Source organism: Setaria viridis, chromosome 9 (assembly GCF_005286985.2).
Source record: "Setaria viridis chromosome 9, Setaria_viridis_v4.0, whole genome shotgun sequence".
NCBI lineage: Eukaryota > Viridiplantae > Streptophyta > Magnoliopsida > Poales > Poaceae > Setaria > Setaria viridis.
The window spans coordinates 35,184,885-35,255,338 of NC_048271.2; the positions used below are offsets into that span (position 1 = coordinate 35,184,885).

At 44.8% G+C, this 70,454-nt stretch overlaps 4 protein-coding genes, 1 long non-coding RNA gene and 1 pseudogene across 7 annotated transcripts; 1 reads left to right on the plus strand and 5 right to left on the minus strand.

Annotated features, from left to right (window-relative positions):
• Positions 1-1,134: 1,134 nt before the first annotated feature.
• Positions 1,135-8,968, minus strand: LOC117839043 (uncharacterized). Of its 3 annotated transcripts, none has more exons than XR_011897019.1 (3): positions 8,344-8,751; positions 1,744-6,777; positions 1,135-1,657 (listed from the first exon to the last, which is right to left on the minus strand). It is a non-coding gene; the product is annotated as an uncharacterized lncRNA (long non-coding RNA). The 3 variants fall into 3 exon arrangements; XR_004636768.2 differs by lacking the exon at positions 8,344-8,751 and having other exon boundaries at positions 1,744-1,882; positions 2,099-3,511; XR_004636767.2 differs by having other exon boundaries at positions 1,744-8,968.
• A 3,366-nt stretch (positions 8,969-12,334) lies between these two features.
• LOC117836332 (DAR GTPase 2, mitochondrial) lies at positions 12,335-14,734 on the minus strand. The gene is made up of 7 exons (XM_034715733.2): positions 14,433-14,734; positions 14,261-14,341; positions 13,968-14,115; positions 13,798-13,868; positions 13,391-13,487; positions 13,122-13,312; positions 12,335-12,824 (listed from the first exon to the last, which is right to left on the minus strand). Exons 1-7 carry the CDS (start codon positions 14,703-14,705, stop codon positions 12,573-12,575), a joined length of 1,113 nt encoding a protein of 370 aa, XP_034571624.1. The 5' UTR covers positions 14,706-14,734; the 3' UTR covers positions 12,335-12,572.
• A 2,400-nt stretch (positions 14,735-17,134) lies between these two features.
• Positions 17,135-20,421, minus strand: LOC117836311 (uncharacterized). The gene is made up of 5 exons (XM_034715716.2): positions 19,686-20,421; positions 18,607-18,884; positions 18,260-18,490; positions 17,825-18,086; positions 17,135-17,694 (listed from the first exon to the last, which is right to left on the minus strand). Exons 1-5 carry the CDS (start codon positions 19,840-19,842, stop codon positions 17,576-17,578), a joined length of 1,047 nt encoding a protein of 348 aa, XP_034571607.1. The 5' UTR covers positions 19,843-20,421; the 3' UTR covers positions 17,135-17,575.
• A 12,504-nt stretch (positions 20,422-32,925) lies between these two features.
• Positions 32,926-46,244, minus strand: LOC117836244 (ceramide kinase-like; annotated as a pseudogene).
• Positions 46,245-52,829: 6,585 nt separating this feature from the next.
• LOC117840208 (cell division control protein 48 homolog C) lies at positions 52,830-57,235 on the plus strand. The gene is made up of 10 exons (XM_034720669.2): positions 52,830-53,757; positions 54,320-54,927; positions 55,330-55,482; positions 55,764-55,880; positions 55,960-56,064; positions 56,257-56,322; positions 56,395-56,453; positions 56,534-56,735; positions 56,931-57,074; positions 57,188-57,235. The coding sequence occupies exons 1-10, from the start codon at positions 53,022-53,024 to the stop codon at positions 57,233-57,235; spliced, it is 2,238 nt and encodes a 745-aa protein (XP_034576560.1). The 5' UTR covers positions 52,830-53,021.
• An 8,520-nt stretch (positions 57,236-65,755) lies between these two features.
• Positions 65,756-70,270, minus strand: LOC117840200 (serine/threonine-protein kinase BSK2). Its single transcript, XM_034720659.2, has 10 exons — positions 70,003-70,270; positions 69,634-69,890; positions 69,412-69,547; positions 68,951-69,084; positions 68,576-68,681; positions 68,153-68,238; positions 67,676-67,864; positions 67,384-67,542; positions 66,722-66,835; positions 65,756-66,483 (listed from the first exon to the last, which is right to left on the minus strand). The coding sequence occupies exons 1-10, from the start codon at positions 70,085-70,087 to the stop codon at positions 66,232-66,234; spliced, it is 1,518 nt and encodes a 505-aa protein (XP_034576550.1). The 5' UTR covers positions 70,088-70,270; the 3' UTR covers positions 65,756-66,231.
• Between the last annotated feature and the right edge of the window lie 184 nt (positions 70,271-70,454).

A 70,454-nucleotide genomic window follows, 5' to 3' on the forward strand; every position in this document is an offset into this window, starting at 1 on the left:
CTTTGCCGAGTGTTCTAAGGTGGACACTCGGCAAAGCAACTGTTGCCGAGTGTTCCACTTAGAACACTCGGTAAAGCAAGACAGACACTCAACAAACTTAGTTCGTCGAGTGTAATTATTTTGTCGAGTGTTTTTTATGGCACTCGACAATAAGGTTCTTTGCCGAGTGCCCGATGTAAAATACTCGGTAAATATAAAAACACTTGGTGTACTGCCGGTTTGCGGTAGTGACATGACCATAAACTATCGTCGCTCCATCAGCTCAAGCTTTCTAGAACACGACGGACGCTGCCTCCCTATGCGAGTAAGCTAGTGCTGAAAAAGTGAACCGATGCTCATACATCTTTACTCCTGATTCCACTCATTCCAATTAGACATCGGCCAGGACCCGCACGCAGTTCAATATCGGGCATTGTGATATTGTGACTGGCATGAGGCTGGAAAAGAGCAAATAGGTGTGCTGTTTATCAATTTATATTACTGCCCTTGTCACTGCTCGCGAATTACTAACTTTTTTGTGTGCCCATTTTCTACTTTGTTCATGTCAAGTGGGGGACGGGCTCTCTCAAAAGGAGCAGAGAGCAGTATATATAGAAGTTGTGAGGGTGAACATAATATTTTTTTAATCGAAAGGGTGAACATATATAATATGACTTGGTAGATGAACCAATAAGTTCTCGATCGATCTATTCAGTAACATGGGAAAATTAGACTGCATGCAAATTTAGATACGGATTGTGATATGTATAGTCGAACTTAATTATTACCTTTGATATCAATATCTTTATGAAGATTTGGATTTGACATTTAAATAAGCTCTCTAGTATCATGCAGCACTGTAATGTTGCGAAACTTATTACAATTGAAAAAAACAAAAATCAAGAATGAACCGTGGCAGACCTGAATAGCATTGGTTACAATTTCGTGATTCCATATACTTGGCTCAATCTGATCTGATATGATGAGTCTGTACTCCAAACTGTTTACTTACTGTTGATGCAGAGAAAATTGAAAATCATCAAGAATGCAAACTTTTGCCGCCGTTGAGCCGAGTCACCAGTACTGCACTTTTACTTAGTTTTGGAATTTTGCGATATGATTATTCACACTTTTGGTATCAATCGTAAAAAGAAATAATCATATCAATCAATGTCACTAAGGCTTTCGGGTGCTGTTGATATTACCATCGTGTACGCATAATGGATTTGTGCTTACTATCTACTCCCTCTGTTCCATTTTATAGGTCGTTCTGACCAGTTTCAGGCAGATTAAGAAAACTAGCAAAAGGTCAATTATACCCCTCAATTATACCATCTAGCTGTACAAGCACATGTGCCCGGTACCCCCCCAACCCTCCCATCTCCCACGCACGCTAGCCAGCAAGCAATTTGAATTTTGAAATTTTGAACCCGTCGGCCCTCCACCCGCCGTGATCCATAGACGCAAGCACGCGGCAACTCTCCCGCCGATCGCTGCTTCCCGACCAGCCGGCCTCCGGCAAGCAAGCTCCTGGATGTGCAGCCTCCGCCAAGCAAGCAAGCTCCAACATGAGCAATCTTTGCAAAACTCCTGGACGTGTCTCTAGCAAGCAAGCAGCTCCAACACTTGCGATCTCCGGCAAAGCTGTCCTCCCGGCTAAGAGCTTGCTTCAATCTATCTGCAGCAACAAGTTGGCAATTACATATGCATACATGGCAACAAGTCTTCTGGACCTCAACTCTGCTATTCTAGAAGAATTGGTACCTGCTGGAAGCGATGTATTATCTGATGAGGAAGACGATGCTCCTGCTGAAGCTGTAGGTACAAGCTCCACACTCCATTTAGAGTAGCAATATGTGCAACTAGAGATTTAGAGCATCCCTTGATTGCCCACTTTGATAATCTACAAATCCAGGGGAAGCAGATGCTATTATCATCTCCTAGGAAACTCAACAGTTTCTATTTCAAATTACTCCTTACTGAAACACTAAACATTGATCCAGGAAAGTACTAGAGTTTGTTACTCCATCAATAATTGGTTATTGCCTTGCAGGTCTACAACAACTTCTCCTGGACCTCAATTCTACTCTATCAGTAGAGGTAGATGGCGGAATCATACTAGGAGGCACCGAAGTTGTGGTTGGTGAAGAAGGCAACACTATAGCTCAGAATCAAGGTGTTGCTCCTGCTAAAGGTGCAGATACAACTTTGCATACTCGGAGTATTTGTTTTTTTAACCTGCAATTACAAAGTACTCAGTTTGAAGCTAACACAAAAACATGCTAAATCAACCCTTGATTGCCAAATTTTCCTCCCTAGAAGCAGAATAACTTTAAAAACAAATAAAGAAATTAAGTATGTCATTTTAACTGAGATTAACAAAAACTTGTTAATCTGATTCAATCTAATTGTCTTATCCCATTGTTGTCCTTGTAGGTGTTCATCTGGAAGTAGGTTTTCTTCTGGAAATCAACTCTACTCCCCCAGCAGAACTAGTTGGTGAAATCATACCTGGAGAAGTCGAGGATGTAGCTGATGAGGAAATTGATGCTATGGCTTAGGATGAAAGCATTGTTCCTGCTCAAGATGTAGAAGCCAATGCTGTCGCTAAAGGTGCAGGTACAACATGAACTTAATTATAAGACACAAATTCATCAGATATTGGTTACTAAACACTTGAACTAGCAAAGATTTATCAGACATTTAAATAGACATAAACATGTTATAAGAGACATAGATTCGTAAATGCAACATATACATTTGTTTTTTAGTTTGATGTGTATAAAGAAACTTGCTAATTTATATCTGTATTGTTGTTCTTGTAGGTGTGCAACAACCTGCAACAACCACAGATGAGGTTAAGGAAATGGCTAACAAATGCCCAAAGATATGCTGCTTACACATCATTGCATGCAAAGAGTAAAAATGGAAATTACCAAAGACAACAACAATGGAAGTTGCTGCATTCTTCCAGACACAAATTTGAGTTATTCAAAAGATTTGGAAGACTTCAAGGGAGCAAATTGTACTTGGGCTAGAAGTTGATGTGTCTAACAAAAGAACTAGTCGATGCGGTCGCAATAAAGCTGAACTTGAGCTCTCTAGAATGGCCACAATCCCACTAAATAGAAGATCCGCCTTAAGATAATGTAACATCCGTAAAAATCACTAACTTAAATCACCCGCTAAAATTTGTTTTCAAAATCTTTCTATCGTTGAGTTCCCGAAAATCCCATCTTCCCGGCGATTTCGCCGTCCCGGCACCCAAAGCGACAACCATCCTTTCAATCAATTTTATCCTCTACGCAAATTTTACCACGTGCCGGTCGACAAATCGCCGCACGTGCTCTGACCGTTCTCCGCAATCACCGCCGACTCTCCCTTTCTTTTTCTCTTTTTCTCCTATTTCTTTTTCTCCCTTCTCTTTCTTCCTTTCTTTCTTCTTCCTTCCTTCATCTCCTTTCTTCCTCCTCCTTTCTTCTTGGCGCACACCCCCAGCGCCACCCTCCTGGCCGGACCCCCCCAGTACCTGCTACCCCTGGTGCCGACCCCTCTCCCTAGCCCCCCTGCCGCACGCGCTCGGCCCCCCCCTCATGCGCACCTCGCCATCCCGGCGCTCGAGCCTTGCGCGCCACGCCCAACGCAGCAGCACCTCGCCGCGAGCACCGCTCGGCCCCTACTGCCGGCGCGGTGCCCGCCGCTCGCCCGGCCCCCTACCACTACACCGCTGTCGGCCCGTCGCTCCCGCTTGCGCGCCTGTGCCGGCCTTGGCCGCACCACACGACGCCCGCCGGCCCCGGCCTCCACGTCGCCGGCCGTCGCCCCGCCTCTACCCGCGCCGCCCGTTGCACCGGCTCCAGGCCCCCCACTTCCGACCGCTCCCTACCTCCATCGCCGGCTATAAAAGGGCCGACGCCCCGGCCTCCCTCGCCACTCATCTCCCCAGCTTACTGCCCCCTCGTCAAACACCGCCGCGCACTAGAGCGCTGCGTGTCGCTGTGGCGTCCCGCCCCCCACAGGGCCGGGCCCGCTTACACCTGGCAGCTCTCTAGGATATCAAGAATTCCCTCACAGACCAACACAAGTCTTTTCTGCGCACTTTGTCCTCACTCGTGCGCACCCGGGAAGAACTTCCCGATCGGTCACCCATCCCGAAATTGCTCCGGGCCAAGCACGCTTAACCCCGGAGTTCTTTGAGGATGAGCTTCTGGAAAAGAAGTTGCAACTTGTTGGTATGAGTATTCTATCAATCCTATTAAGCCTTGGGCCAGGATGTCACATACTCACCCCCTTAGAAGACCGACGCCCTCGTAGGTCAACCCCAAGCCAGGAACGTCCCCTCTTAGCCACGTCCGTGTGTCCAATGCCAGCGCATGTGCCATGCTGTGTGACCACTCTGGGCCCACACCAGCCATGCACACCATGCCTGCGCAACTGCGACCGCACGCGCCCGTGAAACCGCGAGAGTCAGCTCTGATACCAACTGTGGCGTCCCGTCCCCCCCCCCCCCCCGGGGCCGGGCCCGCTTACACCTTGCAGCTCTCTAGGATATCAAGAATTCCCTCACAGACCAACACAAGTCTTTTCTGCGCACTTTGTCCTCACTCGTGCGCACCCGGGAAGAACTTCCCGATCGGTCACCCATCCCGAAATTGCTCCGGGCCAAGCACGCTTAACCCCGGAGTTCTTTGAGGATGAGCTTCCGGAAAAGAAGTTGCAACTTGTTGGTATGTGTATTCTATCAATCCTATTAAGCCTTGGACCAGGATGTCACAGTCGCCACCTCCAAGCCGCCACCGACGCCCCCTTCCCTACAGCCGCTCGCCCAAGGTGAAGGCACAAACGGAACCCCCTCACCTTCCTCTACCTCCCCCGCCACTTGGCTCGCCGCCGGCCATCTCCTCCCCCACCCTTTGTTCCTGAACCAAGGAAGGAGAAGGAAAAAATACCCCCAAATTTCAATCTAACCCCCTACTATCTCCTATTCACAAAATAGTCCTCCCACCTCTCTCAAACTCTTTTCACAGATCAACCCTTCCACCACCCAGAAATATTCACAAGTAGGCCCCTGGTTCTTACAGTTGGGTCCAAAGCTTTGTTTTAACCCCTAAACACATAGTTATCTCCTCATTTCATGTGCCAAACTTTCTCCAATTAATCCCAAATTTGACCACGATATCCTCCAATATACTTCCACCGAGTCATATCCAAATCTCATGAAGATACTTCTATTTTCCGTTCGCGTTCTCTGTTCGAAGCTCAACGGGTAAAACTTTAATTTTTTTATTTATTGTGTGCTGATTGTGTGTGCCGTAGATCGCGGAGTACCCGAGGAGAAGCACGAGGAGGAGTTTGACCGCGAGCTCGAACCCGAGGACCAGCACCGCGAGCAAGAACTCCCGGCCAACTACGAGGACGGCAAGTCCAATCTCACCCTTTGATACATATTTATTCCTAGTTTTTCAAAAAGAACCTATTGGTCTGTTTTATAAAGTTGCATATTGTTTTACTGCTGAAACACGGTTGGATGGCCACCCCTTGATTGCTATGAAGATTCCTTGATTGTCCTATAATTATCTCTAAATATGATTTGCTCTGTTTGGATGATAATTACTGCTAGAAGGCTTAGGATCATGTTACTCAATTCAATCATGACTACAATGTGTTTTGTTAAAGAATAAATGTGTGAGTGTTTTCAAATGAGAAAAATGGGTTTTTGGAAATAAAGGAAATAAATGCTTAGATGAGATGGATGGGTGTTTCTTGTGTGAAATGCGAATAAGTTGGGCTTGTACCTTTGTGGTTGAGCAAGGTTGGGAGATATCCATCTTATCACAGTTAAGGACCGAGTTGATGTGCCATCTTGCCTAACCCACTATCGTGCAACTACTCGACCGTTGTGTGGGCGACGGCTTAGCATAAATCCCACTAGCTGGTCTGTTAGCCATCAGGAGAGCTGGTGAGCAACGGGAGACCATGGAGAAGGACTAAAAACTTTGTGACCTTAGATCACGGTTAAGACCTTGTTGGAAGGTCGTTAACCCCTTGGGTGCTTCCATGTTGGCTAGTCAGTCTTAGCTAAGGTGGGTAATAGCTTTGTAGAATCTGCACCGACACTAAGGTGATCGTGTTACGGTACCCTACTTGTGGGTAAAGTGTACAACCTTTGCAGAGTTAAAACTTATCCGGGTAGCCGTGTCCACAGCATTGGACGAGTTACGGCTTGGACTCATAACTAGTGTTTGGGTGATGAATGGTTTCCATGGTGTGAGTTGAATTTTGAAAGGTGTCCGGCAGTTGTGCCATGAGCTACTGTGGAAGGGGAGTTCAGTAGCATTAAAATTGGATCCTTTGTGTAGGATCAACCCCTCTTATCGATTCAGTTACTGAAGAAAATGTTTTGTGAAAACCCTTTTGAAAATGAATCCCTGCATGTGTTGAAAAACCTAGATTTATGGCAAATAAACCCGAGCCTTATCTTTGTTATTTCCTGTGCATATTCTTGATTGTATCCCCCTCCGTGGATGGGGTTGGACTTGTTGAGTACTTTTGTACTCACCCTTGTTTTGTTGCTTCAAAGGAAGACCCGGACTTCGTCGCCGAGGATTTCGAGTAGAAGGTCGCTTCCGCACCCAACGCTGCCTGTGGTGTTGGCCTTTGCAAAATGCTTCCGCTGCCGTGTAGTCCCACGTACTGTCTCTTGACAGTAGCTTGGCTCGCTGCTGTTGTTTATTTACTCATCATTTTGCCATGGCTTTCGCGCTCGCTCCCTCAGGAGTTGTACGGTTTATGAACCATCTGTTGAATAAATGTGTTATCAGCCTCCTGGGACTAATATTTGTATCACATTTAGTCTCCGCTGATGTGGGGACGCTTCAGATAAATAGCTAAGTCACTAGATGTTGGTATTTTGACATTACACAGGAAGTTCAAGTTAGGTTGATAAGACGTCACTCCAATACATTGAAACCACACTTGAAAGAGAGAAATAAGAGGGAGAGGCTCTAGTTTTGCATTTCAATGATAGATAAGGAAACTCTAGGGATGCTGAACCTAAATTCATTGATATGCAAAATATACTTCACATGGATGAGAAATGGTATTATATGACCAAAAAGGCAAGGAAATACTACCTCCTACCAGAAGAAGATGACCCTGAACGGACTATTCAGAACAAGAATAGCATTAGCAAAGTCATGCTCCTGACAATTGTGGCGAGGCCTGGACGTAATGCTGAAGGGATTGTGATATTTTCTGAAAAGATTGGTGTATAGGCATTTGTAAAAGAGGTGTCTGCAGCTAGAAGGAGCCATAATATCTACTATTGAAGGACCCTAACTCCCCAGACATGAATGTACTAGACCTAGGTTTCTTGAGATCCCTCCAGTCTTTAACTGATTACAGAAACCCTACAACTATTGAAGAGCTAATTCAAGGTGTGGAGGAAGAGTATGAAGCATATGATGTGGAAAATCTAAATAGAGTGTTCCTAAGTAGATGTGCATGAAGGAGGTGATGAAGATTGGAGGAGGAAATAGGTACAGAAATCCACATATGAATAAGAGAAGGCTAGAAAGAGAAAGGAGGCTACCTCATCAGTTGTCATGTGATAAAGATCTCTATGATAGTGCACTAGCAAATCTAGCTTATTATGGTTGAGCGTGATATTAGTGTGTTGTAATATTAATTATTACTGTACTTAAGTTAATATGGTTGTCGTCGGTTCTGTAGATGCAATAAAAATTTAGACTTGTTTAAGTTAATTATTACTGTGTTTATGTTATTATTATTACTGTATTGACATGTTAAGGCTTGTTTTATTCAAAGATTGTAACCACCGGTTAATTATCCTTGCAGTTCTTGGATGATGACTATCTTAAGAAATGCGTATAAAGATTCAGGAAACATGCACTTCAAGCCATTTTTCAGGTTTGAGAAGCACACCTCACGAAACAAGATTTAAATATACTCTTTTGTGACAATCTGATTGCAAACCTTGTCCCTTAAGTATCTACCCGAATGCATCTATAGTTGTAGATCCAGAAATCCAAGTGTGTCAAGGATAAACATCTCACGCCACGAGTAACAATTACTCTATGAGAATCACCAAGACTATTACAGGGAGTGAATTAGCAGAGAGAATCTTAACACCAAAACTACAGAGAGAATCTTAGCACCAAATCTACGTTAGGGGCAAAGCAACACATTGCAGTAGCACTAACCAAAATCGAAATCTGCAAAGCATAGGAATCGAAAACAACAGAAGGGGATTTGGTATAGTGCGTATATAGACCAGATCATTGAAAAGATGCAATTTTTATTGTGCAAACAGGCCACAGGTTAGGAGCAAGGGAGATGGGGCACCTGTAACTGCTCGATGGAGAAGGGCCCATGATCTACTACCTCCTCTGCCGGCGATAGGCTGAGCTCCACCGTGCAAACCTCGAGGCCGTCGTCGTCCACCAGTGGCGTCTTGGGCCCGACAACGTCAAGACGCCCCGGATCTAGCGTGACCTTCTCCTCCTCGCCGTCGCTCATGGGTGAACCCCCGCTGCTGTCAGAGACCACGCATATGCTGAAGGAGAGGAACAGCTACCTGCTGGAGGCCGGTGACACCGGCCGAGGATTGAATCGAATCCGAGTGGTGGAGAAGGTGGGGGCGGCAAAGGTGTGCGGGGTTGGCTGCCGCTGCGATGCGATTTGGGAAAGGAGTAGCGCACGACATGAGTCAAAGGAGAGAGCACGAGGGTATTTTAGGAAAATAAAGAACGGAATGAAGTGCGGGGGCGAGGATGACCTACAATTTGATATTATTATTGGACCCAAAACAACCTATAAAACGGAACTGAGAGAGTACCAAATATGCAATCACTGCTTCGCAAAAGCCGCCCATTTCTACTCATCATAACATGCCAACCGACGTAGAGATGTATTTTTGTTCTGCTGATTACTCGTTCTCAAACTCCACTCGAGAGGGCTAGGCATCACCGCATCAGTGCCGCTTAAGATCGAGCTGACCCTCTCCAGTCTCCACGCGACTGACAGCCTAGCACGTCGCAAACTGCGGCCGCTTGGAGAGTGGCTTCACCTGATCTGTCACTTTACCGTCAGTGCCGTGTCAGAGGACTGTAGAGCACAAGTTTTCTAATTTCAGGTGTGTCTTAATGCACAAAATGGGCGAGCACAAGTTATCTTTCTCGTTGAGCTTTGGAGATGGCCCAGCCATGAGCCATGCTTGCTAATGAATTCATCTGCATTCTGCCCGTTGAACTAGCTATGAGGTCTTGATCTGTAGGAAAAATCGAACACGCACAATAACCATACTGATGTTTTCCAGTTAGGCTTCTCCCCTCTGCATCAAAACTCCACACTCGCCCCGGCAACAAGGACATCTGAATAGCTCTTGTCGTCCCGGAGACCCGGACCAACTGGGTCCCGGTCATTGCCAGTGTTCGGGAGGAGCTGGCCTAGGTCTCCCTGCCTTCCCGACACCACTCGTTCCCAGTCATGCAACACTAGCGAGTGCAATTTATCCGTCGTACTAATTCGTAGGCTCGTAGCTCATATAAGGCATGCTGTCTGGTGCCTTTGGTAACAACTCAGGTGAATGGCACTATGGCACTAGTATATATATTATATAAAAGGCGTAGGAGTGATTACAGTACCGGTTAGAGCTGGGACTTGGGCCGTGCCGTGCCAGCCCGATCCTCTCGTGCCTCGTGCCGCATCATGCCTGGACTTATAGTCACATTAAACACGTCGTGCCGTACTAGCATGGCACGACAAGTTTTTTACTAGGCACAAGCACGATCCGTGGCACGCCGGAACAACTTTATGCCGTGCCAGCCCAAGCACGGTCCTTGCGATACATGTGCTTGTATTTTATTTGTGCTCATTTTACTTGCACATACTTTTGCTCTTATACGTAGGAAAAAACTCTAGAATTAATAGAGGAAACAAACATTATTATATAAATAGTGTAGGTGAATGTTATGACTGTTTGTGGCCATACGAGACTGGTAGTTATGAATGATCGTTATCATGATTCCTTGCTTGTAAGGTAGATTTTGTGGTTTTCTTCATGGTAGTAGCTATGTTATGCTATGTGACACATAGAACCAATGATATTAAGACGATACAATCTATAAATGTGCTAATGGGCCATTTTCGTGCCGTGCCGACCCAAGCATGGCCCAAAATATGTGATGTGTTGGCCACCCGCCGTGCCGAGATCCTAGACACGCACGGGCCTCGCGTTCGTGCCGTGCTGACACAGTCCAAAATTTATCGCGGCATGCCGTGCTTTGAGCTGTGCCAAAATGTCGTGCTTCAGGCGGCTCACAAATAGCACGGTCCAAGTCCCAGCTCTAGTACCGGTTGGTAGATGAAGCATATTAAGAGCAACCAAATGACTGGCACATTTCATTATTGCAGTAAATATTTTATTTATTAAGAACAAATGGGTTTTAGATATATGCAATCCAATTTGCCAAACTTTGGTTATCAATATCTTCAATACTTTAGATTAGACGTATGGGAATTAGAATTATTTTTCAGACAGATCCAAAAGACAACTAGGAAAACTGCAGGGCTCCTTTATTTTGTTTACACCTTAGTCTCCCGAGGACCTTGCACCAGCATTTCAGACAGATCGATGCATGACTGAAAGCTCAAGTGTGTTGGCTATTCCTGGGCATATAACAGGTCCCGTGGTTCATTTATATATTGGCAACAGACGGAAAAGAACAAATGTGCAGGCATTTAGTTCCTGTTTCCTTTTTGGCCTTATCTCATAAGCTGTGCTCCTCTGATCTTGAGAGCGTTCAGACTCGTGCGTGTGTGTGTGTGCGCGCGCGCGCGTGTGCGTGTGTGTGTGTGAGCTTTCGTACTCATATATGATATACCGGCAAAAAAAATTTCTCAAAAGGGAGGGGATTTCATTAATTTAATAGAACAGCTAGTGCATCCCCACGTTACGAACGACAAATAAAAATAAATGAGAAACGCAAACAAGTACATGGAGAACTCCTTTGTAAACTCCCCGTGCTTCGAGGTCAATCACGAGCCGTGGAGGCGTCGCGCCGAAGCCGCCAAGCACCGCCACCCCTTCAAGAAGATGAAGCACGATAGTAACCTGACGACGCCATCTCCAAGGACGCTTAGCTCGGAGGAACCAAATTCTCATCTGCGCACCATCGGAAGATGAAGCAGGGAGAAACACAAGTGCCGCGTGATCCCTCAGCGTCCGCGAACTGTCACATCCTCAACACCACCACCCCGGCCAGCTCGTCGACGCCGAACTCACCGGAGAAACAGTATAGTAGAGGAAGAAAAGACTTGATGGACGCCATCCTGACGCCATAGAGACACAAAACCGCCTTTCTCTCCTTTAGCATGGGGATTAGGTCGGGAGGAGACATGTATCAGCATTCCTAACGCCGCTCATTCCAATTCGCGTGGAAGCATTACATCCCAAGCCCACCCCGTGGCTCGTATCAGGCACACGAGACTCACGAATTTTTCATGCGGGGTGGTCTCTGTCAAGAGCTGCAGGGGAACGGTATATAAAGGGAATGGGACACATAATATGACTTGGTAGATGAAAAGTTCAGTCTCATTGAGTGATACGTAGTCAAATTTATTACCTTGGGTATCGATATCTTTATGAGGATTTGGATTAGAAATATATAAAAAATGACCTTCGATATCATGCTGTATCATCTTGTTGCGAAACATATATTATAAAAAATAACCAAGGAAAGAAAAAAAAAGTGGTGGACCTGATTAAAATTAGTTACAACTTACAAGTGAGTGGTTCCATATATCTAACTCAAAATCGGACCTGTTTACCTACTGTTTATGTACAGAGAAAATTGAAAACCATCAGGATCGCCACCATCCATGTCTATCAGCCTGCCACTGAAGCTTCTGTTTTCGGGCGCGTTGAGTAAAAACAAATGGCCTGTTCGCTTTAGCTTATTTAGCCGGCTTATCAGCCACCAAACAGTATTTTCTTCTCACAACAAATCAGCTGTTTCAGCTTTTCAGCCAGCTTATAAGCTGAAGCTAAAATTCCCATGTCTATCAGCCTGCCACTGAAGCTTCTGTTTTCGGGCGCGTTGAGTAAAAACAAATGGCCTGTTCGCTTCAGCTTATTTAGCCGGCTTATCAGCCACCAAACAGTATTTTCTTCTCACAACAAATCAGCCGTTTCAGCTTTTCAGCCAGCTTATAAGCCGAAGCTAAAATTCCTAGCCGTCTACACTAGTGGATATAATCTACAGCAACAAGATTCACATCATGTTGCCGCACACTAGCAAATTTCTTACTGAAATTGTTTGTGACACCAGCAGTCTTACTGAAATTGCAGTACGGATTGACCGACATGGGGATGGCCGGATGGGGCATCCAAACGGCAGCCACATTTACACATCCGTCGTGGCTACCCGAGCCCAAGCACATCGCTAGGTACACTATACAAGCTGGGACTGGGAACCAACACGCTATCATTAGGCAATGCCTAATTGTGCTTTTTTTTTTCTTTTCTGTGCAACGACATTTTTTTCTTTTCTTTTGAATAGAACAGTACATAATTATGCAACAACATCTGGAACATTGTCTAAGGTATAATGGCCAAGCCTTCCAGTTCGATAGAGATTGAGTAGTTTCAAAGCTACACATTTACATATATCCTCACTTGATTCAATGGAAACTTTGAAAACCTCCTGCAAGGATGTAAATTGGCAGTCTATCAATCTTCTGAATTCATCTTCCTTTCTAAGATCGCCCTTAAAAGATGATATAGTCTCAAAAAGCACTTGGCGCACAGCCTTCACGATGAAATCCTGCAAAATTGCAATAAAGCAGTACATACATTTGATATTAAAGAACTAACACGCTGCTAGTACAATTTTAAATCTTTAGAACAACAACAAAGCCTTTTTAGTCCCAAGCAAAGCAAGTTAGGGTAGGATGCAAATTGCTTGGGACTAAACAATTTAAATCTCTCTCTCTCTCTCTGAAACATCTAGACATGAGAAATATGACAATTTGCTGTGGTATAAGCAACGAGAAATTGCACAAAAAAGTAAACCAGGCTGCAAGTTACAGTACATTGAACTCTAAACTCTTTGTGCACTCACCTGAGTATGATCTGAAACATATTGTCTTTTCTTGTTGTGGCTCCTGGAGGTATTTGCATTACCACTATAAAAGCTGCTATCTCCCACTTGATTCAGGTTCTCCCATTTCATATATTCATGCGTCGAGTTCACGACCGCAAGAAGAAAATGTGCTATATCATACTCCTCTAAAAAGGATCCCTTGATTGCTCCTGCAAGAGAGTGTGCATGCATCAGATAGTAATAGTATGTAGTTGAAGTGAACCCAGAAGCTTTGAAGTAATTGGTACCTGTCAAAGCTAGTATGGGACCAGAATCATCATTTGCAAATCTCGGCGATAGAACACCAGGAGTGTCTAACACATATATATTCGGATGACTAGCAACCTTGTAGATCAATAAGCCTTGTAAGATGTAAATGTCATTTGACAATTAGATAGACAGCTGTTGAACGAAAAGCATGTTGAACTAGCCGCTTCCAGCACACACTGGAAATAGAAAAGGCACATGAACTGTTGACATTTCTACAGTAACCAATCTTCAGTTTTGTTGTCCTTTTCATGATAAATTAGACTTCTGGTTCATGCAGACTGTACTGCAGCATATCAACTTGTAACTGTGATATTTACTACCATCTGGAAAGTAGCTTTTTCATTTCACATGCTCTACAACATCCTACATGAGCTGTTCAAATTACCTTGTATCCACTTATGTCTCTAGTTTCTCCAGGATGGCTGCTCACAATCGCATGCTTCAGCTTTCCCTTCTCTGAACAGACAACAATCATTGGAGTATTGCAATCAGATACAAAACAAAGCAGGCACAACACAGATAACAGAGCAGCAACGACTAATCTGCATATATCACCTGCTGCCCCAATCCTCCCAATTTGATGCATTGCGTTAACAATGGCCGACTTCCCAACGTTAGGAATTCCGACCAGGAGGACCGTTCCTGTGCAATCTCTCTGGCCATGCTTGATCTCCCAGATCCTCGATTGCACAACACTCAATAACTACATAACAGTAAAAAATGCTAGCGTAATCAGACATAAAATCTGTAGTAGCATTGAATCGAAATCACCAAGCCAAATGTTTAAAATCCATCTACCACTGAGATAAACAAGCTAGTGCTCTACAACTACAAGCGACGCCGCCTACCTCCTTGATGCTTTCCCTGTTGTGCGAATTGACGGCTATGCACGGGCAGGCGCCCTGCTTCTTCACGTACGCCACCCACTTCTGCAGCACCAGAAGCAACACTCGTACATCAGAATTCAGAACCAGCCATCAAATTTCCCCATCGCGCAGCGGAGGGTTGGGGCTTGATTACCTCGGTCTCGGACGGGTCAGCCAGGTCGGCCTTGTTGAGCACGACGACCCGCAGGCTGTCTGGATCCAGAGGCCGGCGGCGACGGAGAGGCTCGAACGCCGACGAGGCGGGAACGCGCGCGTCGCGGACCTCGAGGACGAGGTCGACGAGGGGGAGGCGGGTACGGATGGCGCGCTCGGCTGCAGCCATGTGGCGCCCGTACCACGCGCCGGAGAGATCGCGCACGGCCGCGCCCAGGCGGCGCGAAACGGCCTCCGCCGCGGCCGCCGCCATCGGAGACGACGGGGCGGGAGACGAGAAGCGTGGGTTGGGACTGTGGAGCAGTCGTTGGATGGATGGGCTGGACCGGCCCACGTTCTGGGCCTTATCTGCAGGCCCATCGGGTGGTCGGTCCATTATCTTCCATTTTACGCCCGTCTGGGACACGGATTACGTTTGCGCTCTCTCACGAGTGCCTGGAACTTTGAATCGAATATAGCATATTCAGTATTTGAAACTCTCATGAAATTTATTTCGTAATTAGCTTGGTTGCGGTAAAACTTGTTCAAATCGGAGTATCAGGTGGTCTTACAGGAAATCGAATTGCAGTGAAGGGGTGTTTGGAATTTTGGATACAAGGTACGATGGTCACATCGGATGTTCGGACGCTAATTAGCAGGATTAAACATGAGCTAATTATAAAACTAACTGCAAAACCCTATACTAATTCGCGAGACGAATCTATTAAACCTAATTAATCCATCATTAGCAAATGGTTACTGTAGCACTACATTGTCAAACCATGGACTAATTAGGCTTAATAGATTCGTCTCGCGAATTAGACTCCATCCGTGCAATTACTTTTGTAATTAGACTATATTTAATACTTCTAATTAGTATCTAAACATCCGATATGACAGGTACTAACCTAAGGAGGTGTTATCCAAACACCCCCGAAATCAAGCAGCCCGAAATCAAGCAGTGCCTCGTTGGAACACGTAGATTTCACACATGTCGAGGCAGGGACCAAAACACAAGGTTCCTTCACTCTTCACTTCTTCACTGCAAAAACAGCGCGACCCTATAGGGTGCGATTGGTTTCCTTCTGTGTCGAGCCTGGCTCGCACCACCCATCCAGGCTCCCGTCGGCCAAGCTCGTTAGATGCAACCCCTTTTTGATTGGTTGATGTTTGCATGAAGCCTGGCTCGCGTGGAAGTTGATTGGTTGTCTGCTCCGCTGCGTTTTTTTGCCTGCGCGCTGCATTCATGCATCTGCCGCTACATCCCGGGAGCCTGGCTCTGAAGATACGAAGGATTTGATCGCATCGCGGGAGCTAGACTCCAGACGTCCTTTTGCATCCCGCGAGTTAGGCCCAGCAAGCAGCGCAGGCAACCAATCGTATGGAGGTCGGATGCGGAGAGCTCGCATCCGGCCTGATGTCATCAGGGAACCAATCGCACCCATAGGCTCTGCCTATGCAAGAAAAAGGGAAGAGCGCACTCGTGATTGAAGTGCCTCGAAATTAACAAGCTCGCTAGCGGCGGCGGCGGCGACTCGCCGTCCTCTCCTTTCGCCGTCAGATTCTGGGAATGACGGTGACCCCATTTTCCTCGCGATTCTCCCCCCTTTTGTCGTGAATAATGCTTCTCCTTCTCCATCACCGTGTTGTGTTGTGCTGCGTTGTTTTCTTTTCTTTCTTTTATCTTCTCGTTGCTGTCGAGCTAGCTATAGCTTAGCTAGCCTGCACTGCACTTTCCTGGCCGGTCGGCAAAGCACGGTGCACTATGCTTGAGAAACCGATGCAAATAAGGTTCCGCGTACGTGTGTGAGAGTTCGAGGCGAAGATTCAGATGCTGCCGTGAGGTGAATTTTCATTTGGTTGCTGGGCCTTGGCTGCTAAGTCATTCCTCTCCTTTTTCACCGTGGGAAGAAACTACCTCTAAGTAGATTGATTTTCCTCTTTCCCCTTTCACTCTACAGGGAAATCAATTTCAAATTTAAAGTCGATTGATCTTCCTCTTTCCTCTTTATCACTGGCCCGCGCCCCGCAGCGGCGACGCTCGTCTCCTCCGGCGGCGGCGCACCCGCGGCAAGATCGAGCGGCCAGGAATTCACGTGGCAGGTAAATCGTGCGCAGGAGAGGAAGGGAAAGGGCGCCCCGCAGCGGCGACGCTCGTCTCCTCCGGCGGCGGCGCACCCGCGGCAAGATCGAGCGGCCAGGAATTCACGTGGCAGGTAAATCGTGCGCAGGAGAGGAAGGGAAAGGAAAGGGTTGGAAAAGGGAGAAGAATGGAGGGGAAGGGGAATAGAAAAGGATCTACTGAAGGAAGTTTTCCTGCCCAAAATTATCTTTACAGTTGAAAAGAGGAAAGGGGAAAATGATGCTCTAATTTTTTTTACCAGGTGAAAAAACTGTCCCACCTAGCTTAGCGCGCTCCTAGCAAACACAACAGTGTATTTTTATCTTTCCTTTTTTTTTTACTTCCGTTTTCGCCCAGCACTTTGCAGGCAGTAACTTCACACACGGTATGTGCTATCGTTTTCAGTATAGGGGAGATCGGTTCACGACACACATGCATGACAAACAACCTGATGTAGTAGTAGTAGTACTCGGCAAGAACATCTGCGGTGCCCACCATATTTGCAAATACAGAGCCGGTAGCTGGAGAATTTTAATTCGTATGGACATAGCAAAGGGTTGTAATTGTAATACAACATGCCATGAAATTAATTAGGCTACAAAGCACTGCAATATTGGTATTGCATTGTAGTTTTTTAACAGGACAAGCACAGTAGTACATTTGAAGAAAGGACACACATTAGGAAAGTGAGATGGTAGTGGTACACAACACGACGAACCCTGCTACAGAGAAGACTGTACTAAAAAGATGCCATCACTCTGTAGCCAATAATACCCAACAGCCTTTTACCTCAGTATCTTACCAACATATAAAAGGCGTAGATACTAATATACTATGTATAAATACGTATAATAATACATATATGTATATATATGCTGGCTCCCGTACCGTGGCTGAAAAATATACCGCCACTCCTGGGAGCAGTTCACACCGAAAAGCCTTATTTGCCACAGTCAAACATGCCACATCTTCAGGTCAGGAGCATGCAAACCAGGTGCGTCGCTTCGCCGGTCCTCGAGAGATCAGAACACGATCCTGGTCTCGTCCGAGAAGAAGAACGCCGCCAGGTCGTCGGCGCCGCCGCCGTCGCTCGCCTGCCTGCACAGCATCGGGCTCGCCGCCGTGTTCCACACCTCGGCACCTGCACACACATGCAGACTCAAGCCGTCATTCACATGCATTCTTCATATACTGTTGCTGGTCATATCACTGACCAGGAACATTCAGGTCACGATCAAGGTGATGCAATGGATCGGAGGAGCATCAAGTACCATTTGAGAAGGTGCTTGGGCAGGTTATCAAGCTGTCCCATCTCAGGTCGTGCTCCGCGACGCCCATCCCCATGTCGCCGCCGCCGCCGGTGAAGAGCGAACGCGACTCGCTCGCGACCGCGGCGGGGAAGTCGTCGCCGATGAAAAACGCGTCGTGCGGGGACGGGTGGCTGCTGGGCACGAACAGGGGCGGGGGCAGCGGGCTCGACGGCAGCCCGGTGGTGGCCGTCGCCGTCGCGTCTCCGCCGTACACGAGGGGGCTCTGCAGAATCATTGTGCGTTTTAGGCCGCGTTAAGACTTGCTCAGTCTGACATGGAAAGCAATAGTAGTAACACGAAGGAAAGATTCTTCTTTTCCTTTTCTGTCTGTGGAAGAGTGGCTTTCTTTGTTTTTTTTTTGTTTTTTTGGACGAGTGGCGGCTCTGGAATTTGTACCTGGAACGTGTTGCTGATGTCCAGAGTAGGAGGCGGCGGGCTGGAATTGGTGGGTGTGAACGCGCTGAGCTGCTCGCTGCTGAAGAGGGACGAGCTGCTGGAGACCTTACTCATCTGCCCTCTCGCGGCGCCGGCCGCGTTGCTGGCTCCTTTCGCCTTGGCCGCCGTCGGCTCCCCCTGCAGCAGCCCGGCCTCGTGTCTTTTGATCACTCGGCACAGCGCGTAAGCCCCCTGCAAGAAAACAACAATTCCATTCAGTTCAGCAATGGCCGGCCGTCGCCATGGCTGCAACATGGCAGCAGAACGAACGATGACTGCTCAATCGATCGGCAGGGCACGGGACGTACGATGAAGTTGCAGGCGCCGTGGGCGAGGTCCTGGCAGAGGCGGTACTCGTGCATGACCCAGTCGGTGCGCTCGCCGCCGGGGGCGCGGCCGCGGTAGAAGACGAGCGTCTTGCGGAGGCCGTAGACGCCGCCGTCGCAGGCGATGCGGCGGTCCTTGCCGGTGGCCTTCCAGTAGCCCGTGGCGGTGGCGCGGTTGGTGCGGGACCCGTTGGGGTACTTGCGGTCGCGGGGGCAGAAGAAGAACCACTCCAGGTCGCGCTTCGGCAGGAACGACTTCTCTGCAATAATGCATGCCTGTTAATAACTTAATCTAAAAAATGCCTGTTAATGATGTACTAATTATCGATTGTTTGAGGGAATGAGAATCTGCATAGTTTTCGGTTCTGAGGAACATGCATCATTGAAAAGGCGATACAAAGGACTTATCTGCAACCGGCCTAGCGCGAAAAAGGCCAGATGCCCGGGAGAAAAAAAACTAAGGACATGTCTTTTCACTTTGATTTCTCACTAGCTAGGGTGTTTGGATACACACCGCTAAAGTTTAGCACCTATCACATCAGATGTTTGGATGCTAATTAGAAGTATTAAACATAGGCTAATTATAAAACTAATTGCACAAATGGAGTCTAATTCGCGAGACGAATCTATTAAGCCTAATTAGTCCATGATTTGACAATGTGGTGCTACAGTAACCATTTGCTAATGATGGATTAATTAGGCTTAATAGATTCATCTCGCGAATTAGTACAGGGTTCTGCAATTAGTTTTATAATTAGCTCATGTTTAGTCCTTCTAATTAGCATCCGAATATTCGATGTGACACTGCTAAAATTTAGCACCTAGTATCCAAACACCCCAACAAGGAAACATTTTCCAGCAACTGAAAATTCACCGGACATGTTCCTTTCCTATTTACGCCACTTTACTTTGCAACTAGAAAAGACTTTGCTTTGCAACTAGAAAAGGCTAGTAAGTAGATCAAAAGAATTTGTCTTGCACCGCTGACATTTACTACCAAAACTCAACTCTGAAGGAGCATGCGGATGGCAACACAAGTGATGATGACGAACTACACGCACCTGGTAGCTCCCACGGCTCGGACTTGTAGAGGTCGATGACGGGGATGACCTCGAGCTCGATCTTGAGGTTGTCGACCTTGCGCTTGAGGTAGTATCCGACGAGCTCGTCGTCGGTGGGGTGGAAGCGGAACCCGGGCGGCAGAGTCATGGTGCCCATTATACTGATCGAAATGGTGGTTATATGAATCTACACACTTTGAGGTTGCTAAGCAACCAATTAAGGACAGGAAGAAGCAAATACTTATAATGCTACGGATGGAATGGAACACTAGCTAGCTGTAATTAAGAATGCCAACTGCCAGGCAAATATTTGAGGCAGAGGAGCAGGGGTGTCAATGGACGAGCAGGGAATATCTGTTGAAGATTTGGAAGATCCAGAAATAGAAGCTCTTCCTAGTGTGGAGACCCAGCGGGCAGGCGGCGGCGCTGACCAAGTCGATGCAGCCGGCGGACTCCAAGATCATCCTCAGGGCGATCAAATCCTAGCTAGCCAGATTATGCTACCAACAACCGGATTAAGGTCTACAACAACTGATGAAGACGTACGAGAACAAGTGATCGATCCAGGCTTTAGTTAACCTGCCGAACCGGAACGCGGTGATGGAAGCTATGGAATCGTTGTGGAGGTGTGTGAGGGAGGGAGAGCGAAGGAAGCCGCGGCGTGGTGTCGTTTATATAGAGCGTTTAGCCAGGAGCAGGGGAGACGGGAAAGCGAGGGCGAGGCCGGCGCGCGGCGGTCGTAGGAGCGAAGCGATTCCAAGCGTCCACCGCGCCGTTGTCCCGCCCCCACGCTGCCGCCGGGAGCCGCATAACTGTTTCACACGTTTGTTTGTGGCGGCGAGATCGACCAGCGAAACCGCTTTGCTCTCTGCTCCAAGCCTATGGGTTTGTTGAGCTAAACCAGCAGACCAACGTGTCAAGCTGCCCTGAACTCTCTTTTTTTAATGGAAAACTGTCCTGAACTCCTGGCTGACTGACCAGGAGGCCCTGGCAGGTACGTGTCACGTCCTTGATCGACTGCTACTGCTTCTATGTACTTGAAAAAAATAGTAATTTGGGATGGAGGTGCAGAAGCAACAGAAAATAGGCTACTGTTTTGTTTTTTTGAAATTGTTCCCTTTCTACTGTGATAGATGAATCTCGTGGTGACTTGTGTTTTGGCGTTTTACCATTCCGGGAAGGGTCGCGAGGCCTGTGGTTTTTGCCGTGCCGCCGGCCGCCGGCCGCCTCACTCAAAAGCGCTAGTTTGTCTGTTCATATAAGAGCAAACCTTTTGGTTTGTCTATGTATTTATTCCGCGTCACGTAGATCCGTAATTAGCCCGTCGTTAATCAGCGATCAAGTCGGCACACGACACGCCCGGGATGGGATAAGTTTCGTGCCCAGTTTCACTTGCTTGGTTTGTTTCACAGCTCGTGTTCAGACTAGCCAGCGCCGGATTTGATTAGTTAACTTAATCTTCAGCCGGATTATTACACCGTGTTTCAACTAGTACATATAGGGGGCCTCCAGGTCCTTGGAGTCGGTCAGTATTTCCCTTTCTGGAAAGGAGATTAGGAGACTTGCACTGCTACCCTAGGCGGCTCTAGGTCCTTCAGTTTTACATGCATGGCCTCACTGGTCTCTTGGCCCTTGTTTACTTGGCCAAATTGGGAGGTGCCAAATTACTGTAGCAACACTGTAGCGTTTCGTTTGTATTTGTGAATTATTGTCCAAACATTGACTAATTAGGCTCAAAAGATTCGTCTCGCAAAGTACAACAAAACTGTGCAATTAGTTTTTAATTTCATCTACATTTAGTACTCCATACATGTACCGCAAGTTTGATGTGATGGGGAATCTTCTTTTTGCATAGTGCCAAAGTTGGGAGTTGGGAGTGAAGTAAACAAGGGGTTGGTTTCTTTTCTTTTGAGCCGTGTTGTACTTCCGTACCCTGCATGCTTGACCTCACACACGATGGCTGTTCTGATTTCTGAATTGACCTCCCTCTCCTTGCTACTGCTACTGCCATGATACACGCACGCACGCTTGGGCTCTTCCCTGCCGCGGAACCGTAACTCATGTGACTCCAAACGTGCAGCAGAATGGTTGACGCAACAACATATATGTGAGTTGCTTTTAAAACAAATGGCATATTTGTTCGTGCAGAAAGGCCATGGAGAATAACAAGTTGACGGCAGATCGCATCAGGTCGACCGACCATCCACACCAATCATCAGTATCGGAACTAGGTTCCTTCACTTTACCGATGATCAAAATCAAAGCTCACAAAACTCTTGCGCTCATTCATATTAACTCCACTCACAGAGTTGAGGCATGCAGCAATGGCTCTAGCACAATGAATGGCAGCTTCTTCTGAGGTCTGACATGAATCGTGCATTGCTTTGTTGCTTACTTCAATTATGTTGATTCGATATCCTACCGGCTGGTATACAACAAGCACAACAAAAAATTACAGTCGTTTTTACATGTAAAGTTAAGTACTCCCACCGTCCAAATTACTTATTCGTTTCGACTTTTCCAGATACAAAACTTTTGATTTGGAACTTTTCCAAATACAAAACTTTTGATTTGGGACAGAGGGATAACAGACAAACACATGTAGGCATAGTGATATGCTAGGATTTTTTTTTGGGATGCAGCTGCAGTTCATGTTGCATCTTCAATTCAGAGAACAACTAAAGGTGCTTATGAGTCACTCGTGACAAGCCATTGTGCTTATCAGCATCGGAAAATGCATGTGAATCCTAGTCAGACAGCTGATTCTGAAACAGCTAGCTACATGCTCACAAGTCCACGGGAAAATGTGTTTTAAACCATGCCCAAATTGTACATGTACAGTTGATTCAGCCGTACGTACACCAGCTTTCAAACGGCTTTAGCTGCGGCGTGCAAAGTTATGTATTTTCAGTCCCGTTTCAGCCGTATGACCTGAATCTTGAAACCTTGTCCTGCCGACGCCCAAGTTGCTGAAACGCAAAGTAACGTACATCAGTACATGCATGCATCTAAACTTCTAAATAATAACAACGCGTTGGAGATGGTTGCACATTTGTCGCATTTACCATCTGATTCTTATTTTCCGAAAACCCTAATTCAAGTTAAGTGAGTCATCGAAGTTTCAGTACTTAGTTACTTACTGAACTGGGTCACTAGCGACAAGATTTGTTCAAAGGTAAGTTAATTGATGAATGCTTTTCGCCTCAAATTAAGACGGTTTAAGTGAGCATTAGTCGCTGCTCACGCACTTACAAGGTACATCAAGTGCTGCACACGGGACAATGATGTGACGACTGATCTTTTGACGAAAACATCTTTTGTGGCCATGCCAATATGCCATACTACCTTTGGAATTCAACGAAACCTTCCAACTCTCCAGTGACATCAAGCTCTGCTCTGCTTAGAAGTGCTGCACTGTACCGGCCCTGTCCTTTGTCATGCATCACTTTCATCCTAGCATGCATGCACTTTGATAGGAGCACTTTTTAAATTGGCTTCAACATGAGCAAACCCTGGCCCATATGGGGCCCAAATGTACTTCTCAGCTGCCACTCTCCACCAAACGCCAAATCTCCCAATGGCATGTTTCAGTGCGTTAGTCAAAAACAAAAAACTGTCTCCATCTTATCATCACTGCTTTGTCACAGTCAGGATTGTAGTTGGTGCGCAACTATCTACACCTCTCTCTTGGGTCTTGACCAAATGCGGGTGCTTTACCGAGGTGGTTTAGATCCAGACATGGAGCAGAAGAAAAACAGAGCTCCCATGGTTACTTTCTGACTAGGCTCAAGTGTTTAACATTAACTGCTTAAGCACACTACGAGGATAATCAGTGTTCCTGTATGGCTGTATCCTGTGTTTGTCTCTACTTTACCGGTTGACACTGATAAAAAGCACAGATCACAAAATGAAAACAAAAAGCTTTAATTTTTTTTTTTTGCTGTTTTTTCAATATTTTTCAGAATTTTCTTTACTAACTTCGTCGCTATCAGAGACGTTCCTGATTATATGTCGTCCATGAGACACATGACGCACAAAGAAACAATTGTTGCCTTTGTATTACGGAATGCACGCACGGACGGCACACTAATACAAAAATGTCAACTAAAGCAACGAGCTTTCCCGGGTTACCACTCGTGTCAAGATCAGGAGTGGTTTAAGGGCAGATGACGCAGGCGAGGAGCCCACTCTAATTTCCTAGCCGTTTCCAGGCATGAAGTATGAACACGGACGAGTGCCATCCGAAGACTAGAATTGCTTTATGAGTTATGAACTGCTTGACTTGGGCAGGGCCGGCCGGCTGCATGACCAAGAAACCTTTGGGAAGCATCTGCACCGTCAGAACCTCATCAGCATGGCACTGAGCGCTGGCTACCTCCTGTGCAGCTAAGCATACTACTTTTCTGATCTGAAATTATCCTGCCATTGTTAAATCAGTTTAAAGCTAGAAAAATATGGTCTGACAGGACATCAGCATTTGAATTCCAAGCGCTTAGTAGCCTATCATGTATGAACCCCCACTTTCAGCAAGGTACTGCCATAATGGTTTGCCATGCTAGATTATCCTTGTAATTAACTTAACTGCAGTTGCAAATAATTAAGATGGAATGATATGGTATGATCATTGATCAGACAGGCAGCATCAGGAGTGGGAAATGCAAGTGCTGGTCCTAGTTTAAAGGTGCCTTAGCCCTAGCAAGGGAGCTTGCATGATTGGAGGTTCAAGATGTTAGAGGTGACAAGGGCTTCGTCATCTTATCTTGACTGCAAGTCTCTGCAAGGCCTTTAACTGCTTCTAGCCAAAGGATCTCCTGTTTGCACTCTGTTCTGGTCTAAAGAGGCTATAAACATGGTAGGGTCATTCATGTGCACCAACAGACAATAGGGACCAAACATGAGTAGTACCCTTGGTTGATCTCACAATGATCCTGCTGCTAGTTAAGTACACACAAAATTAAAGGGAGCAGACCCTCTTGTGGTCTGAAGATTCTGTACAGTGGAGATGAAACAGCACTTTAAATGACTAGTTGCCTCCTGACACACTGCATGGAAAAAGTATGGTACAGTGTGTGTTTTCTTTGAGGTAGCTTCCTTGGTGCATCTGGGGCAAAAGGCCAGTGCCCACTGCCCAGTGATAATGTATAGAAGAATGGCATAGCTAGAAAGAAGGCTATAACAAGAACAATTTAGAGGTCCATCCTAATCACCAAAGCAAGCACTTTGTTACAAGAAACAGAACAAATTAAAATAAATATTGAAAAGCAGTCAGTGGAGAACCTTCTCTCCTAGGGGCTGAACACACACAGATGCGAACAGTAAGAGCAAAGGCAATTATATTGTACTAAGTAATGATGAGAGAATTGGTCACCATAATGCGAGGGACGGGGAATGAAGCATGTAGTTACAAGATATACCTTTCCTGGCTTACTGGAGTCCTCATCAGAGTGTTGAATATTAAACAATAAAAAGGGAATGTTTATGCGCGCGGTACAACTGGGTAATCAGGAAAGAGATTCAAAGCTTATGGCGCAAGAGACCAAATAAAAGAGATTCAAAGCTTGGCAAGGGCCACTCAGGAAAGGAATCGCTAAAGAAAGTCAGTTGTGGCCATTTGCTCGGTTGCTTGCCAATAGTTTCAGCAGAGAAAAGGCTATATTTCATTCAACACTGCTACTAGCTCCCGGTTCCGTTATTTTTCTTGTTCTCTCGGGCATCGACAAGATCTCCAATGAAATACATGCCCAACAAAAAGAATTGAGAATGAAGATACAAATAGCTCCATCTTGTGACTTTTTATATCACCATAAATGGAAGAAGAAACACTAAATTATGAACGATGGGACAGACAGTGAAATTATTACTAAATAATCATATCTACGCAATAAAGTAGTATTCAGTGCTTCCAATTTGCCACTGATATTTGCATTCACCAAGTGGCAGAAATACAGATGATGCAAGCACAGAGTGGTGATCGCAAACCCCACACACAACCTCACGTGGTACAAAAACATGAAGAGCTGTCAGTCAGCGATCTAGTTGTAGGATCACTTGCATATGGCAACAGGTCTTGGATCTTTGGAGATGGTCGGCAAGAGATAGATTGTCCGGGGCCTCCCAAGTCGTCGCCGGCGGATGGCGATCGTGGACGACAGTGGAATGGGCACTGGGATCGTCGCCACTCCTCGTTCAGCCGTTGAGGGAGGCATCGTCCATCTGGGCGAAACCGTCGCCCTCGCTCTCATCAGTAGCCAGGCCATTTTCACGTACGGTGAGGTCGATGGCGTGCATGTCGTCCTCACCGGACCCGGTGTGTGTGCTTCCAAACTAAGTAAACGTGCAACCGCCCGCTGCTGTCCCTGTACCTGGCCATCATTTTCGACGGTTTGGATGGCCTCATCAGATTCTCACTTTTAGGTAACCTGTAATTTTGGTTGCACTTGTTGAATGCATCATGGCAAAAAAAAAAAACAAAAACAAAGTGCAGTGTAGAAACTTTTTTTTGCGACACATTATTGAGAGTCCGGCGGCGACGAGAAGCCTCACGCAGGAGGGCAGCCTGGCAGGCTCTTGGTGAACGGAGAAGACGCGAAAAGCTAGAGCGCGGAAAAGTTGTGACGAGCAGTCGTGCCGTGCATCACATCCCGTCCACATCGACATGGGCGTGAAGGCAGCTGGCCATCGCTGAACGAAAGCAACGGTCTCACGTTCGGTAGCTTATTTGTCAGCACCACACTCACGCTGCTCTAGTGGTCTAGTTCATGCCATGCTGGACAGCAAAACAGTACACGCACACGAAGAATCCAATATTTTTATCGAGCGAGCCCCCGGCCGGCTGCACTTCGATCCAGCTTCGAATAGAAAACAGAGGAAACAGGTCCGTGCGTGCGTCTTCAGCAAATCAAGCAGGAAGTACTGGAAGGTACACACCAATACAGTACTGCCATAAAGCGGTCATATGACTATCTTTCATCCGTGTGATTAGGACCTAGCACTGTTATGGAAAGCCGCATTACTAGTTGGGAACTCCTTTAGTATCGATTTCGCAATTGGTATTGTTAGTTCGGTACTAAAAGGAATCTTTAGTACCGGTTGAAATAACCGGTACTAAAGAGGGTCCTTTAGTACCTATCGGGAAGACTAACCGGTACTAATTTGCCAGCCACATCACGCATAGCAGCGGTCAAATTAGTACCGGTTGGTCTCCCTAACCGGTACTAATTTATTTTTTCTGTTTCTTTTCTTATTTTCTTTTCTTTTCTTTATTCTATATTAGTATTTCATATTTATTTCCTTTACGTATACTAGTTCTAATACGCTAATATATATAAAGTTGTATTTATCTATAATATTACATTTGAGATACTATTATATATATATATATACATACATATTGTGCATACGCAATAATATTACATTGCATCAACTTTTCAAGTTCAACATTTTGGATCAACTATTATGAACCCGAGTCCTGACGATGATGTAGATTTGATCCATCATTATGAACTCCCTCGCTGGATTTAGTATCTCGTCCAGAAAAAATCCAGAGAGTTGTTCTTGAATTGCCCTGATTTTTTTCATGTCGAGGAGTCTTTCCTTCATGTACATCATCTATGTTATCGACAAAAGTTATTATATAGTAGATTAATGGTTCTGCATAATTAGAACTAATTTATTGTTAAGAATTTTGTATACGTACGCTCAATTCATGGTCGATCATACGCTTCGGATCTACAAAGCTATGGATGAACTCACATACATAGTATCCGCGGCTCCTGTCTCAAACACTATATATATGGCAAAAGAAGTTATGAAATATTTGTTGTGTTCAAGGAAGTGTCACGAGAAGTGAAAATTCAACACATATCGGGAATTCAGGCTTCAAATCAAGTTCCTCCTTGAATTCACCTGCGTGATGTTGACGAAATCGAGCGCATACTTTCTTCAGAATGTCTATGAGATTTTTGTATTGATCTCTTGGTTTCCTCAAAGAGTCCAGGACATAGGTCGCGCTTTGATCAACCACGACAACAAAGGAGTATCCAGTGGAAGCTGTACAACCAAAGCTAGTTAGTCTTGTGTTTAACTGCTAGTTCAAAAAAAAGAGAGATAGGAAATAAGCTCACTTGAAGTTGTACGGTAGAAGTATGTACTTCTTGTAACATTGCTTGTCGAGAAACTTATATATGTTCTTCAAGGTCCGATTTGGTCTATTTCTCAGAGTTGACTCGTTTACAACATCGGGATCCATGAAGCCTACATCATAGTATCCTTTCCTCCGACAAGTTTGAATCTCCATCCTGCATGATACAAAATCAAATAGGATTTAAGACATCGCACAATGACTAGAGAGGGATTTTGAAGTTAGAGCAAATTAAAGACTTATAGAACCTAGAAACTGATGAGTGATTTGTCAAGTGCGTCTTGATTGCAAAGGTAATAGAGATTCTCCAGTGGCACATTTATAATGTCTTCCCCACAGAAATAATGTTGATCTCCAATCCAAACTTCGAGCACGAATAAGCCATTGGCTGAAGCCTCCATGTACCATTGGTGCAATTTGTTTACCTTCGTTAAAATACGGTCCACCAACTGCGGCCACACAAGCAGTTTCCCATACTCATATTTTCATTTAGTAGCTCCAGGGTGATTTGGGACGTGATCCTCCTCTCGAAATTGAGCTGGGTGAGATTTGTATCTTTGGCGAATTGAAGCAGGTTCTGATCAAACTCCAAAAGCACCTTAAGCGGGTTAATCAATTGGTCGGATTGGGTTCCGAGTTGTGAAATAGTTGACCCACTTTTCTTCTTCTTCTGAAAAGCCTTTGTTATTTGTCGGTCGTAGTCAAATAGTGGTGGTTTCTCTAACTGTTTCTTTTGCTGCAACTCCATGCTTCTGATAAAAGCCCGAACTTTACCCTTATCAAGTGGTGGATATTTCTTTGCAAGAGGATTCATTGCGAAGTGAGCTTTAACCTCAGCATCCACTACTGCGTGGAGTTCCGCATCAGTCATATCACTTGGGTTCTTGGGCTCTGGTTGGTTCTCCTTCGGCTTTTTCTGCTTCTTCGTAGCTGCAGTAGGCGAAACTGAAGGCGTCTTTCACCGTATAGCTATAATCATAACAGGGGGAGGTGGACTCATGCTAGGATCTCTATCTTATAGTGGACTCATGCTAGGATCCCTATCTGGTATTGGAGAGGGTGCCCTGGCAGATGGTGTAGGTGATCTTGCCCTTGAGCCTTGAGGAGATGATCCCAAGGTCGGGGGATTCGGCTGTGTAATCCTTATGTAGTGCTTTGGCCATAAAATCTAACCATGGATGGCTTCACCTAAATTCTTTTCCCCATCACCTCCAAGGATCTCTAGTTACAGGTCATGCCAACCGTCGACCACTTGATCCACCCCATCTTTGGGGTAACTGCGAGCTAGCATCTCCACACCATGAAGTGTTTGGCCTTGTGTCGGTTGCTCAGCCACACCATAGGCCACCACGATGAGCTTATTTTTCACGAGAGTAACAAGCTCACAAGGGGCTCTCCCAGTGATATTGTCCACAGGGTGATCGACCTCTTCGTTTGGTTGATCGTTCATACCACCTTCAGCAATCAACTGCATTAGGTATTCCTCAGCCATTCAGGCCACTAGTATAATATAAAAGGAATTATTCCAAGAAATAGTAGGATTTAATCTAAGAACGACAAGAGCTTATACAATTTTCAAACAATAATTGACAATTTTGTTAAAATAAATGACTACCAACAATATTTACAGTGAATTGCTAGAAAATAACAACAAAAAAGGAATGAAACACTTATACAATAATTGTGTACAAAAATATTTACAGTGAATTGCACATTTCTATAATTGATTGAACTACTTGATGAATTTTGTAACAGTAAATGACAACATTGCCTTGCGAAGAGCTTTACTTGGAGAAATAGAAGGAACGTGTATCACACGCGCCAAATTTGGGAACGAACCACACGAATACTCTCAATAGTAGGTATTGAAGAATCGATACAAGAAATTTTACTAAATTTGAAAGAAATTGTATTGAGAAGTAATAAAATTACTTGGTAATTTCTAAAAGTATCAAAGTAATTTTCACTTATTTTTATACATTTATAAGAATTAACATGATTTTCTATAATTTCTTACTACTTCAACAATTTTTTTTCTAAGAATTAACAGGATTTTCTACAATTTTTCCTACAATTCTGCAGAAATAAAAAAAAGATGATAATGTCAGCGGCCGGTGACATACAGGGCAGTGTCGGTCAACGGGGCGGCGACGAGCTACGACGTAGTACGGGCTGGGGCGGTGATGAGGTGGCGGCGGCGGCGGCGGCGAACGAGGCAAGGAGGTGGGATGGACGGCGTGCGACGGCGACGGCGACGGGAGGGGGGCGGCGCCGGTGGACGAGGTGAGGAGGCAACGATGGCGGATCGGGGAACGAAATGGCTAAGTGTAGGAGAACACGAAGGAGCGCCAACCACTTTAGCCCCCCAGTATTGGGCAAGAAGTCCACCCGGTACTAAAGGCCCTTTAGTACCGAGTGTAAACATCTTTTTATTTTTCTTTCTTTTACAATTTCTATTATATTAATTTATTGCATAGTAAATCAAATAACATTTATAAAAATTGAAAAAATAATTTGGTAGCTTAATGTTGATTAGATATACACTATAAAATATTAGATGCGATCAAATATCAAACATGGTAAAGTTATTAATTTTAACTTACTAATAAGATATAATGGTCATAATATTTATGTTAACTTTAAAATTCGAAAAAATAGATATTTTGACAATGCAAAAATTTAGAAGAACAGTGCTTGCAGTGTTATTAACATGTTTACCTTGACTTAATCATTTACTTGTTTAATTATATGTAAATTTATTGTTTAATATTTAATGGTGCTACAAAAAATCGAAATATTTAATATTTTAACCATGCAAAAATAAGTTCTTGTTTAATAGGGTGAGATTTTTGCAAATAGTATTGTTAATAAACCCAATGGATACATAACATATCATTACAATGCGTTATTACAAGAATTTGTTCCTTCGTTGATAACCACAAAACACAACATAATGGTTCGAATACATTACACAACATCATCTAATGGAACGTTAATAACCTTTCTCTTGACGAACGTCCCTTGGTTGTGAACGCGGCGTAAGTATGAAGCGTCCTCTTTGGCTTACAGGATGCTTGAGTCAACCTCAACTGAAAATGGAGGAAGATCATCAAACTGATCATAATCTTCTGAAATGTCAGTCTTGTCCTCAACTCCAACGATTTTTCTTTTCCCTAGAATAACTATGTGGCATTTGGCTGGTCAGCTGACTTATTAGCACCCTTCCTTATTGGTTTGCTGATATGTCCTTCACGTAGAAAACTTGAGTCACATCATTGGTTAGGACGAATGGTTCGTCTCTATATCCAATCTTGTTGAGGTCCACTATTGCTATCCCATAGTTGTCTATCGTTACGCCTCTTGTAGTAAGTTTCACCCATTGGCACCGAAATAGAGGGATTTTCAAAGGTCCGTAGTCCAATTCCCATATCTCCTCAATAGCACCATAGTATCTATCTTTTTTCCATTATTGTATATTGCATCTATACGGACACCACTATTTTGGTTTGTGCTCTTTTGGTCCTGGGCTGTCGTGTAAAATGTGTACCCATTTATCTTGTATCCTTGGAATGTCGATACTGAGATAGATGGACCCCTAGCCAACCATGCTAGTTGTTCTTCAATTGTGTCGTCACCCATCAGTCATCGCCGCAACCAAGAGATAAAAGTGTCAATGTGATGACGTGTAATCCAGGCCTCAGCCTTCGCGTACAATAGCCATGTGCTCCTCCATATATGGAGCGAACAGGGATGATTGTTGCAGGACCGTGAAGTGTGCTTTACGAAATGTATCCTTATCAATGTCCATCCGAGCTTTCCTCCTTAGTGTTTCCTTTCTCTTCAGTCTCCCCTCATGGCGTGTTACAGGGACTCCAATCAAACTCAGGTCATCAATAAAGTCAACACAAAACTCAATGACCTCCTCTGTTCCATATCCCTTTGCGATGCTTCCTTCTAGACGAGCACTATTACGAACATATTTTTTCAAAACTGTCATAAACCTCTAGAAAGGGAACATATTGTGTAGAAATACAGAACCTAAAACAAAAATCTCTTCAATAAGGTGGACTAGAATGTGGGTTGTGATATTAAAGAAGGAAGGTGGGAAGACCATCTCAAAGCTGACAAGGCATTGCACTACGTCATTCTGCAGCTTTAGTAGATGGTTTGGATGGATTGCCTTCTGAGAAATCATGTTGAGGAATGCATATAGCTTCACGATTGCCATTCTCACATTCTCTGGTAGAATACCCCTCAGTGCAACAACAGAATGTGGCAGTCATGGCCTTTAGATTTATGAATTTCTTATCTTTAAAATTTATTATTGCTTGTATATTCGAGGAGTAGCCCAATAGGACCTTGATACTACTCAAGCACTTAAACATCCTTTCCTTCTCTTCCTTATTGAGAGTGTAACTGGTAGGATGCAAGTAATGTCCGTCATCTATCTTTTTTGGATGTAGACCATCTCATTGTTTCATACGTTTCAGGTCCCAACATGCTTCAGTTGTATCCTTTGCCTTTCCATATGTACCTAGGAAGCCAAGCACGTTCATGCAAAGTTTTTCATCAGGTGCATCACATTGATTGCATTACGGACCTCAAGGACTTCCCAATAAAGTAGCTCCCAAAATATAGACTTCTTCTTTCACATGGGTGCATGTCCGTTTTTGTCGTTCGAAATATGTTGGCTACCAGAGCCCTTGCCAAAGATTACCCTCACATCCTTTATAATAGAAAATACATATTTACTATTACGGTGAACGGGCTTAGTACATTTTTCTTCCTCCCCTTCAAAATGCTTACCTTTCTTTCTGAACGGGTGCTTAGCAGGAAGAAATCGACAATGACCCATATACGCGACCTTCCTACAGTGTTTCAAATACATGCTGCAAGTATCATCTAAACAACGAGTGCAGGCTTGATATCCCTTGTTTGTATATCCAGGCAGAATACCAAGCGCTAGCCAATCATTGATGGTTACGAACAACAATGCTCATAGATGAAAAGTCTTCTTTTTGTCCTCATCGCACACACGTACACCTTCTTCCTTCCATAATAGTAGAAGTTCATCAACCAACGGTCTTAAGTAAACATCAATGTCGTTGCCAGGTTGTTTTGGGCCTTGGGATAATTACCGGTATCATAATGAACTTCCGCTTCATGGACGGAAGGTTGAACATACATAAGGTCACAGGCCAAGTGCTATGACCACTATTGAACTCACTGAATGGATTGAATCCATCTGTACTTAAACTAAACCGTATGTTCCTTGCATCCTTTTCAAACTCGGGAAATTCTCTATCAACTATTCTCCACTGGGACCCATCAGTGGGTTGTCTGATCATTTCACCTTGCTTACATTCTTCTTTGTGCCAATGCATCAACTTTGCATGTGCCTTGTTTATGAAAAAACACTTCAACCGTGGCACTATAGGGAAATACCACATTACCTTCGTAGGAACTTTCTTCTTGCTGGCCTGCCCCTCAACATCACCGGGGTCATCTCGCCTGATCTTATAACGTAGCGCTTCACACACAGGACAAGCCTCCAATTTCTCGTATTTCTCACCACGATAGAGGATACAGTCATTAGGACATGCATGTACCTTTTGTACCTCCAAACCCAGAGGGCAAACAAAATTTTTTTCTTCGTACGTTGAGGACGGCAATTCATTCCCCTTGGGAAGTATGTTCTTTATGATTTTCATTAACTCATCAAAATCTTTGTCAGAAATTCCATTTTTTGCCTTCCATTGTAGCATTTCAAGTGTGGTACCCAACTTTTTGTGCCCCTGTTTGCAATCTAGGTACAACAATTTCTTATGATCATCTAACATACGCTTGAACTTTTTTGACTCGTTCACATTCTTGCAGTCTTCCTTTGCATCTCACAACACTCATCGATAGGACCTTCTGCCTCGCCCATCTCTTCTTCAGCCTCACCCATTGGAGCACCTGCAAAGGCACCTCCTTGAATCTAGTCAGGAATGTTGTCATCTTCTTCTTCTTCATTATCTTCCATCATAACTTCTCTTTTCCCGTGCTTGGTCCAAACAAAATAGTTAGGCATGAATCCAGAACTATATATGTGGGCGTGAATAGTCTTTCTAGATGCGTAATCCTTCTCATTTTTGCAAATTCGGCATTGACAACAAATGAAACCAGACGGCGGCTTGTTGGACTCTGTTAGATAGAGAAAACCACGCAAGCCATTAATGTACTCCATGGAGCGTTTGTCCGCACTGTACATCCATTGCCGATCCATCTACAAAGTATTACCAAACCAAAGATATTTTGATCATCCATACAATTATAAATGAAACATAACAAACATGATACAAATACCATTAAACTCAAATATTGCTAAAAGTTTAGATAGAAATACAAAAATTTAAATTTCAGACCCAAACTACATGATACACTATGACAAACTCAAATGTTGCTGAAAGTTTAGATAACAATACACAAATTTAAATTTCAGACCCAAACAACATGATACACTACGACAAACCATCCACTGAGTACTATCTAGGATGACTTTAACCATCCTTGGACGGCGAAGATGAATGTTTCGATGACCTAGTCTCATCTTGTGGTTTATTTGTGCCTCCTGCAACGGTAGTACTAAGTGGATCTGAAACATCCGGGACTGGCGGTGGAGCATGGCGACCACCAAAAGGAGGTTCCTGATCCGCCGTAACAGCATATTCATGACATCTTTGCAAATAACGAAACATTGCTTTCTCCCTCGTGCTCATTTTCTTCGGCTTATCATGAGAGCCAACTATTCTTTTCCCCTTGCCGCGAGATGAATGACGATCGCCCCCACCATCACCACTACCTCCAGTAGCAGAAGGAATCTCTATATACCACAATTTATTTAGCTCATATTTGCAAATGACTAAACTATGAACGAATTATATATTTTTCCCCACAATTTACTTAGCTCAAACATAACATATAAATGAAAAATTTCTCCATTGTAGCTTATTCTAAAAATGACTAATTACGTACCTCTATTTCATCTTATTATCTCTATGTATCATAATTTATCTCACTCACATTTGCCATAATTTATTAAGCTTATATTTTAAAAATACTAAACTACGAAATTATTTCTCTAACCTCATATCAATTTCTTTGACTAATACGAAAACATAGCATCCAAAAATTGTAGCTGTCGGTGTTTTAGACCGGCAACCCGCCTAGGGGGTTCCCTAGGTGGTCTTTTATGTGGTAAGGGGCCATCGAGAATCAAGGAGTCGATGGTGACACAAGGAACACGATTTAGACAGGTTCGGGCCGCTAGATCGCATAACACCCTACGTCCTGTGGGTTGTTTGTATTGATCTTAGATGAACTGGAGTTGTTGTTTTGAAGGGGTCCCTACCCGTCCTTATATACTCGGGAGGGCAGGATTACAAGTCTGAATCCTAGTCGGGTACAATTACAGAGTTCTACTCGGTGTGGTCCGAGTAGTTTCCTTATGCACACTTAACTAGTCCGAGTGGGATACGCCTATAGCTGCGTAGCCCCCTTGTCTTGATCGTGTCCGAGTACGTCCCTTAGTGGGCCATTCAGGACCTACTCGTGGGCCTGGGGAGCATGCCCGACAAGCCCCCAAGTACTTTGTAGTCGTGCGTCGCAGTCACGAGTACTGTGGGCACCATCCGAGTAGTTCTTCGTAGTGGTTGTAGTGTCCAAAGTGCTTGAGTACTATCGCGTGGCTGGAAGGTACTCTTCTTGTTCCTCCGAGTTGCTTCTGTTCCAAGAATTTTTTTATATGGTAGTGCGATGACAATCGCACTTCATATGGAGTAGCCCCCGAGCCTTAGTTTGAGTTGAAAAACTCAGGCTTAGGGTCAAATCTGTTCTTTGGCTGTTTTCCCTCTGGTAGTCTGAAAAAGAAAACTTTGTCCATCGGGTACGGTACCCGCAGCCCCCGAGCACTTAGGCGATTTTTGTCGATGAAGTGGTCAAAGCCCGTTGATTTGAGTAGCCGTTGGGTATTATGGCAATAAATCTGTTTTAAACCTGACCGTTGCGTAACTGATGCTTGGAATCCAGAGGCGGGGGAGATATAACTGTAGGGCCCCCTTTCGGTTAGGGTTCCGTTCCATTGTAGCATATCTGTTTTTCTTCTTCTCCCCATTTTTTTGTTCCTCTTTTGCGCCGTCGCGATTTTCCAGCGCCACTGCCGCCATTGCTATTTTTTGAGAGAGATCCGAGGTTGACTTTTAAACCCTGCTGCGGCTGAGATCGTCTGATGCGCACCAAGAAGATGGGGAAGAAACCCGAGAAAACTCAGGGCAAGGCTCCGGCGGTGGGCAAGGTGAAATCGAAGAAGGGAAAGGAGCTGGTGTTGCCGGCGCCCAAGGTTGGTCTGATGAACTGGACTGCGCCGCCACCGCCTGGAATTACGTGGTAGAATTCTGTGATGAAGGAGGCGGCTGTTCAGGCGCTTTTTGATGCCAAGCTTCTGTAGACAAAGGAGGTACTCGAGTGGAGGCATGCCTTTGCTAACGCGTGGTAGTTCGAGAAGCATCCGAACGAGACTGTCATGCTCGCACATTTTGTGGAGATGGGACTTACAGTGCCCACATCCGACTTTTTCAGAGGTATCCTCGAGTACTACAAGCTTCAGTTGGTTCACTTGAATCCCAATGGTGTGCGTCATATGTCCATTTTTGTACACTTGTGCGAGATTTACCTGGGCGTTCCTCCTAGCCTTAAGCTATTTAGGAAATTGTTCCGTTGCAAGCCTCAGCCTAGTGCCATTAGGACAGAGGTTTTTTGGAGGCGCCGGGTTCCAACTTAGGAATTCAGGCGCTTAGCTTGACTATAACTTGATGGATTCTCATGGTGAGTGGAAAAGGAAGTGGTTTTACATTGGGAACCATAGCCCTCGCTTGCCGGTAGTCACTGGTCGCGCCCCTAAGCATGCGGAGAACTGGGTGAGTGAGCCTGAAGATACCCCAGAGCTTGACAACTTGCTGACCCAGATTGCCGAGTTGAAGGCACTGGGTTTGACTAGAATTAATGTGGTGGTCAGCTTTCTTAAGAGGAGAGTTCAGCCTCTGCAGAAATTGGCTCACTCAGGTGGGGAGTACTCGGGATTTGATGACCCGTCACGTATATCTCCGGAGGATATATCTGACGATGATGTGGAGGCGCTGCTGACCAAGTTCTTCAGGAACTATTAAGGAGTACCTGTTATTCCTTCAGCTCTTCGTCAGGTTGATGTTTTGTATGGGTCACAAGAGGTAAGGTATGTTTTTAACTTGTACTTTTCAAGATGTTGGGACATTGTTTGAGTAACAACTTGTTTTGTAGTCCCGAGTTCTCTCCGGCTATCTGGCGCATTCAGAGGAAGAGTCGGTTGTTGAAGAGTCGGAAGATGAGCCTTCTCCTCCTACGAAGAAACACCGAGTAGTTCGCAAGAGGTCTGCTGCTAAGTCTGCCTCGACTTCGACTCCTGAGAAGTCACAGAATACCAAGGTATGTAGTCGTTTGTTTGTTGGTAGCTGGTAGAGGTTATTTTGTAGCCTCTCGATCACTTTATTTGTCTCAAAAGGTTGTCGATGCGACCCTTGGTGGCGATGAGGCTACTTCTGATGAGGTAGTCACGACCGCCAAGGATGTAGATGTTGTGTCTATTGAAGAAGTGCCAGGGGAGGTGCCGCCAGCGGATGCTGGAGTAGCCCTCGAGCTAACAGTCCAAACTCCGTCGGCTACCGCGTTGCCGGTCCCTGACCAGGCAGTTCTGGGTTTGCCCACTGGAGTAGTGGATGTTGCGAAGGGAAGATCGCCAGTAGTTGTTGCTGGCTCTTTATTATCCAATGTGATCACTAGTGGTGAGCTTTCTCCCTGACTATTTTTGTTAGTCTGAGTTTATTGTAGTTTTGACCCTATTTTTGCAGGACTTAGCGAGAAAACTGCACCTTCAGCTGCTCCTGCGGTACCGAGTACTCGGCCACCTGTTGCTAAGAAGAAACATGTGCGATTGCCGCCACGATCAACTCGGTGAGTTTTTTTATTCTTGGTTTGTATCTTCAAGCTTTCTGAAAGTCGTGTGATGACTTTGTATTTTGATGTAGGGATGCGGAGGACACTATCCCTGTGGAGGCAGGAGTAGAGTCTTGTCCCTCGACTACTCTTTTTGTTCCCTTGGATGATCTCTCTGTTGATGATGTATACGAAGTTGATACTAGTCATCTTGGAGCCACCATGTCCATGCTTCAAGAAGTGATCCGCTTGGAGGAGGATCCTACAATTGCTTCGGGTTCTGGTGGTGTTCCCTCTTCGACGTCTACTGGTGGTGTTTTGGCTTTGGTTGATGTGGCTAAGGCCAAAGAGACAACTGCGCCTGGTATGTAGTCGGGATACTGGTATTGTAGTTGTTTGTTTTGTTTGACTAATGTTTGTCACTTTAGGTACAGCCTTGGGTACAACTCCAGATCCTCATGTTGTAAAGAGTGCTCAAGGTCCAGTACTTGGGCTTCCGTCAAAGTCGGAGTTTCAGGGAGCTATGCAGAGCTTTCAGGTGTGTTGTTTCTCTTGTTTGACTATTTGTTGCTAAGAAACTTGACCATTTGCATTTCTTTGCAGGATCTATATGACAGGACTCAAAGGAATGCTCAGGCCCTTTAGGAACGAAATGAACAATTGGAGCAGGAGTGCGCTCGTCTGACGGAATCCTTGAGAGTTCATGAAGATGCTGCGAAGTCCTTCGCCGTTGAGCGGACAGATCACGAGATTTTGCAGGGGAAACTGGAGAGCCCCTATAAGTCTTTGAATAAAAAGTATCAAGGTGAGTACTGTATATTCTTTGAGTATGTTCGTCTGTACTCGGTTTGTTGAACTTGGTCATTTTGTTGCTGTTGTCGCGTCCTCGGTTACGATGAGAGCCGAACCGTTCTCGCTCTTTGTCTTCTTCATCTGCCCACTGTTGTACCATGACTTTGAGGTCTTTGACATTGGCTGGTCGTCGTCTGCCAAAGTCTTGGTATGTTCATCGATCATAGAGTCCATTCAGGAAGCACTCGATGACATCTGTTTCTGAAATGTCAACTATAGTAGCCTTCTTTTCGAAGAATCATCGCAAGTAGTTGTGTAGTGTTTCGCCTTCTTTCTGTTTTACTTGCTTAGGTCAATCTTGTTGCCCGGTCTAGCCATAGAGCCGGCATAGTTGTTGGTGAAAGCCTTTGTCAAGTCTGCCCAAGAGTCAATTGATCTAGGCTTGAGTGATTCAAGCCACGTTAGAGGTGCGGGTTCCATGCATATGGGAAAATGGATAACTTTGGTGTCATTATTGCCCCCAGCAGCCTGGACTGCCAACGAGTAGCATCGTAGCCATTGAATTGGGTCTTGCTTGCCATCATACTTAGTGATTCCTATTGGTTTGAACTTTTCGGGTAATCTTGTCCTCATCACCCGATTTGTGAAAGCAGGAAAGTGGTTGTAATTGTTGACTTCTCGCTCACGCCGACTGTTTAATATTTCTCGTTGATCGCTGAAATTTGATACTTCATGATTTTTTTGAGTATGGCGAGGACTTTTTGCGGAGTTGGTGTAGCTAACTTCCCCCATGTCTTTTTGCCGTGCTGGAGCGTTGTGTTTACTCGGGCCTTGGCTGTGTTGCCTTGGTTGGTTCACTACTTTGTTGTCATTCCTTTGTACTTCGTTGAAGTTGTTGTTAACTGCAGCACCTCTACTGCCCTCTTGATGAGCCGTAATGCGGGGAACAGACAGGATTGGTGATTCTCTGTCAAGTAGCCTGTAAGCTTGTTCCGCGAGTTGTGCGATTAGTCCGTTGCCTCGCTGCGCGAGTTGAGCTGTAACTTCGTTGTCTCTATCTCGAGGTATGAGCGTTGATATAAGGTTGATCGAGGCAATTGCCGCGAGTGGAGTGGTGTGTTCTTGAGCCTGTACTTCGTTAAATGCTCTTTCAAGGTTTGTGATGGGAATGTTTGTAGCCAGCATTTGTTGTCGTTCAGCCCGAGTAGTATTGCGCATCCTTCTTTGGTTCCTTTGGTTGGAAGTTTCGTCTTGTGGGGCGTTAGCTGTTGACTCGTCTTCTGAGACATTGTCGAGTTGTGCTAGTCGTCGGGGGGTTCTCTGTTGGCTAGTACCCGTGTTGTTATTGTGGGTAATAACAAAGACTTCTCTATCTGGGTAGTAGCTTCCAGAGCTTGATATTGCGATTTCTGTGGAACTTTCCTTGCGGATTGAAATGAGTGGGACGCCTTCCTAGTACGGGAGGTTGTCTATGTGAGAGACGAGGCGTGACTCGTAGTTGTGGGTGAGGAGGGATGGTCTCATTCCTGGCCAGTGAACGAATCTGGCTTACGGTGTTGAGGTTATTACTAGACCTTGGGCTGGTCCTGACAGTGGGATCTCTGGGACATAGTCCGAGTCAGAGTCATCGTCTTTGTCTTTCCTGTGTTCGAGTTGAGTTCAAGTGAGGAAATATTTGTAGACTTCGGCTGCATTGCGGAGTTTGTAAGGGAGCTGTTTTGGAGTCGAAGTTGATTTGGAGAGTGACTGGGACCGACTAGTCCGAACGGGGGTCGAGTCCGACGTGCAGTCAAACTCGGGGATGTTAACTTTGAAATTTTGGTTTTTCCTGGCCGAATCGACGGATTTCTTCTCCTGGATGTTGATGATTTGGCGCTGAAACGATCCGGCGCCGTCGGCGATGCAGAGCCAGGATCCAAAAACGAAAGTTGTGCCTGCTTCGATGATGAAGACAAGCTTGATGACGATAGATGCCATTGAGCTCACGCTGAGAAACTCGACGAGCTCCCCTATCTGGCGCGTCAGCTGTCGGTGTTTTAGACCGGCAACCCGCCTAGGGGGTATCTTGTGCGGTATGTGGCCGTCGAGAATCAAGGAGTCAATGGTGACGCAAGGAACACGATTTAGATAGGTTCGGGCCGCTAGATCGCGTAACACCCTACGTCCTGTGGGTTGTTTGTATTGATCTTAGATGAACTGGAGTTGTTGTTTTGAAGGGGTCCCTGCCCGCCCTTATATACTCGGGAGGGTAGGATTACAAGTCTGAATCCTAGTCGGGTACAATTACAGAGTTCTACTCGGTGTGGTCCGAGTAGTTTCGTTATGCACACTTAACTGGTCCGAGTGAGATATGCCTATAGCTGCGTAGCCCCCTTGTCTTGATCGTGTCCAAGTACGTCCCTTAGTGGGCCATTCAGGCCTACTCGTGGGCCTGGGGAGCATGCCCGACAGTAGCTTATTCTAAAAATCACAAATATGAGCTCTAAATAATACATGCATATAAATGAAAAATTTCTCCATTATACCTTATTCTAAAATTCATAAATTACTCTATTTCTAAAGCATAAAACTTAGTATACTAACCATGTATCAAGAAGGATGAAGTTTCTAACGTTTAGAACACTTGAATGAGTGAAATCCCCATGAAATGGTCTTCAATCCGGCAGCACCTCCCCTATGGCGCCACGGATAGGGTGAAGCTCGAGCTGTGGTGAATGGGTAGGGCAGGAGGAAGAAGGAGGTGGATTTATAGAAGGAAATTTAGTACCGGTTGGTGCCCTCACCTTGTACTAAAGGTCCGGTGGCACATTAGTACGGGTGGGGACACCAACCGATACTAATGTGCACCCTTTAGTACCGGTTGTTGCCCCCAACTGGTACTAAAGTGTGTTGTGAGGCAGCTCTGGGAGACTAGCTGTTAGGCCCGGTACACACGTTAGTACCGGGTCCAATTGCAACCGGCATTAATGTGCTGGACAAAAGATCCTTTCACCAGTATCCTTTCACCAGTAGCGTGGGATCTAGCTACCATAGCATTAACGACATCTGCCTCCTGCATTTGTTGGGAACCCTGTACGTCCAGCATGTTGCCCGGCCGGGATCCATATATACAACATATACCACGCCGTGTCCCAACTTCATCTCATTGCCCAGGCTCAGTCCGCATATATATATGTACTGGCCAGTAGTTTACTCCCACTATACACAGTTGAATTGAGAAATAAAGGATGAAATAGTAGAACGAAGCAGAAGAGGGAGGACCAACAATGCTTTATGAATGGAAGGCGTCGGGAGAAAGCCTCAAAGACTACGACACGAGGTCACTAGTAGTCGTTGCCCAAACGTGGTGTCTTTTGTGGAAAGAAACGGTGTCGCTGACGATGATAGGCTTACAAGCTCGATGCATGGGATACGAGCCATTGATTTGCTTACCTTGAGACTTAGCCATCCTCCTCTGTCTTGCTTCCAGCGTGAGTACGAGCTGTAAAGTGGCGTCCTCCAATGACTTCGTAGCTTGTTCCGCATCTACATGGGCGTGAAGGCAGCGCAGCTGGCGGTCTCTGAACGAAAGCAAGGGCACATTCGGTAGCTTATCGTCAGCACCGCACTCTTGCTCTCTAGCTAGTTGATGCCATGCCGGACATCAAAACAGTGCACACACGAAGAATCCAAGATTGTGCTGCTTTACGAAGCTGCGGCCGAGTCAAGGATCGATGGATTTGACTTAGACCAAGGTTAATTGTAGTGCTCGGGGTCGTTTGCTCCGAGCAAATTGAGTTGAGTTGAATGGATCGACGGTGTTGTGTGGCTCGTGTTGATGTCCCAATCCGACCAGCTATAGTTGTTCCAATCCGACCGTCTAGAGTTGTTTGTGGACGAGTTGAGTTCGGCTTGTGTTGATGCCCCAATCCAACTAGGCAATGTTGTTTGTTTTGAGTTGAGTGGTGTTTTAGAGTTGTGCGGCACGTGTTAACGTCCCAGTCCAATCGACCGGTATTTTTTTTCTATTGGTTGTATTGCCAAGTCTAGATTTTATTTTCTTTTAAATATAACTAGCAAGATGCCCGTGCGTTGCTACGGCCAAACGACGCTGTGATGTTTTTTATCGTGTTATGTAGCACACCACATTTTTTATCGTGCTGTGTAGCTTTTTATCACATTGCTTGGGCGGTTTGTTGTGTGTGCGGTCTCCGCGCAGTTGGGATAGGGATATGAACACGCTCACGCGGCGTGGCCGGGGCGGAGGCAAGATGGCACGGCCGGGGTCAGGGAGGCGGCTCTAGCACGGTCAGGCGGACGACCGGGGCCGGGGCGGGAGCCTTCTGACAAGGGGACCCACTTATCAACTTTACTCGGGACACAGCCGATTAGATCATTATTAAGTAATGAATTTGCAAATAGAGAACTATAGAATAATTCCAATTTACGATAGTTTCTAATATTTAAAGCTAGCTCAGAAATGAATTAAACCATATTTTAGCCTGTATTTGACATTCTCTGGTGCCTTAAGATTCACCCATGCATACAGACAATAGATATGAAAAGGTTTCAAGTTCCAATTCAAATGCAATTAAATAAGTTCTATGAATTAGGTTTTTTATCATTTTTATCTTTTGCCGAGAAACAGATTTACAAATTCCAATAAAAAATACTCTGAATTCTGGAAGAAGTTGGATCATGGGTTCAGCAAGACAGTAACATTTCACTCACCACAAGTAAAGGGGAAGAGGGCAGTCTCTGATGAGAAGAAGATGAAGAAAACCATCCGAGAGGTGTGCATCAGCTACCAGGCCATCAGGTGCTCTTTCATTACGGCATGAAATGACAGCTGCACCAACGCTGAGGAAACGTCCTTCGGACCAGACCCACTTTGGGTTCTCGCATATTGTTATGGAGCTGTCTGCAATCTCATCTTCTGAATTTTGTCCAGATTATTTTGCGAGGTCTCTTTTGACTAAATCGTAGTGGTTGTGCTCCAGTTACATCATCCTCAGCTGATTCTGTAAGTGAATTAGTGTTTGGAGACTCAAGAAAAGCAACCTTTGCCTCATACGACCTGAAAATGACCAGAGATTGTTTAGTTGTCAACAACATGAAGCAACAGTAGTCCTACAATAGTACATAACCATTACTCACCTATGCTTCAGAAAGACCATTGTTCCAGAAAACTCATAACGTGCAGGACCCATCTACCGGTAGTTTTCGCTCTCCCTGATAACCTCTCCATAAAAACCATATCTACAGGCAAAGTAACAAGTGAACATCAGCAATCATGTGAAAAAGATGGCCTAGCATGCGGTAGCGAAATTCACAGATACTAAGTTCATTGTAGCTTCCCACAGAAAGTAAAGGTCCTATTACTTCTCTTTGTTTGGGTCATGGTAAAGACTCCAGCAGGATGCCTATGCTAGCTAATTTAAGAAGTAAAACCAAGGACCGGCATTCAAACTCATCAAATTATCACTCTTTCAATTAATATAAGAACGAGGTAAATTCTTGTTTTCATGGATACATCACTGAAAAACCTAAATTTTATTAAAATTAAAGACAAAATTGTGCAGAGTTACACATCATGCAATTGTACTATCTCCTAGAGGAAGTAGCCAGCATACCCTGCAAATGAAGCGGCATAGCGGACAGTAGGCAAGACCTCAGCTGTTGGGCTACTTTTCCATCTGATTACTGAGCTATATCAAGTGACATCCTTCTGCTGAGAATAATAAGCAGAGCAGAGGTCACAGGATCTCGCTCCACAGTTGTGTTGCAAAGACCAATGAGCATTAACCGTCAGCAAAAATAATTGATGACTCCATATTATGTACAGACATACAATGGGATCAGCACTTTGTGGTTAAAAAAAATGGTAACAATGTGCATGGGTTGCTGGAATTGAATGGGCATTAAACTCAATGTCTCCTTCAAGCTCAAGATCAGACTAAACAATCTCCTCATCGAGCTCATCTGGCTCAGGTGTGGGATCCCTCATATCCAGATCTTCTTCTTCGTCGTTGTCATCATCACCATCAATGTCAAGATGAAACATTTTGCACAAGGAAACAATTGAAAGGCAATGTCACTTTCTAAAATAGTACTACAGAAATTTCAAAGAACTTTATCTGAAAATTGTCTATATTGCTAATGATACTGTAACTTCAGACTGTTAGACCATTCATCAACACTAAATCATGTATATTTGGCTTCAAGTTGACTGGTTGTCTTACCAACACGACAGCCAGGATATTGCCCCCAATATACCAGTACATTCGTCGTAAAATGAAGAATAAGCCAAACACTGACCATTAATTAAATCAATGCAAGTAATAACAACTTAGAGTTTTTAGAGATTTTATAACACATCACAACGACATCATTTATTTTCTTGAAAATCCATATCAGGTCACAAGAGGGCCTATGGGTAATCAACAATCATCTAATCTGGGATGGACAGAAACTGAATTTAGTAGCATTTGCCCATGCTTTTATCTCTACCCTCTGATCCTACACCATTTTGTACATGATTTCTTGCCACAATTAACTTTATCATCTCAAGATTTCATATTGGAAGACAAAGAGATCCCAACCCCACATCTTGAACACAAATTGTCACGACTGCTCGCACCATCCACCAATTACATGTAAAAATGTAAGAAATATATAGTCATATAATACCTTTCTCCAGATCCATCCCTTGTAATAATTTTCAGGCCATATTGTTGCTGACTTCACCTGTTCCAGAATTAACATCGAAGTCAAATATTCCAACAAGGGAGCAGAAATAAGAATACCAAAACTTATCCAGTCTTGTCAACTATTCACATGATTATGCTTTCGGGTTTCGATGCCAGTTTCAGACATTAAACTAAACAGTGTAAGAAGAGTTGAATACAACAGCTCAAGAAAGCGCACCTGCATAATCACTGAAAGATAGTTGCTAGTGCAAGAACAGAAAGACAAAGTTCCCAATCTCGGATGCCACACAATTTCTTGGCTCCAGCCACTAAATCTTCCCCAAGGTCCTCAAGAGCGGTAGGATTCGATTTCCCAAATCATAAGCAAGCAGGAATCACTCAAGAACGCAGTCGAAAGATCCAAGAAACCACACCTGCTCCTATTGCATCGTCGTTCCCTCCGGCTCGTCTTTCTGGTCCATCTCCGCGATCGCCTTGCCCTCGTCCAACAGCTCGTCGAGCCACCGCAGTAGCTGTGCGCGCCAACCATGCGTGCTCTCCCAGCCGCTGGATCTGGCGTAGGAAGGCAGGAAGAGGAGGGGCTGCCGGCTGTCCACGCACCCCGCCGTTGCCGCCGTCGCTGGCGCGTGCGCTCGCACGCGGTCTCCCACCCTCGGGCATGCCGCTCACCGCCGTCGGCGCTGCATCCAACCCCACCACCGCCGGCTCCCGCGGACACAGTAAAACCTTCTCCCTACTCCCCATCCATGGCACCGCGGTCGAAGCGGAGGCGACATCTCGCCGCCAATCTGGGCGCCGCCGGCGTTGACCCCGCCCGATTCGGCCCGGACCGTTGTTCGGCGGGGGCGCGGGGCGCGGGGAGGACCGGGGCGCGCAGGGAGGCGTGCGGCGGCGCGCGGCCAGGAGGAGCGGCGGCCCGCCCAATCCCCCTCCCCTATCTGTTTTATAAGCTTTTTCCCGTTTAACCCCCTCCCTTCCCTTCTTTTTCCACCCGAGCCATTCCTCTCTTTAGAATATGGACTGCGGGTTGATTTCTTGAAAGTTGAGGGACTTTTTTGCAAAACGACCACGACGTACGAAAACCAAGCAGAGACCTTACTTGCTTTAATAATAGGTATAGATGGGCAGCTCTCTTTTCGTTCAGCTTAAAAATAAACACGGTAAATAAACAACCCCTACTGGAAACCGAAATTATTCTATGTGCCCAAACCGTCAGGACAATATAGGAAAACTGTCAATAATTTCTGTCTGCCAGCCGACAGGCAAAACCCGACAGAGATAGCTCGATAGAGAAATTTCAATTGCCTGTCGGATACCCGACTGAGATAATTTTCCTGTCGGTTTTATTCTTACAGGCACCTCAGAGAAAAATTAAACCTTGTCAGGTTAAGAAACCTATGAAATCCCTCAATTTCCTATCGGTCAACCTTCGAGATTATAAATCTTATCTCTGACAGCAAAAACTGACAGAATAATTATTATCCTGTCGCCAGAAAGAGAATCATTTCCTGTAGAGTGGAACCGACATGTTTTTCCAGTAACCTTCAAGGATAAGAACATTTTAGGCATTTTGTAGTAATAAATGCAACCAAATAATTTCAACACCATACACAGCCATATTCTTTAACCATACACAACCAGATAATTACATGGTTCTCATCACCGGCTAGCATATACTCCATCCGTTCCAAATTGTAGGTCGTTTTAGCTCTTTTAGGTTCATAGATATTATTGTGCATCTAGATGTACACTATATCTAGATGTATAATATTATCTTTGAACCTAGAAAAGTCAAAACGACCTGCAATTTGGAACGGAGGGAGCAGGTTCACCTAGATTACAATGTCGAGTCCTGCTAAGAACTGCTAACGTGGAAGCTAGAATATTCAACCAAATACATAAGCAACTAGATACAGAAATGTCTTTGCCCTCACTACATAGAGCACAAAGTCATCATTCTACCATAAGTTATCATGTTCATCAGCCATATGTGTTCAAAAGACAACAGCCATATGTGTTCAAAAGACAAAAGTCAGCTGGCACCATGATTGCGCTGCTGCTGATCTATGTTTGCACCTATAGTGAGGGAAAAATTATATATACAGCTAATGTTTCTTTCATTTCTTTACAGTAAAGGATTGACATCAACTAGTAAAGGATTGCAAATCCAAGACCTTTGGTCTGCTCATCGCTATTCAAAACATATTCAAAGCTAGTCATGCGCCTGAAATATGTCATAGAGGTGACCAGGATAAAGGTGGCCAGGCTGAGGGCATGCAAGAACTCTTTGTTTGGTTGTATGAATCCACATGTGCAGGTTACAAAGAGCAAGTGATTGGTTGTTTGAATGTCTGCATCTCCTACCTCTATGACATGCAGGCCACGTGCTTCTGCGCGCATCGCGGGAGCCAGGCTCCAGAGAAACGTCCAATCTCTCCGCACGGCAGGAGCCTGGCTGGAAGGCTACTTTTGCACCCGGGGGTCTGACCTAACCCCTGGCGCAGGCATCCAAACGTGCAGACCTTGCATCCTGGGAGCCTGATGGACATCCAATCACGCCCTTAGGGTTTTGTTGGGTGCCAATTAATCCCGCGCATTGTACATGGACCAAATATGCGTGGTGAGCAGCGCGCGAGGCCTGAAATGATGCACGCGTGGGGCCCGAAAAATTATTCTCTCAAAGTTGGCTTTTGCCACGAACCATCAAAAAATCATGTCTTTGCCACAAGACACTGTTCAACTATACCCATTCGCCGTAGGACACTAAACTCTATATTCTATTCAGATTTAATGGAAAAGGAAGGGGAAATGACAAAATTACCCCCAGGTCATACACAAGGCTCCCAATAGGTGACGCAACTTGTGATTAGAGCCGCAAGAGGATGCTATGTGCTCATCTATCTACAGTTGTTGTTGATGAGAAGGGGAAAGCAAAGAAGTTGAAGGTTGTCAGGTCCAAGATGAAATAGTCTTGTAGTCTGATGTTCAGTCATGACCATGTAATCTAGTGTGACCATGTAATGTGTGGTGGTGGAGTAGGCTTGAACAAGTTATTTTGTGACCTACTATTTTCTGCTGTTGAAATATGCCATATGTGGCTGCAACCTGTTATTTTCATGACTGGTATGTTGTGTTTGAAGGGTAAGGGCAAAGTTGTCCAGATTTATGTGTTATGTGACCTCTTTGAGTTGGAAATACTCATATATATATATGAGTTATAGTGTCCTGCCGCAAATTGCCATGGTTGAAGGATGTCTTGTGGCCAAGACGTTTTTTTAGTGGCTTGTGGCAAAGGCCAACTTTGAATGGTGTCCTGCAGCCAATTCTGCCATTCTTCTGTGTGCTTGTTTTTCTGTGAGTTCCATTCAAACCTACAGGATAATTGTTATATTCATGTTTGATTCGAGCAAACCGAAAGAGTTATTGACATTATTATGTGAGTCATCATAACGGACATGGTAATTAGTATTTTCCTATGAGTTTTTTATACCCATAGGATTGTTAGTCGGCACACAGGATAATTTCGGTTTCCAGTATGTCTTGAGCAATCCAAGATGATGGAAGCACTGAAGGATACTCACACGGTACAGTACAGGTATCAAGCCGACAAGCCTTATCACTGTCCATCGTCGTCCATGTGATTAGGACCTGGCATCTAGGTACCATAGCATTAACATCTCTGCCTCCTGCATTTGTTGGCAGCCCTGTGCATCCAGCATGTTGCCCGTCCATATATACAACATACCACGCCGCTCCAACTTCATCTCATTGCCCGGTCCCATACTCGATCAGTCCAGATATGCTGTAGGCCACTATATACACAGTTGAAAATGAAAGGATAAAAAGTAGTAGAACGGGGCAGAAGAAGAGAGGACCAACAATTAATGTTTTATGAATGGAAGGCGCCGGGAGAAAGCGTTAAAGACTCTACAAGGGCATCAGTAGTAGTCCCCCCAAACGTGGTGTCTTTCTTGGTAACAAACTCGTGGCATTGGATAGTTAGCCATCACGTCTGTATGCGGATGTGCTACAGCCTACAGGAGGAAGCAGCCACACCAAGATGACTTCGTTGAGTGATCTTGCATCTCCTCCTCCGTCAGGCTTCCAGCGTGAGCGCGAGATGCCGAGTGGTACTGCTTCTCCGATGACTTGTGTAGTTTTGCTTGTTCCATTCGATAATTTGGGACCATCTCGTAACAATTATCGTGACAAGATTGTGTTACGTGTGTGTTGCCTTCCGAGGGCAACGGTCGTGCACGTCCTCTATATATGTGTATTTAATCAACATTTGTTTGTTCACTACATTTTGCGGACGGAATAAATTTGGAATGCGGAATACAGCAATGAGCCATCTGTCATTGGTGTCAAAGAGCTACTCGATCCAATAATCGGATCAGCTTGTTTAGCACAGCAAGCACAGCAATGAGCCATACCATAACTGTCCTGTTTATACATAAGAAAAGGAAATTGCACCAAACTTCCTGCATACTCCAACATCTCCCTCCTATGCATTTGTTGTCAACCCCGTACATCCAGCATGCCGACCAGATATATAAACATATACCACGCCGTCTCAGTTTCATCTCATGCATTGCCATTGGCCCCTGCTGCATACGCGCTCCATGCTACTGGTTCGTGGCCAACAGTTTAGTACCACTGTACGCAGCTGAGAAAGAAGAAAAGGTATAACGGGGCAGGAGAGAGGATCAACATCCTAAGAATGGGAGGCCTCAGGAGAAAACCTCAAAGCCTTAAAGTCGTTAGTAGTACTCCTAGCAATTGTATAGGGAGTGTTGGACCAATAATCGTCTCTAGCCATTACAGATATGCGGAGGCACTACAGGAGAACGTAAGCATGTAAAATCTTCTTTTATTTCCTGTTTCAGTTGGTTGTACCATGTAATAAGCTCGATCGGTATAGGCGGATCGATCTGGCGACCTCGCTGCCGATCCAAAGAATTCATTTCGTGCTGTTACACCTCTGCTGTCACGCTTTCAGTGAGTACGAGCTGCAAAGGTGGTGTGCTCCTCACGGGCCCTTTAAATAATGTTGAAACAAACTCTGGGTAGGCGAATTATATTCGTTCAGCAAATAAATGTTAACGACAATAAGAAAAATAGAGAGGAAGAGGGGCAAGATGACGTGTAGTACATCTCTTAAATTTTGCGACAGGCCAGCATGCATGTTGTCATCCATGTAGTTAGAACCTGGCGGCATCCAGCTACCATATCTGCCAGTTGCATTATGGAATAGCAGAATGAGACATGAGAGAGAACCAACATTCTTGTCATTTGAATGGAAGGGGTCATGACAAAGCCTCAAAGGCTGCACATACTCTCTGGTAGTCGGAATTAGCAGAGTAGCCCCACGCAAATAGCGGGCTAGCTAGCCTTTTCGTATTCATTTGGTTTAGTTTCATCTAATTATTTATATCCTAATGCGACGGATGATGTCATCAGGATCTAATATAATGTTTTTTGTTCATTTGTCAACTGGCCTATTTTCGATATATTCCTCGAAATACACAACCACTCAAGCATATGCAAATGGTTAAAATTCAAATCCATCTCTCTCTCTCTCCTCCCATTCTTTAAATATAACATAACATCGCTGATTTTTTGTCAAACTTTGACCAAAAATATATATTTAATACTCCCTCCGTCCCAAATTGTAAGTCATTCCAAGAATCTAGGAGAGTCAAAGCATCTCAAGTTTGACCAAAATTATAGAGAAAAATATAAAGATTTATGACATCAAATAGATATACTATGAAAATATAATTGATAAAGAATCTAATGATACTTAGTTGACATCATAAATGTTATTATATTATCATATAAATTTGGTCAAACTTGAGATACTTTGACTCTCCAAGATTCTTGGAATGACTTACAATTTGGAACGGAGGGAGTAAAAATTTGGTCAAACTTGAGATACTTTGACTCTCCAAGATTCTTGGAATGACTTACAATTTGGAACGGAGGGAGTAAGTAAAATGAGTACAATCATATTTATTATTAAAAGTATTTTAGTTTTAACTTGTATATTTATCTACTTGCATAAATATTTATAAAAAATAATAGTTGAATGAATGAAAAGTTAATAGTGTTATATATTTAAGAATGGAGGCAGTAGTACCTCCTTGTACTTCTGGCTACAATTTCTACTGGACATTGCGAGTCATCGATTAGCGCACATCCACCTTTTCTTGTTTGCGGTTGTAGGTATATGGTGCCGTATCTAATTATCCATATGGTAGAATACATGAAGCTAATCGACAGAGATACTTGTTTGTTTGATCTTGGAAAAAGTTATAATACAGTGATAAATACTCTTAAGTGCCGGCATTAGGTGGAGGCCGTTTTTATTGTCAATTTGCTTTGGTTTGTAGCATCGTATGAATATTTTTGGAATCCATCTTACTCTTTAAGTGGTTATAATCGTAGCAGATTGAAGTACTGAAAGGTACACACCAGTACAGTACAATCATCAAGCAGCCTTAATAATATCTGTCATCCAAGTGATTAGGATCACTCGCGGCATCCAGCTACCATAGCATTAACATCCTTTTTTAGATGCATTTGGTGCCAAGCCTGTAAGCAGGGCCGGCTCTATGTTTTAGAAGGCCCTTGGGCTTAGTCGAAATCAAGGGTCCTTAACTTCTTATGCTAGTCTCAGTGAAAGTTTGGTGGAGGTTTCCATGGGTATTAAATTTTATACCACATCAGCAATTTTGTTGACTTGACAAGGTATTTATGAGGAGAGAGAAGTGGTAGTTTCGTCATATGCGAGAGGAGTTTCATCCTCATAACACACAATAAACACAGTTGCCTAATTTCCAGTCTTAGTAATAATACAATGAAACTGTGCATTGAGACTGACACGATAAAAAAAGATGGAGACCCAGAAAGAGAGAGCTGAGCTCTTTTACCTAAGCGCCGTGCAGGTCAGCAGGTGTAGCCGTGCTGAACGTCCAACATCGCCGACCTGGAGCGACCAGCCGGCCGAGCGCCCATCAACGGCACGTCGGCGCTGATGACCGAGGCGAACTGCCGATGTGCAACGCACGGTGGAGCGGCCGAGCAATTGGCGGAACGGTATCGATCTAACTCAAAGCGGTCGTTACTCGCATTATTAAGTCATGATCAACTCGTTTCAAAAAAAAAGTCATGGTCACCAGGCCAACACAGTTTTTTTTTAGACCTAACAGGCCAACACAAATACACACAGGTTATCTATTCATTGCTGGGCTCTTGGGCCCCTCTCTGGCCTCAGCCCCCCCGGCGGTCGCCCCTCCCGCCCATGGGTCAGAGCCAGGCCTGCCTTTGTTAGAGTAGGGTTGGAAGCCTAGCATAAGGATTTATCGAGCCGGATTTAGAAGTCGACGCACGATTGAGCTATTGGCGTGCACGTCAAGGATCTTCATCACCGGCTCGGCTACAAACTATAAAGCCGAGTCCGCGGCTCCTGGTGCGATCGTGCATTAGCAATCACTGCCATAAACTGAAGCAGCTGCCGCCTTGGATCTGAGCGCGCACTTAGCCTCGCAGTGCCGATTGCCAGGCCAAGACAGCAGACGAGCTTCATGTCAGGCGCGCCAACAACAAATGCTCGGTGAAGGTAGGGGAGGAAGTGGAGCTCGGGGGCACGGGGGAGATCGGCACCAACTCCTCCTTGCCCCTAAACCCTAGCCGCCGCCGCCTCTGATGGGGAAAGGGCCGTGTCACAAAAGGCGCCGCCGGCCGGGTCGCGGCCTCGCCATCTCCAGCTCCTCCCCCGAGGTTGTCGCCAACTCCCTCCGCGTCCGCCACCCCGAATTCCGCAGCCAGAAGGCCGACCACTCCACTGCAGCCGTTCGCCGCATTCCATCCGCCATCCCCTCTCCATCCTCCTCTGGCTCCGACAACGACCACTGGGCCTCCCGCCGCCGACACGACGCTCAGACCACCACCTCCACCTCCCTCTCCGATGAGTCTGTCCAACCGCCGTCTCCCCACGCTTTCGATCTCTCCAAGACCATCATCCGCTCCCAGTACGCCTCCCAGACAAGCAAGCGTAACCCCGGCACCATCCAACAGATGGAGATGGAGATTAAGGTGATCCCAGAGAAGGCGCGCCGCCTCATCGCATCTGATGGTGGAGGTGGCAGCGATGCCAAGCCAGAGGCCCCGGCTATTGAAGGAGTCCCTAGGGGAGAAAGGGGCCCGAGGTTTGCTGATCTAGGTGGGATGGAGGCGGTGATAGAGCAGCTGATGATGGAATTGGTAGTACCCCTGTGCCATCCTGAGCTGCCACGGCGTCTTGGGGTTAGGCCTGTTGCTGGGCTGCTGCTGCACGGACCGCCTGGCTGTGGAAAGACCACCCTTGCACATGCCATTGCCAATGAGACTGGTGTGCCATTCTACAAGATCTCGGCCCCTGATGTCGTGTCTGGGGTATCTGGTATATTTTCTAACTCGTTGCATCACAAATATGGGAAAAATTCTGATATCATGTGGGCAAAAAAGTTTTAACCGCTGATATTGTTCAATGCTGGAAATAATTAAAAATGATGGGAATGGTGATTGTTAGTTATTGCTTGCTTGGTGAATCGATTTCGATGCTGTAACTGCTGAATCTATTGCTGTTAGTGTTCAAAACATGGACCAGATTCGCCATTTTTATATTGTTGCTTCAATATAAGCTGGACAACTTGGAACCCAAAATTGCTGGAATATGAACAAGTGGTGCCTGAGGTCGTCATTATCCTTTGTTAGAATAGGCATCACGAGATAGAATGTATAAGTGTATGACTAATAGCATGCTGCGTTGTAATATGTGTGTTTACGTAACAAAAGTAGCTGTTGAAGGTTATGCTAACAGCAGTTGTGGAATGTCAGTGTCTGGACCCATTCTTTTCTAATATCAGTCTAGTGCTGTACAATGTGGTACCATGAAGTCATGAAATCATTATGGAGATAGGATTCATGCGGAAGGTAACCTCATAGTGTTTGTGTTCTTGCAGGGGCTTCTGAGGAAAACATCAGGGGCCTGTTTCAGAAGGCATATAGGACAGCTCCTTCAATTGTGTTCATAGATGAGATAGACGCAATTGCATCAAAGAGGGAGAATCTGCAACGGGAGATGGAGCGACGGATAGTTACCCAACTGATGACATGCATGGATGAATTCCACCAGAATATTGGCGGCGGTCACTCTGATGCCGAATCATCTGAAAAGAAACCTGGTTATGTTATTGTCATTGGAGCTACAAACAGGCCTGATGCTGTGGACCAAGCTCTGCGAAGGCCGGGAAGGTTTGATCGAGAGATATCTCTTGGTATTCCAGATGAACATGCACGGAAACAGATACTGAAGATGCTTACACAGAACCTTCGACTTGAAGGCCAATTTGACTTATTCAAGATAGCAAGGGCCACACCAGGTTTTGTTGGTGCTGACTTGAAGGCTTTAATCGATAAGGCAGGTAATCTGGCAATGAAGAGAATAATTGATGAAAGAAGAGTTCAGTATTCTCATGGGCATGATGGAAACAACAAGCCTGACTGGTGGAGACAACCTTGGGATGTAGACGAGGTGGAGAGCTTACATATTACCATGGGTGACTTTGAGGTAATCTTTGTTATTTAAACATATAGAGCTAATGCCCAAGAATCTTTTGTTATTTCGAGGTAATCTTTGTTATTTAAACATGTAGAGCTAATGCCCAAGAATCTTTTGTTATTTCACTAAGTGTAAGCTAGATTCAGAATTTAGCTTGATCCATGTTCCTGTGGTTTTTAGTACATTAGTTTTGCTTTTTTAATTTCGTGTTGTGTAAGCTGCTATGGATTGCAACAGATTGACACCTTCTTTCTTGTTGCTCTCATGACTGTATCACGTTATATATTGTGGACATGCCTTTCATCTCAATTTTCTTCCGTTGTTAAGTTTATAACAGTTTCCAATGGATATTAAATTTTTCAATTTGCATTTTTTTTCTTTTTTTCCCTTGGTTCATGTTACTTGCTGAAGGAAGCAGCAAAACTGGTTCAACCATCTTTGAGAAGAGAAGGTTTTTCTTCTATCCCTGATGTCACATGGGATGATGTTGGAGGTCTTGATTCATTGAGGAGAGAGTTCGACCGCTGCATTGTTAGATGTATTAAGAATCCTGAAGATTATGAGGTGAGTACTGAATTGTACTTACTAACCCAGCGAGCTGTGTTTTACACTTCTTATACTGAATTGTATATACTATTCCAGCGAACTGTGTTTACACTTCTTGCTTCTGTCTGTTATCTTGTATGCTTTAGCCTATAGTGATAGGCACCTCAGAGGCTAAGAGCTCTTACATTATTTATACTGAAGTTACAGGCATCTGTCGTGTTTATTGTGATAGTTTGTAATGTCTATGAATCTATTATTGTGGGGTTTTTTCATGTCATCATTATTATATGGCTTTAAAGGCATTTGGAGTGAATTTGCAAGCTGGCTTCCTGCTGTTTGGACCTCCGGGTTGTGGGAAGACACTAATAGCAAAAGCAGTGGCACATGAGGCAGGGGCTAATTTTATTCATATTAAGGTAACTTATCTTTAGTTTTCCATATCTTTACTTTGCCTTTTCAAATTCACAATAATGATAATTCTTCTTATGGAACTAGGGGCCTGAGCTATTGAACAAGTATGTTGGGGAGAGTGAATCAGAAGTTAGGAAAGTATTCATCCGTGCACGCACTAACTCTCCATGCATACTTTTTTTTGATGAGGTGAGAGTTTTTGTGTAGCCAAACCATAGTATGTATTCTGTTGATGCAAAACCTGTCAGTCACTTTAAACAAAGTTCAGATACTTGATACCTCTATACTACTGGAAGTGGTCAAGCAACTTAAATGTGTTGGGCGTGTAGCTGTTTTTATAGGTATATCTTGTTTGCATGTTTATCCCTTTTGATTTGACAGGCAGATGCATTGACAACAAAGAGAGGGAACGAGGGGGGATGGGTTGTTGAACGTGTCGTAACCCAGGTTTGAATATTTTGGAACCTTCTTTAACATCTCTTTTCCTTTCTGTTGATTTACTGATTCTTCTGTCTGCAGTTACTTACTGAACTTGAAGATCAACGTCAAGGTGTTTATGTCATCGGAGCTACAAACAGGTAACTGTCAGCAGCTAATGGACCTTTGTTTATTTATCCCGGAATGGAAGGCCGCTAACTGTACCCCTTTTCTGGTGCAGAATTGATGTGATAGATGATGCTTTTTTGCGGCCTGGTAGATTTGGGAAGAAACATTATGTACCTTTACCTGGTGCTGATGAACGGGTTTCAGTATTAAAAGCATGTGCTCGAAGCAAACCCATCTCCTCAGGTGTTGATTTGGATGCATTGGCACGTCGAGAGGAATGCAGCAATCTCACTGGTGCTGACCTAGCATCACTGGTAATTTCCATAGTATTAACTAGCTTCTGACTGTAGAATGTGGTATCTTTTTGGCTTTGAAGATGGGTACCTGATGAATGCATCCTGTCTTTATGAATCAGATATTTGAATTAATTGCAGCACTTGTTTGTGTGAATATAAAATTGATGATTCAAAAGCCGGCAAAAAATGGAACTAAGATGCTTGTTTCCTTAGGTGAATGAAGCAGCCATGGCAGCATTGGAAGAGAGATTGGAAATCCTTGAGAATGGCACATCGTCAATGAGTTCATCTTGTTTGATTGAACTATCGCACTTTGAACAAGCTCTATCGAAGGTGAAGCCATCAGTATCTGAACAGGTACCTTTCTGTCATGACATGATATGACATGCTCTGTCATGCTAATCTTTCTGTTCACCATTGTGATACTGTCACCTGTTTTCACCCATTCCTCTCTTTCCTCTTGGTTACAGCAAAGGAAACATTACGAGGCACTGTCGAAGAGGTACTCGTCAAACTGATGGATCACCATGCATTCATCTTGGTGTGTGTATAGCAACCTTCTGCAAAGTATGTCCATGCTATGAACTTCGTGGCTTTATTTATTGGACCAGCTTTGACTCACTGGCAGTTTTGTATGCATAGCATACATAAATGAGTAATACTATTATATTCCTGAAATGTAGCAATTTCCTTTTTTGGCATTTTTTGTATTCCTCGGCTGCCGTTCTGGATGTATCGTTGTCCTCAGTAGCTTCAGCTTGGGATGAAGCTTATCCAATGCCGCTCAGAGTTTAGGTCGTGGCAGTCCCTGACAAGCACCGCGCTGACGGATGTTTGGTCCGGCAAGGCACCGAGCAGGATGAGAGCGCTGAGACAAGGGTCTGGGAACAGCAACAGCTTGGATCCAGTGACGAGGAGCTGGAAGAACACTGACAGGCAGTGGATGGAGATCATGAGCTCGGGGTTGGCCCTCGGCGAGGCACGCTCTTGTGCCCAGCGGCTGAGCCGCGCTAGTCGGGCGGTCTCCTTGTCTCCTTGAGACCCTCGGCAGCGTACGAGGTGAAGATCGCCTCCTCCTTGAAGAACTTCAGGCGTCGAGCCTGTCCTGGTCCGGCCGATCTGCTAGTTGCTCCGGTAGGCCATGTCCATTCCTCATGCCGAACTCAGGCTTGATCGAGGGACTGCATAACAGAAAGTAGTTGGACCGATTGCTTCCGATGCTTGCAATTCGCTCTGCTGTGTTGGTTTACCTTTAGAAGCAGCTCGGACAAGCTCAGTCGGCCTGTTCGCTTCAGGTTATTCAGCTGACTTATCAGCCACCAAACAGTATTTTTCTCTCATAACAAATCAGCCGTTTCAGCTTTTCAGCCGGCTTATAAGCTGAAGCGAACAGGCCCAATGTTGGAAGGGGTTAGAGATGCGCATAGTCCCGTCGATGTCAAACAGGACGCCTTGTCAGATCTAAAGACCATATCTTTTATTGGCATTAAAGTGTACCAAGACAATTTGATGATAAATTTCTAAAAGGTTAATCTTTGATGTCATAGATCCAGTTTTTTTCTTAAAAAATAGTCATTCCATCCCTCGTGCTATGGTAACGTAAACGTAAAGAGAATGAGATTACAGTGTATTTGGTGGCGGAATATATGATTAGCTTCTTTGTTTGGTTGCACTCTGTCTGGATGTTGTATCTGATTACGGTGGGGAGGAGGGGTAACAAGCTTGTATAGATATTATTTAGGCAAGGGATTCGATTACAGTGTCAATTGATTACAAACCACCGCAACTAAACATATGTAATGGGACTTGTTACCTTCACTAATCAGATTACGTTACATTTGAATTTGAACTAACCAAAATACCACCTAAACTCAATCCCACCTCTAACTTACCAACCGCATGCTAAGGTTCCATGTGTTCTAGCCGTCCTCATCCAACCGCAAATAAAGAAGTCAACTCCAGCATGCCTAAAAAAATTAGGTGTTCCTTGTGTTCCATTGAAATCATTGAACTTCCATCGTGTTGCTGTTGAGTGTCGTTGAAAAAGACAAGATATTTTTGTTCTCGCTCCAATGCCGTCGCAACGGTCGGTCTTTCACTTGAAATGGAACAGGTCCAGGGCCAGTTTCATTGCATACAGTTTTGTTGCACAGTTATAAGACGGTGACCTACGTAAATGTGCTTTTTTACCTAATTACAGTAGGAGTATCATGGAAGTTTTATGGACATTAAATCAAATGCCACATCAGCAAAATTGTTGATTTGGCAGGCTATTTATGAGAAGAAAGGAGAGGGAAGTTTCATCCCCATGAAACCCACTTGGCACAGGTAGCAAGTCTTATGAAACACAATGAAACTTACACTGGGCATGTTACGGCTTCATGGCATGACACATTTGCTCATAGACAACGCAAAAGTTAAATAATTTAGGTTATCTATGAAACTGTGCAATGAAACTATACACTGAGAGTGACAATTTCATTTCATTGAAAAATTGATATAGCACTCTTGGCAATAGAGCGATGAAAACATACACTGAGATTGGCCTAAAGTGTTATAGGGATGAAACTCCTCACATATGATGAAACTCCTTCTCTCTCCTCATAAGTATATTAAGTAGCAAAATTGGTGATATGACATAAAAATTAATGCTTATCCCCGACCCGCACGGAAGAGTAGCCGTATCCGCGGAGGATGAAAGAGATCCTCTGCGCATCAGCACATGCAGCGCCACCGTGAGTCCGTGACCCTGTCCGTCTCAATGAAATCGATGTGAGTAGCAACGAAGAAAGAACTCATTCAATTTTTGCGCTCTCTCCCCCTCTCCCCCTCCCTCTCTAAAAAAAACTCGATCAAGGGGAGAGACGTCCGCTTGACTTTGTCTTAAGATAGAGGCCCACCAAACCGTGGAAAAGCAGGCAGGAACCTTACGCACGCTCGCTTCATTGGCAGCTGCGGACCCATCTGCGCTTTTTACAGTCCAGGGAGGTGTGCGCACGACATGCAGCACCAGGGCTCAAACCCCGGCAGGGAGCGCCGCACTAGGGCGCTGTACCATCGCACTTCTAGTGCGTCTGCAATACCTATCTATCTATCTATCTATCTATCTGTATGTGTGTTTTTATAAATGCACATCATTTTCTTTTCCGGCCGGTGAGCAGCAAGATCCTTATTTGCAGCGGCTTGTAGAGCACAGGCAAGCTGCTCGGCTGTAAGTGCTGCACGCTGCCCAGCTGCAGATGCTGGACATGATGTTGGCTGGCTGCAGCACAGAGAGGGAGAGCAAAACATGGAATTATTATCGATGTATTGCTTCATGGTGTAACATCCCTAGTTTTGGTAGATTTTTACAAAGGCTAATTAGAGTGATTAAGAATACAAATTTGCACTCAAGTTTTAAACTTGCCAATTGTTTGAAATCCAAATGCACTCAACACATGAAATGTCACCAAAGATGGGAAATAAGTCAAACCAAGTCAAACCAAAGGCTAAGTATGAAAAACACTCAAACTAGGATGGAAATATAGAAAACATCTCAAAAATCCAAAAGACAAATTTAAATTAAGTTTGCAAACCCTTAAATGGCTAAAAATACCCTAAAAATCACTAATTGGGGGAAGTTGATAAAATCAATTTTTTATATAACAACTTAACTTTTTGCCAATATAAAAGTTGTAGAACTTTTTAAAAAAACAACTTTTCTTATTTGAGTTTTTCCTAATTTAGAGTGGAACATGTTCAAAAAGTGGGTTAAACTTTAGTGAATTTCTAACTCAATCCCAAATTTTAACTAACCCTTTTGAACCGGCGTTCCTCTAAAATTTTTTATCTTTTATCTTTTGATCTAGCAGAGTTTTGGTTATGAGGCCTTTATAGGATTTGTAGTTGGATCTTGGGTCAACAACTTTTAGATTTGAAAAGTTTTGAGTTCAGTTTCAAAATCTCCCCAAACCGCGGCTCAAAACCCACCACTTTACACGCCACCACGTTCCAACCTTGCTGCCCCGGTACACGGTCACTGCGCGTTCCACCGCGATGTCGCCACGCGGTTTCATGCCCCTGGTGCAGCCGCTTCGGCCAACCGCAGGCCAGGAGGCGACGGCTCAAGCGCCGCCGTTGCCCACTCCACGCGTGAGGCCATCCTTATCCCTACCGCACCGAATCCTTCACCGCCAACCGCCGTCGCCACCCACGCGCTCGACCGAGCCCCGCCACCACGTTGCCGCACGCCACCTGCCAGTGCGCCACCGCCACTCACCGCCGACGACACGACCACACGGCTCCCCCTCTCCACCACTCAGCTCACAGGACAAAGGAGATTCCCCATGCCTCAATCGCCCCTAGCCAGTCGCTGCAGCCCGCCCACGCGCGCGCCCTGCTTCGGCCAATCGCCGCCGCCGCGCCTCTGCGCAGCCAGTGATGCGCCGCGCCCCTTTCTCCTCCCTGCGCCCCTCCATGGCTGATGGCGCTCCAAAACTCCCCCGTAGCACCCCTAGCACCTATAAAAGGGCACCAAGACAGCTCACCAGCACCAAGGCAACTCACCAGCGCTTAACCGCTGCAAAAACCTCACGGAAGCGCTGCCCCGTTCTACCGCCGCACCTCGCTATTGAGAACCACCTCTCGAGCTTCGCCGCAACTTCCTAGTCCTTCCCGTGCACCACCCATGCACCCCTGAAGCCTCCCGAGCCCCTGCTTGCCTTCCTCCGCCGCTGCCGTCACCGAAGAAGAAGCTCCGCCACCACGCCCCAAACTTCCCTGTGGACCGTTGCCGTCAAGCCGCCTCCACCCCCGAGCTCCTCAGTGCAACTCTCCACAGTGAGCCCCTAAGCACTCCTGTGCCGTTCCTTAACCCTAGCAGCGCCGCCGATCACTAGATTAACACCGGCAAGCCGTCAGCCAAGCCCCGGGGACTCCATTGCGAGCCCCTAAATCTTTCCAAGGGCGTTAGTGTTAATTGTAGGGGCACTGTTGCTGTGTTTCAAAACTTCTAGAGGCCTCCTTGCGAGTTGATTTTAACCTTTTCTGTTTTATTTAGTTTTTAAATCGCTTGAAACTTTGGAAATGCATAGTAAATGGTAGAAAAATGCTAAAAATACAAAATCAACTTTGTTAGACTCTGATGTTGAATAGTTTCATAGAAAAATAATTTTGGACATGTCACTGTTGTATATTTTTCTTTAGGATTTATTTTGTGTTTGAGCCAACAAATGCCCCATAAATCACACAAAAATGGTAAAAATGTAAATCCACCTCTGTTAGAACACTTGTGTATGCTTGTTCTAGATATGAATTTTGTGATACTAGTTTAGGTGTTGAACATACTGGTTTAAGGCAAACCTTGAAATGCTAGGCTAGATCTTGTTATTAACACTAAAAAATGGAAGAAAATAGGTAAAAATGCGAAACCACTTTTGTTGGGTTCCTGTTAAAAATTCTTCCCTAGGAAAAATTTGAATGTTTGAATACTCGTGCTTTCTTTGAATGTTTGAATATTAAATATTAAATATTAATTTGAATGTTTGAATACTCGTGCTTTCTTTGTCTGGTTGTCTTTATTTTTTTTACTTAAACCTAACTAATAAGTCCAACTTAGCAGCAGAACAATGCGCTGCCATCAGCCCAAAAACATCTTCCAACCTTGTCATTTGTGTTGCTGCCCATAAACATCTTCTGCCAACCCTGTCATTTATGTTGCTGCCCATAAACATTTTTCGCCAACCCTGCTATTTATGTTGCTGTCCATATATATACGACTTACCTCACCGCTCCGGTTTCACCTTGTTTCCCCTCCTATAGTCTATATAGTCCATGCTGTTGTTTCAGTCGCTAACCATACCTGAAGAGTGTAGCAGAATAGATTGAGGTAGGAGAGGACTAACAGATAGTATTTGAGAATGGAGGGCATAAGGATGAAGCTTGAGAGCTTGGCTGGGGTTACTGGTACTTGGAATCCAAGAACTAGTAGCCTCGCAGCATGGGGCATGTCAATCTTGGCACAGCGAACTCTCTCGTAGGAAAAGCCATCAGCAGCGTCGCAGCTGCACGCTAAGTCATTTGTCGTGGCAGCTCCTTTTTCTCTAAACTGTAGATCTCAGCTAAATAAATAGAACGTTATGAATCTTGAAGGAGCTAGTGGTGGGCTAAAATGTTAATCTTGACGCCTCTCTTTAAATTCAATCAATACCGATGACAAGGGTTCTAATCAATTAAATTAGCCTTTGTTTGTTTATAAAACAGCCTACAGAATAAGTGCTCTCAAATAAGGATCGATCGGGCCGGGCGTGCACGCGTGGACTCCTTGACGGCGCCTGCCGTCTTCCGTCAGGAGCGGTGAAGATGCGGGCATGCCCCGCGCGCGCAGCCAAACCCGAGGAGCAGTCTGTCCACAATCCACGTCAAGCCGCCCGGTTGCCAGTGAAAATAAAGGTTTCACATCGGCGAGTGCCTCCGAATAAACCAGCGACCTTTTTTCCGTTCCGTGCGTGCGCTTTTCTCTATAATTTCGTTTTGACTTTTCTTGATTCATAGCTTATATGCGTAGCTCGCCGAATGCTAATGGTATATGTCTGTTTTAGTATGTTGTCATCAAGTCATGAATATTGCTATCTGTAATCCATGGGATTGGAACCTGGTATCTAGCTACCATAGCATTAACGTCTACCTGCATTTGTTGCCAGCCATGCTGCCTATATATCCAAAACATACGAAGCGGTCTCAGTTTCATTTCATTGCCCCTGAGTCCGCTCCATACTACTGGCCAACCCATGGTACAGGCCAACGGTTTATTAGTCCACTATACAAAAGTTAAAAGGATGAAATAGTAGAAATAAGACAAGAGAGTGGACCATTTTTTTTATTTTTCCTAAGAATGAGAGGCGTCAGGAAAAAGCCTGAAACCTTTTAAAAAGTCTTTAGCAGTTTAACACGTATCTTTTCAGAAAGAAATAGAATCGCAGATGATGGTACGAGTATTGTCAAATTGGTTTGAGAAATGATGTGGTTCATCACCTTCTCACTCCTTGTATTTTTGTTTGGTTTGATGAATGAAATAAGTTGATCACAAGCATATAATTATCTTAATAATGAGGAACGGTTCATCTCATCAATATTTATGGGATGACTGATCTCTACGAATGTGGTGATTCCATTCTTTTTTAGGGTGGACCATTCCATTCTAAATGTGGTGATTCCTCAAACCAAACATTCAATTACTACATATGCTACCCCAACACAGACAAAACATCTATATGATTGTACTTACTCTCACAAACACTTCCCTCTCTTCTTGCACGCAGTTTCCATTTATATAAACACAGCTCTCTGCATTGTTGTTTCAGAATCACATCATTCAATTTGGTCTGAAGTCTCTTAAGTCCACAATTTTCAATTTTGACTGCTCATAGTATAAATGGCGCAAAGTTCATATTGGGATGGTGAATTACACGAGTTGGGATCGGAGAAAAAATGCATGGGTTGATCCGTTCGTGAACGAGATATAAAGGACAAAGGGCCTGTTCGCTTCAGCTTATAAGCCGGCTGAAAAGCTGAAACGGCTGATTTGTTGTGAGAGGAAAACACTGTTTGATGACTGATAAGCCAATTGAATAAGCTGAAGCGAACCGGTCGAAAGAGTTTAAGAGTAGAATTTGGACGGCGTGGTGACAAATCCCCGAACAATTCAAAAGGATCTGGACCAAATTGCAAGTCCTTCAAAAAAGAAATGATATCGAGCGTGATGTTCGTTTTACTTGTACAGATCACCGCGAATGTGCAGGTCGCCCGATGCTAGTACTATAGAACCATTGTTGGTGTCTTTTTGACGGAATATATTTGGCTGTTTGCATAGGTCTTAGTTGTCTGTAATGGAGTGAACAAATTCACTTTTTCTACATTTCTTACTCTGAAAATGAAACAGCGATTTTCAAACCAGCTCATTCATCATTAGGAACACCTTAGCAATAGTAGTTGGTTAGGCTACTATGCCTTTAAAAATTTAAATACTGTACGGTAATAATTACTCTGCATAAACTGAACATTTTTCTATGATATTTTTGTGACGGTTCCACGCAATTATAAGCTACTCCCTCCGTCTCACATTACTATTCGTTTTGGGTTTTCTTGATACGTAGCTTTTGCTATGCACCTAAATACATATTATGTCTAGATACGTAGCAAAAATTATGTATTTAGAAAATTCAAAACAAATAATAATTTGGGATGGAGGGAGCAGAATTGTTCTCATAGGGCACAAAGTTGTGGATCAGCCACTTATGGTCGGTGGACAAGTCTGCAAAGGTTACATATCCTGAGAATAGACCAACTGGGATGAGCAGCCAAACGGCAAGGGAAAGGGTATTTAGCGGTTTTGAAAATAGAGTAGGTCACTTTCTGTTGCTACCTTTCGGCAAAACAGATTTTTCTGAAAACGTTTTCTTTGTTATTTGGATGCCAATTAGGGCACACGAAACAAACGGAGCAAGTCTTGCAGGAACCGTCGGGTTGAATTGTGAGGGGACGGGGACCCATGCATCTCTCAAGTCTCAAGTCTCAAGTCTCAAGTCTCAATCACTTCTGTTTTCCTGACCTTTTCTTTACCTTTCCAGGCCAGGTGACGACAAATAGTTTATTGGGAGCGCTTTTTTTTTTTAACTTAGTGGTAAATTTACAGCACAATTGTCAGGATCTGCTGTTCTTTAAGAAGAAATAAAATAACACAAATTGATGCGCAGCTAATTCTCTATCGAGCCGTAATCACTGTACAAGGATAGAACCGCATTAGCATAAAAATTTGGGATACCACTCAAGGTACAAATTCTGCAGCAGTTTCCTATGGCAACCAGCGGTCCAGATGTGAGACCACATCATACTTGGAAACACGTGCCGTTTTGAAATGGTAAACAGCTAAGAACCCCACAGTTCACAGCATGCGAATAACCAACGATCTGTATTAACGCGATTGATCAAGAAATAAGTAGCACTTCTTTTTTGGCGAAATAGCAGCACGTCAGAACAGTTCAAGAAGAGAAAGCAGCACATAGAAATATGGTAGAATTGAATGGAATTCTGATGGCTCTAGTTTATTCTCCTTAGCTAATCACAAGGTACCCGCCTTTTTGCACACCACTCATGTCCTCTGGGGCCCAAAGATTCCAATGGAAACGAAAAGGAGAAGAAATTGTTAGAAAGCATCCCCTTAATTACAACAATCTTCTCTCCAGAGGAGCACTGAAATTGCAATTATCAGCAGATCCTCTTGCAATCACTCGCGATACAAAGCGCAACTCGAGAGAAAATATGCATTGCATGCTCCTGCCTTTATCTTCCCTTCCAGGCCACAACATTGCCACTATCAACATTCGGGTGGAGATTGCACGAAGCACGATAAAACAGTGCATTTCAATCCCACTCCTAGCAGTTCAACAGATGTCCCAGTGAACAATTTGGAGGACACTCACCATTGTACCTTTTTCTATCAAAAGGCAATGGTATGGGGAACCCGCAAATTTGACCCCTAACTGCGCCAGCTGTTTTGCTTCTTGGCCTCAAATGTGGCTCCATCGTTGAGCATGTCTTGTGCATCAGTTTCCATGCCAAGCTTTGATAGAGCAAGAGCTTGAAGGTAGAAAGCTGTAGGCCATTCCTGCATGCAGACCTGGGCCTGCATGGCGTCCCGGAGGGCAAGTTCTGCTTGCTCATTCATCAAGTAGGAAAAACTGCGCCTAGCAAAAACTGTGGCTGAAGGTGTTGACATCATTGCAACTAGCTGCATTACAGTAAACGGGCTTGTCATATTTCAGGAGATCCAGAAGCAGAAAAACAAGATAAAAAATAAATACAATGTTCTAGGGGTATTGAGCAGCAGTACTTGAGATAGGCCGAGGACCCAACCACATAGGAACATAGACTTGTGACCACTTTCACAATAACATGTTATGATTCTTTCTGTGACAGTCTCCTACTATATTTACAAAAAAAAATGAAGAGAACAGGGATGTTGATACCTTAGAGTAGTAGTCAATTGCAGTCTTAAAATCCTTGTCTCTAAATGCGATGTCACCAACCTTCTTTGTGTTCAGCATCTCTTGAACTTGCTGGGTCCATTCTTGAAAGGATAACTTCAATTTTTAACATGCACCAGACAAATAGGCTTATCTTAAAAAGCAAAAAGGTAGTGCTTCATAATTTCTAAATACTTTGTGCAAATGCAAAGAAAAGATCTGGAAGCACATATCAGATTGTACAACAAAAAGAAATATGAAAAGTAGGTCCAAAGTCTAACCAGCAGTACAATCTCCTAAATCAAACATTGGTAAAAAAAATCACAGTTATGCATACAAAAAATTTGACTTTTGGACTAAAACAAGCTATGATGCATTTATAAGTCACTACATAGCCAAGAGAACGTCACACAAACATATTTCAGATTCTGCAAGCAAATAATGAGGTACACTTTTTTTTCCTTCTTTCTTCTAACCAAACAATGCAACAAAGCTCAGACTGGAAGGAACGGGGAGCTTCACAACAATCTCAACAAATAAACCTTGATGAACAAGTTATGAATTTAGTCAAGAGGGAACATAAACAAAGTGGAAGAGGGAAGTGAGGAAACTTCATCACAAATTGATAGCTTAAGTCAGATGCATGTTAATTTTGGCTGTAATACCTCGTTTTCTGCACCCTCATCATCTTTATAACCTGTTTTAAGCAATATATCATGCACCGCTGTAAGATCCAAAACAGAGCAGGCCTTCCCAAGTGGAGAAAGAATAGCTGGCAATACTGATGTGGCTTTTGTAATACCCATTAAGACATGGGATGCTACCTAAATTAGGATTCAGAACAGGAATGGACGATGTTAGTAGAAGCAACGAGGCCGAGCGCATCAGGAGCTCCCTCACCGCCGAGCTCCGCGCTGGGAGAAGAATACTAGGAAACAAATTGTTCGAGCTACTCACCTCCTTTTGCTTCTGAAGAGGACCAACAGAAGACAAGAGATACTTTATGTTTGGTCTATCCCTAGCTTCAAATTGCAAACACTTTGATGCAAGATCAACCAATTTCGAAGCATCCTCATTAGCATACTGCCCTTCTAAGGAGGAATCCATCAGCAACAGTATATTCTTCCCCCTTATCAAATCCAGTGCCTGAAATTCCCAAAAAGAACAAAATGAAATGAGAAATCATTGTCATAAATTACCAATATATCACAATAAAACACCTAATAAAGTTTCTGTCATCCCATTATGTCATGAGTGGCTCTTCTTCAATGGCACAGGAAATTAAGCACCTACCAATTGCTGTCAGTTCATTGTTCAAAGCTCACAGCAGTCCGTCAATAAAAATTAAAAACATTGTACCAAAAAGGTGCAAGGGAATTGCTAAAAGATATTTCAGAAATTTATTCTTCTTGAGGAAAAGCAAATGAAGCATACATGACTCGGAGGAATGTGCTTCCCGCTCAAAAGATCCAACAGGACAGTTCCATAGCTATATATCACACTCTCAGCAATTACTCTGCCTGCCATTCAAGATTCAAGCACTAAATATTCAGTGCAGTCCAAAATTGCATACTGTAAGTAGTATGGAGGATAGAAGACAAAAGTCACAAACAAGTTACCACAGCCCAAAAGGTATTTATTTAATGACAATCAGGAAACAGAAAGTTTTATAGTAATATTCTCAAGAGACATGACTCACTAGAGGTTCATTATTTAATTTCATAGATATCATAAATAATCTAACATACAACAATTGAGCTTATAATAAGTTCCCAAGTTGGTCTTCTGAGGGCACCACCCTCAGTGCCAGCTAATCATGAATGCGATAGCATATAGTAGAGATTAGGTATTTCTTACCAGTTCGTAGAAACTCTGGTGGAGTGTAAGCCAGGTTGGTACTATAACTTTTTCCATCACGGCTATTCTTCATCAGTCCAAAACTAGACAAGCGAGGATCACCTTCCTGATAGGAAATATAAATTGATTACAACAGGTAAAGAATTTCTTAGGCAGCTATAGAAATCAATTACGACAGTAAAATTTACAAAGTAAACCTTACAGATCAAAATTTGATTTTCAACAGGAGGAGAAAAAAAAGTCAAATTTGATTTTCAACAGGAGAAAAATGTAGTTACAACGCAAAAGCTAGCAGAGGGGGGAATAGTCACAGTGCAAAAGCCAGCAGGGGAAAATGTAGTTGAAACTAGAAGCTGTTAGCAAACTTGTGTCTACCTCATCAAAAAGTACTCTGTAAGCATTCAAGTCATGATAGATTTTCCGGTTCTCTGCATTGCAATGGTCGAGTGCTTGTGCGATGAAATATGCTACCCTCAACCGCATTTCCCATGGCAATGGCTGCTTATCCCCTGCACAAAAAGGTAGTGCACAGCATAGTCAATCAAGTGAGAAAAAGTAGACAGGGCACAATCACCTAGTCCCAGCAAACCACATTAATGCATGATCTGCACAGGTCAAATGCAGCAAGGGTGAAGGACGCAAGGTGCATTAAGTCATTGAGTTAATGCACAGGAGATCGAGATTCACGGTTGGTGCGATCCACCCTCTAGGATCATCATGAAGTACGTCACCACAGACGACACCACCAGGCCGCAAGGCCCATGACAGAAAAGGCTGGAGTACCAATAGCAAGTGGATATGGATATGGATACGGAGGGGTTGGGGAGAGGACGTACAGTGGAAGAGGTGCTTGGAGAGGGTGTCGTTTGGCATGTACTCGGCGACGAGCAGCCTCTCGTCACCCTCGGCGCAGCAGCCAATGAGGTTGACGAGGCGCTTGTGCCGCACCTTGCCCACGCCCGCCGCCTCCGCCTGCAACAGCAGCCACGCCGCATCACATTGCGAGATCCGGGCGGGGATCAAATCAAGCGGAAACAAGCGACCAACGCATATCGTACGACGAACTGCTGCGGGTCGGGCCACGAGACGCGAGAGAATCGCTTGACGGCGATGAGACGGCCACCGTCGAGGCGGCCCCGGTAGACGACGTTGGGCGCCTTCTCCCCGCTCTCGGAGACGATGAGGTCGGCGCTGAACCCCTTGGTGGCGGCGCGCAGCTCGGCCAGCGCGAACTCCCTGAATACCGGCACCGCGCGCTTCGCCGCCTCCTTGTCGTCGCCGGCGTCGCCGCCATCCGCCCCGCCGTTCGCCGCCTCTGCCATTCGAAACGGACGCAAGCGGCCGCGCCGAGGATTAGACGGATTAGAGGGGTTAGGGTTTAGGCGGTGGTGGTGGCGGCGGCGGCGGCGGGGGAGCGTGTCGCTTACCGGGATCTGCCGGGTTGTCGGCGGGGAGCGCGGCGGCGTCGTTGGGCGGCAGGGGCCCCGCCACCTTGGACTGGAAGCACCCCATGGGCGGAGTGGAGATCTAGGCGTTGTGGTCGGTGGGAATGCGAGTGCGGGAGCGTGCGCTCAACTCGACTCCAGTGCGGAGGAGTGCGGAGTGGAGCAGAGCGAGCTCGTGAAGGTGTGGGGGGGAGGCAGGGCTCCGAGAGAAGCGCGGCAGCACACTGGGGTGGTGGGGGATCCGGTAGGTGCGCCCGCAACACCAAGCATCCCCACCTCCGGTGTTTTAAAAAACCCCAAATCTCCTGCTACTTTACTTTTCTTTTTAATTTAAAAATACAATTCGTAGGAGTCCTATAATTTAAGGTGGTGTATTTTTTCTATTTTTTATACTGAGTATTCTTTTTTTTTCCTTTTAAGAGAAATCACACTGT

Bases quoted from the DNA above. Each gene is read 5' to 3' on its own strand.
- LOC117836332 (XM_034715733.2), bottom strand. From the start codon at position 14,705: ATGGCGGCGGCCGCGGCGGAGGCCGTTTCGCGCCGCCTGGGCGCGGCC. The intron at 13,869-13,967 runs GTGATATATGCA...TTGTCTGTTCAG, and splicing joins TGGGAGGATTGGGGCAGCAG to AGAAGGGAAAGCTGAAGCAT. The intron at 13,313-13,390 runs GTACCAATTACT...ACTCTCTTGCAG, and splicing joins TCCCATACTAGCTTTGACAG to GAGCAATCAAGGGATCCTTT.
- LOC117836311 (XM_034715716.2), bottom strand. From the start codon at position 19,842: ATGGGCACCATGACTCTGCCGCCCGGGTTCCGCTTCCACCCCACCGAC. The intron at 18,885-19,685 runs GTGCGTGTAGTT...GCATTATTGCAG, and splicing joins CGAGCCGTGGGAGCTACCAG to AGAAGTCGTTCCTGCCGAAG. The intron at 18,087-18,259 runs GTACAAATTCCA...ATGATTCTGCAG, and splicing joins ACATCAGCAACACGTTCCAG to AGCCCCCTCGTGTACGGCGG.
- LOC117840208 (XM_034720669.2), top strand. From the start codon at position 53,022: ATGGGGAAAGGGCCGTGTCACAAAAGGCGCCGCCGGCCGGGTCGCGGC. The intron at 56,736-56,930 runs GTAATTTCCATA...TTGTTTCCTTAG, and splicing joins GTGCTGACCTAGCATCACTG to GTGAATGAAGCAGCCATGGC. The intron at 57,075-57,187 runs GTACCTTTCTGT...TCTTGGTTACAG, and splicing joins AGCCATCAGTATCTGAACAG to CAAAGGAAACATTACGAGGC.
- LOC117840200 (XM_034720659.2), bottom strand. From the start codon at position 70,087: ATGGGGTGCTTCCAGTCCAAGGTGGCGGGGCCCCTGCCGCCCAACGAC. The intron at 69,548-69,633 runs GTACGATATGCG...CTGCTGTTGCAG, and splicing joins CCGACCCGCAGCAGTTCGTC to GCGGAGGCGGCGGGCGTGGG. The intron at 66,836-67,383 runs GTATTACAGCCA...TAAAAATTGAAG, and splicing joins ATGAGGGTGCAGAAAACGAG to TTATCCTTTCAAGAATGGAC.